The sequence below is a fragment of the Medicago truncatula genome, chromosome 1 (genome assembly GCF_003473485.1).
Source record: "Medicago truncatula cultivar Jemalong A17 chromosome 1, MtrunA17r5.0-ANR, whole genome shotgun sequence".
NCBI classification, from domain to species: Eukaryota; Viridiplantae; Streptophyta; class Magnoliopsida; order Fabales; family Fabaceae; genus Medicago; species Medicago truncatula.
In genome coordinates, this window is record NC_053042.1 from 38484565 (window position 1) to 38556446 (window position 71882).

The following is a 71882-nucleotide window of genomic DNA, read 5'->3' on the forward strand; positions in this document are numbered from 1 at the left end:
ATCTCTTTGTAAGAACTCATTGATGGTGGATTGAAGAGATCAATCTCTCCTCCAGAGTAGGTCAAGTTGGACCGAACTAGGTGTTGTTATCTTTTCTTTACTCTCTTTATCTTGTTTATTCCTTGGTTGGATTGTGGTTTTGCTATGCACTTGATTATAGACTAGGTCTATATATTGCTGTTGGTGCTTGAGGTTATTTACATTTGATTATTGGTTGTCATTGATACTTGCTCCACAAATCTAGATTTCATTGATGTTAATAAACAAATAATTCAAAAGCAGTAGAATGTTAATAGTTTTTTATAATGTTTAGATTACAGAAGATTTAAAACATGCATAAATGTATATATAGAACATGAATGTAAATAGTTTTTTATAATGTTTAGATTACAGAAGATTTAAAACATGCATAAATGTATATATAGAACATGAATGTAAATAGCAGAAAAGTAAAGAACATCAAAGTAAGGACATTGAATGTAAATTTGACAAGAAAAGTACATAATAACATGTGAACAAAGAATTGACAATCGTTATAATAATGTAGATGTGATTTCTGAATATATTAAGCAACCCTTATTGCAGTGTCATCCACGATTGTATCAGTCTAATTTATGTCTTTCAACACTACATTCTTGTTGAAGGATTGCGTATTTGTCTTCGACATGCGTTTTGCTCTATGTCGAGTAGGACTTTAGTTCTTTCATTTATTTTTCTAAATCCATAATCCTCTTTTTGTAGCATTTTAACATTTGCTATAATTTCTGCATTTCCATCTATAAAAAAATACAAATTAAATTTGTCCCTCAACAAATGCCCCCCAAATCTTTACTTTCATTACAATTATAGAATGTCATATTCTCGTTCAAATGTAACAACCATAAATTGGTCGTGATTTTCACATTTACATCAACAAAGTTTAGAACTCTCGCTAGTTGCTACTTCATTCTTTATCCAAATTAAACATTTATACAACAAAACAATAGTAATAGATATCACCATTTATTTTAAAAAATGGAGAGGTTCAGAACTCTCTAGTCTTATTTATAGTAGATTAGTTCATACATACAGCCAATAAAAAACTCATTTACATTGTCATATATTTGATATTTTTCACACATCATCCATTCTCTATTCACATTGAGGTAAAATCTTTCTTCTCTCGTCGTCGATTCTTTCTGCATTCTGGATCACTCCATATTTTTTTTATGGCGGAAATTGAGGATGCAACATAAGAACAACACAATATAGCTAACAAAAATCAAACACATTTATATTACGTATAGCACCGTTTAATAAAGTTTGAGTAAGTATAATATTTTGCTTACGGCGGGTTGTTTAAAAAAAAGGTATAATATTTTGATTTGTAACATAAACATCATTGTTTTTTGAACTAAAAACTGAAAAAGGAAAATCTTGTGCTCTTAAAAGATATGATAAAGGACGACATGATAGATTTTGCCAATTTAAGTATTGGTTAGTGGATATGTATGTATGGATAAGAGTACATAGAACCCAGAGAATACATGTATAGATATAGATATTGAAGTTGCTACGTAAGTAGGATTATTTTTGGATTATTTTTATAAATTGCGTGTATAGGGATGAGTACTATAAGATTCTATCAAAATTATGCCATCCTGACCAACATAAATAACATTTAGTATTTGAAGAGTTTTTAATAAACTTAATTGATATAGAGTGACATTTTCAACGCACGACAATTCTTGAGATTAAAATGAGAGTTTATATATGTCCGTGCAGTGGACATCAATACTATTCAATTACTTCAATATTGAAGATTCTGTATGGAGTAGTGAAAAATAAGTGACTTAGATCTCATTGGACTTTTCCGGAGAAAATATGCTCCCCATATGTGTGTGTATTGTCGTACATTTTTAGGTGTATTTATGGATGTGGATCAACCCAATCGACTTGACCAAAGTTATAACTTCATATGAATCATTTGGTTTATTGATTGGACCTCGTTAAATGAAGAATTCTATGAGTAAGTAGAGTTGCACTTGATTACAATTAATTATTACTCTTTTCGAATTTTATGGTTTAATTTATTTCCTATCCTGAATTAAGTTATTTCTCTTTTCTTAGATTATTATTTAATTTCTTTTTTTTTTTTACAAATTAGATTATGCACGTCTTTTTAAGGAAAACTAGACATGCAAGTTGTTATGCGCTATATATAATATAACTGAAAACCAATTCTGTTACGGTGAATCATAACAAGGTCTCACTTTCGAGTGTCATTTTCTTCGTCTCTTTTCTTCTAGGAGTTGACACTCACTCAAAAAATGTCATTTTCTTTACTATGATAATTAGAGTGTATCATTTATGTTTTTTATTTTTAATTGTTTGGTTGAACTCAAACCAAAAACTCAGAGTAGTTTGGTTCTCATTTATAAAGAAATTCTAATTTTAATCCGTGGTCCTTTGAAGAAAATAATAAACACTTGTTCGTTTTAAAGTAGTCAAGATTTTTAGGTGTCAAATGTATAAGTATCTTAATTTAATTCAAATGCTAAAATTTGGTGTATGTAAAAACGAAAAAATAGAATGTCATTATGATCCAACCCTCTCATTGAGAGATACGAGTTTTAGTTTTATTCAATCTAATAAAATTTATTTGATCAAAATCGACCCGATATAGTTTATATACAACGTGCACGCACCACAACCCAACCATGTACCTTTATAAACCACAAATAACTTATATTCAAAACAGACAATACATCTAAACGTTGTGTGCTGGAACAAAACAAAACTAATAGCAACAATCCTACACATATAATGCTTAACATTTACATTTAACTTTAATGGAGTAAACAGGACTCACTTTATTAAAAAGTACCGAAGAGAACAACCTCTACACACTAAACGAAGATTTGGGTATACAGATACTCCACAACATCATACAAAATTACATAACACAAACATTAATAAAAGTAACTAATAATCTTCAGGAGCCAAAGGTTGATGAATCGGATTAGTATGAGGAGGCTCAACTGGAACCATAATATATTCATATAAAAGTGCTGCTATTGCAGCTCCAAGAAATGGACCCACCCAGAAGATCCAATGATAGTGCCATCTCCAACCCACTAAAGCAGGTCCAAAAGCCCTAGCAGGGTTCATGCATGCTCCATCAAATGGTCCACCAGCTAGGATGTTTGCTCCAACAACAAGTGCAATTGCTAAGGGTGCAATTGTGCCAATGGTTCCTCTTTTGGGATCAATGGCAGTTGCATAGACAACATACATTAAACCAAATGTCATGGCAATCTCAAGTACAAGAGCGTTCCCAGCACCAACACCAAATGCCACGTTGAACGCCTGTGGTCTCTACAAAAGGCAGCCACAGTACAATAAATTTTAAATCTGTTCTTAACTTTTTTTTAAATTTAGAAATTAAGGCATTCAATTAAAACATTCGATGTGCCTAAAATTTACAATTACCCCATCCAATCCAATTTTATTATAATTTTTTCTTGGGTATATATATAGCGAATTAACTAATAGTCACTTGATAAGTCACACACACAAGTGGAAGAAGCTGGAAAGAAATGAGTAATGTTTTTTCCTTTTTTGACAAGAGAAATGAGTATATTATATACCATGTTATTAGTGACAAGCCTCAATAAGAGGGCAGCCACGAAAGAACCAAGAAGTTGAGCAACCCAATAGTAGAGAGCTCTAAGGACAGAGATTCTACCACCAAGAAGAGCACCAAAAGTAACAGCAGGGTTTATATGTCCACCAGATACATGCATGCTAGATGATATAGCTGCAAATAGTGAAAATGCATGAGCTATTGCAAGTACCAATAGCTCACCAGATGATGCACCTGCATCCTTGTATATCTTCCCTACAATTCAACCAACCACACACAAATTAATCATAAAGTGTGTATATATTCATATTGATATATAATATGGTACTATATATACGAACTTAGAGCAAGGGCTGAGCCTTCTCCAGCAAATACAAAGATGCAAGTTGAGAAAAATTCAGCTACGGTTGCTCTTATGGAATCTGGATGATTTGCCTCATCCATCCTTCCAAATGCATATCTTCTAGTTGCCATTGAAAGATTTAATTATAGTCTCTTTTAGATGTTTGAGACCGGGATCCAGAATATTCAACAACAACACAACTAATTTAATGTGACTATGAATGAATGATGAAAAGTTTATTAGACTTGATTAGATTATATTGGCAATTTTGCATGGATGAAAAGTGTAGGGTGTTGCATTATATGAGCCAAATAGAGGTTGAATTGATCGAAGCTATAGGTGGAAGTAGGACACCTGGTTTGTGAAATGTTGCAAGGTAGCCACGTCGTTATATAAGATGATGACTACTCACTTTCATTTTTGGTTCTTTGATTTTCTATGCATATCCGTTTAATACCAGCTAGAATCATCATCACCGTATCAGTCTGCGCTTATGTGTCTTTAGTGTTGAATTTTTTTTTTTTTTTTTTTTTACTAAATTTATTGTTGAAAGTATGTTTGTCAATTTACTCGTTTTTTTTTTTTTTTTTCTAAAGTTTGAATCTCGGTCATTATATATATATTATGCAAATTTTCAATCAACTTAGCTAAATTCATTTTAATTCTATGCCTATTCATTTATATATTAACATATATGCACCTCTCGGTGATGTTATTATATGTAATAGGTGTAAGTTAGAAATGTTATATTGCTGAAAGTAAACAATGATAAGTTGTCGATCTATAAAAGTTTTAGATTAAAGGATGATGTCTAATTTATTTGTACGAGAGTTGTAAACCAAATATGGATGATCTTTGTCCCTCGTAATCCAACACAAACTAGCTACTGTTTAATAATCTTTACTGTGTCTATCTGCGGTTATGTGTGTTATTTTTTATTTCTTACAATTAATTTATTTACACGGCGTTGCTCGGGTTAGACATATACCTAAGGATAAGCAAAATTCGGTTTGCATGTATCCGTAAATAAAATTCACCACAAACCGGTATAGGACGAGTATCTTAACAGATACACCTAAATAGAATAAAAAACATATTTTAAGTACATGTAAATGAATAGATGCATAAGCTGATGCAATTAATTAGATTTAGTAAAATTATTAACACATATAAAATAAAATAAATATTTTTTAAATACCCAGACTTGTAGGAATCCTTACCCGTTATTAAATTAGCAAAATTACACAAATGTCGTATTATTTAAATAAAAATCTTCTCATTTTGAAATTAAATACAATGAATTTCCTAATTAATCATTTTTGTTTGATTAGTAATTTGTTGTCAAAGTGAAAGTGTATTGTATGACTCATTTTTTATAGATTAGAAAAATGATTTTAACATTCTATAATTTAGAGATTATTTTTTAATACTTTATTAAAAAGTGTAATCAATTTTTTAGAGAATTTATTAAAAAAGTATAATCAATTTTGTGTTTATTTATCAGAATAACAATCACTTCTTTGAAGAAAAAAAACAATTTAATTTAATTTGATAAAATTATATAAAATGGATTTTTTTGTTACAAAATCACTTTTATCTTTTGATATTTATTTTCTCCCCCCTCCGATAATAAACATAATCTTAATACCTTTTGAATTGAAATTGTTTTTAGATACTACTCTTTAAAGTGATATTATTTAAAAGTTATAACGACAACCTCATAGACTCCGTTTGTAACAAACTTCAATAAAAATGATTTTGACAATCAATAATTTAGAGATTTTTTTACTATTAATTAACATTCAAAAATAAGTAGAGCATATTTGACATTCAAAAATCATACTCATCATTAACTTTTTTTTTTGGACCAAATACTGGTCATTAACTTTAAAAATAGTTTTTGGCAGTATGCATTTTTTAGTGGATATGATGAAAATTCAAAGAAATATCGAAGTTTCAAAGAAAAAAACCAGTTTTAATGAAAATAAAAAAAATCTTCAAATTTTTATTAACAAATTTGTAAATTCTAAAACAAATAAAAAACTAAATTTATTGAAACAAATAATGCTGAAATTGAAGTAGTCATTAATTCATTAAACCAAAAATTATTTAACAAATGAAGTGAAATATTTAATGGATAAGATTAAAAGTATTATCTTGTCAAAAAAAAAGTATTATATATAGTTCGTTGAGATATTTACGCTACGTAAAATATTAGGAATTCAATAAAAAAAATTAAATCAAATATTTAGTGGATAAAACCAAAAGTTTGTTGAGATATTTATGCGTAATAAAATAATGATTTGAAAAAATAAAAATATTGAGAATAAACGTGGAAGTGACACGTGACATAAAAAACCTTATTTTATATATATACTATTGATGTGGTATTGAAGTTATTTGTCTTATGTTTATTCTTGTGACAAAAAAGAAATAAAATGTAATTAAAATCATGAAGTGTTGCTGCATTTCCATCTAAAAACCGTACGTGCGGGTCTACGCACATGCCATTACAAGAAACTTGACATTTAGTGACAGCCAAAACCATATGTGCGGGTCTCCCCCACTGCAAGAAACTTGACATTTAGTTTCTTATTCTTTTGACCAGATCTCCCTAAAAACCGTACGTGCGGGTCTCCCCGCATGCGGCTCACGCCATTCGAGGTGGCCCAGCCCCCTGGATGTGCTAGCGATCGGCACACAGAGGGTGTTGGGTTTCTCGGCCTGGTATCCAACACCTCGCGTTCATGATATCTACATTCAACTGTGCTCCGAAGACACGGTCAAAGCACGCCCACTCAGTGTGCTTCTTTCACGACATGCTCTGGTCCCAGGTCTCTTCCACTGGTCTTCTAGCATTAGAAGAAGTCGTGTCCGTCCTGGACATTTGCTACGTCCTTCCATCCTAGAGTAATGATTCAAACACATAGACATTAATATTTAGCCAATGCATAATTGACAATAAAATTTTTGTCTTCCAAACTTTTATCTACAAAAAAATGACAAGACAAAAATGAAACACAAAAAATTGACTAAAAATCGTTTAAATTTTTCTTCCTATAAATTAGGCATGGCAATGGGGCGGGGTGGGGATGGGTTTTACCTTCCCCGTCCCCATACCCGATTCTCATATACTTACTCGTTACCCTACCCATACCCAACGGGGATGAGAAATTGAATCTCATCCTCGTCCCCGACGGGTTCGGGTATCCCTGCCCCATCCCCGTCCCCACATTGAATAATTTTTTTAATAAAAAATAGAAGTTTTTTTGCATCCCCAAGAGCAACGTTGTAATATATTATCCAACAATAAGCTCACTTTCACATTTGTTAGACAAAATTATTTAGTTGATCTTTTAAATATCAATGGTAGTTTTTATTAACATGACAATTATCAAACAAAATAATATAACATATCAACATAAAGTAGTATTTTACATTTGGGACGGGTTTGGGTATGGGTTCGGGGTGAGTACCTATATACACGTTACATGTCCCATACCCGTGTTTTGAGATCGGGAAAAACCCATACCCATACCCAAATTCAATCAAAACGGGGAAAACCCGTCAAATTGGATTTGGTTCAGGCGGGTAACCACGGGTATGGATTTTGTTGTCATGCCTGCTATAAATATCAAAAATTTTGTAGAGAATATATTTTCGACCAAAATAAAAAAGACATGAATAAATTTAAACCCTAAAGTATAATTGTAAATATAAATTTTTTTGTAGAGAATATATTTTCGACCAAAATAAAAAAGACATGAATAAATTTAGACCCTAAAGTATAATTGTGTTCAATTTTGCCTCGAAAGAATCTAAATATGTCATTTTAAGTCAAGTTTATGATGCACAATAAATCGTGCACCAAACATAAACTTGTTTTCATCATTAGATCAATAAGTCTCACATTATATTAAATGAAATAAAAAGTGACGTGACTTATTGATCTAATAGAAAAAACAAAATTATATTTGATGCAAAACTAGTTTACATGTTCATATTAGAAAAAGCCATCATTTAAATCTCTAAAGTATATAAAATTTTGCCATGTTAATTTTTAACATCTTAACAACGGGAGCCCCTAATATGGTCCTCAAAAATAAAGGTCCACTGATGGACCTGTTTAAATGACTGGCTGCAATCGGTTACTCTCACTTTAATTACTAGAATTTATTGTGTAAATACTAGTACCAATCTTATCCTGATTCATTCCATGCGGCCCCCACTAGAACAACAACTCACTTGCTTCTAATCTTCCCAACCTGCATAGATCTGCATTGAAGAGTTTACTTGTGAGGGTTGGTAGAATGAAAAGAGAATGAGTTTTTGCAGCCAAATCTGTGGAGTTCGAAAACAACCATGGAAGATTTTCTATACAGATCTACTGAGATTGGACTTCATCATCACTATTTCGTTTTGAGCCTTTCATTTATTTTCTTCTTGTTCAATGTCTAGTTGCTCAAAATTGTTTTACGAAAAGTACATAACATTCAATTCATATATGTTGGCTTAATTTTTTACTTTTGCCTTGTGTAATCTCTTGGCTGGCTGCTTGACAGAAACAAAAAGCAAACAATACTTCAGATATTTTATTTTTATTAATCCCATTTAGATAATAAAAATCGATTCCCATGAAGAATTAAAAATAAAAATAAAATAGTAACCCAAAGTCTCTAAGTTTGGTGGTTAAGTCATTGTATCACTATCAAGGGCTTCTTCTCTTTTTACATCCATAAGCTTCACGCCGGTTGGTGCTTGAAGGAAGGTGAGAGTTCGTGCAGTGAAAGAAAGAATTGAGCTTAGTGATGGAGAGGACACACTCAAGGCTAATTAAATTAAACTATTTAACTAAATTGAGGATGACCGGTTGCAGCAAGTAATATGTAAAGATCTACCAATGGACCTTTATTTTTGAGGTCCATATTAGGGGGCACCCTTAACAACTTACACTAAAGTTGATTATAACTTAAATCATATCCATGATATGGGTTCAATTTTTGTTGTCAATGTGATAACCTCTTTAATAGATGATATGTAAATACTTTTATTTGATCTTTTAAATCATCTTTAGAGTGAAGTCTAACTCATCTAAATATTTTTGATAAAAAAATAAAAATACACCAAAGGGATGACTTTTATATAAGTTAGAGATTATTTATTATCTTTATATACTTTAGTGATTAAATGGAAGAGATAATTATACTTTAAAGACTAAATAAATGAATTTGAAAAATATATAAAAAATAAATAAATAAAAAATAACCGTGGGAAAACAGCGCCCATAAGAATCGGATTGATTTGGTAGTTGCTGCTGCTAGTGTGGTAGTTGCGAGCTGCTATGATGTCTCTTCTCTCTACTTCGTCTTCTGTTTCTCCTCTTCAATTATCCTGCACTCAGGTCCGTTATTATTGTTGTTATTATTCCTCTTTCTTACTATCTACTGTTCTTGTTTTCTCTTCATTCAATTGATTGTACAGCAGGAATGTAGGTTTTTATCACCATCATCAATTTCGTGTAGTCGAATTACCAGAACCAGAAGCATAGGTTTTAATCCCCTTCGAGTGGGTAATCGGAGTCGAATTACAGCGTTTTTCTTCAATCCTGCACAAGACCCTCTCGTCAAAGAAGCTGTCAAGGTATTTTAGATTCTTCTTTATTTATTTTAGCTTATTTATTCGTGTATTAACACTTGTGTTCAGATTATTTCCATTTAATACTCCTCCGGTACCATATACAAGATAAAGTTTGGTCAACAAAACTTAATGCATCTGGTCCAAATTTTAAACTAAATCAGCTTAATAGAGCTTTTATGTCTGTCTGCAAAAATCAGCATGCTGTTGTTCCATATAGTTGTGCCCTGTGGCCTTTGTTGCAAACTTTATAAGTCAGGTTATGTTTATCTGTTTCATGAACAAATGAGTTATCAGCATATAAAATTGTTGGTGGAAAATACATTGACGAAAAAGTTTAAAACAAGTTATTACCTATCAACTTAAACATCACATTATTAAACTAGATATAAGTTAAAATGAATTTCTCCATACTACTGCTAGTCTGCTGCACTTTGGATGAATTTGTTTGGTCTTGTTTCTCCATCTCATACTACTTGGGGTGCAATTTAATCAAAATATCTTTGCATTGGATTAAATTATCATATGGCTGTCTCATTTTCTGATTTCAAACCATGTTACCACTGAAAATTGTGATGCAAAAGTCATGTTCCTTTGGGTGTAAAACTGAATATGACAAGCATACATACACAAGCTGCTGTAGAAAAACACACAGAGTCCTAATAAAAAAGAACCATTACAATTTATGTATTTATTTGTCAGTTCGTTTTGGGATAAAAAGAGGGTAGAAGCCCAGAATTACAGAACTTCAAAGCAATTCAACGCTGAGTAGAAACTCCAACAAAGTCAGGTAAGAGAAACAAACCAACTATAGCATGCCAATGCTCATAATAAATCAAAGTAGAACCATCTTGCAATCTATATTAACTAAGACATCAGCAGCACCTGAGTTGGCTTCACGATATGGATGACACACCTTCACCTCTCAATCCACTTCAAGCAGTCTTCTATTCTATTGCAGCAAACTCCACCAAGCTCAACAGACATTGGAGAAATGGTTGAGGTTCTTAACAAATACATGAGAGTCAATATTGAACTCAATAGCTCGAAACCCATAAGACCAGGCTAACTACAATCCCTCCAAAACACTACAAAGCTCTACAATATAGGCACTACATGAGTATTAACTATTAAGCCACTCTTAGAAGCCCCGTATTAACTATTAAGCTTAATCCAACCCAACGGAGGTGACCACAATCTAATCATGGACTGTAATTTAGGAGTTGGAAGAGACGCACCCTTCCTGAGAAATTTATTCCTCCACTGTCATAAAGCATGACAAGATTTAGTCCGAAAAGCTCTCCAGTTCACCATGAACTTATTTATTTGTCAATTTGATCAATATTATTAGCAATGAACCCTTGTAATAACGCTGGAATGAATATTCTTGTATATAGGTAGACTATAATATATTTTTCTATCTCTTATCAATACATGTAATCTTTAAATGTAATTCTTCTGTCTTTTAATATGTTAACAAGTTGCTATCTGGATGGTAAGTTGAATTACTATCCCTGGTTCTTATGATGCAGCTACATTCAATTTTATCACAATTCTATAGGCTGAAAAGCATTCTGTTCAGCCCTCAGGAATGTTTATTGCTTGGATTTAAAAAATTTATTTTGTTTTTCTCAAACTTTTGTTATTTCTAATCTGCAGGAACCAGTGGCATTCTTAGGTGGGATATTTGCTGGTATTTTAAGGCTTGATTTGAATGAGGAACCTCTGAAGGAATGGGTTATGAGGACTGTTGAAGCTTCTGATATTAGTGAAGAAGAAACCAATGCAGAAGAATCAACTACTGAAGCTGCTCCACAAGAGATTGAAATTGAATAAAACTTGTACCTTTATTTCTTTTAAAACTTGCATAGCATCAGCATGCAACATCACAATAATAATTGGTTCAATTGCTTATAAATTATAATCTTCTTATCGCACATTTTTCATATAGAACATAACAGTTGTGGTCCTTTCTCTTCGTCTTTTTTAAAATGGCAAATTGTCAACATTCATAGCTTGGCTTATTATTGTAAAGTCTGTATCTATTGCTACTGTCAGCTAGATTATATTCACAAGTGTTTTATTTTGGAAATCAAAGACAAAGGTACTTTTTGTTTGCACCATTTGTTTTGGCAGTTTAACCTGTGCTATATAATTATTCTTGTCTTTAAAGACATCAAAGTTGTTTGGTTAATAATATTCATTAAGATTTTCTCAAGACAATAATATTCACCCATAGTAACTGTGTCAGACGATTATTAATCTCAATTGTCTGATCTCATATCGATAGCTGAAATTGATCACAACATGAAACAGCCTGATATTTTTACTGTAGATGATCCGGGCCCATATATTGTAGTGTATGTGTCTTCTTCTACAATGTGTGACACGCATCCTTAATGTGAAAGTAAGGTTTCCTTAACTGTGAAGCAGGTTTTAAGAATGTACAATATGCGTATCTTATCAGTTATGGCAATAATTACCAGCACATGCCATGTATTTGTTACTGTAGATTAAAAACATAATGCTTGGTGTGCACGACACTTTCACATGCATCACCTCGTGCCAAAAAATAAAGTGGCAAAATAAAGAGTGATATGAAGATACGTTACGTGCATATAATGTTACTGTTATGGGTTAGTTAGAGCTAAGGAATCGTTTCTGTCATACATACTCAACAAAAGAAAAATATTTTAAGGAACCCAAGCTTGTCTAAAGTCAACACAGTATACATATTTAGCTGAACTACCACTACCTTTTTCGGTGTTTTACACAGTTTGTAGGTAAGGAAGGTAGCCACACACCACAGTACATATTGCAGAACCAACCAATCCACCCCCAACAGTATTTTCACAATTAGTATTCAAATAAGGAATGTCTGCATAAAGCATCAACAAAAGGGTGTTACCATTTTTTATCACAAAAATCTGAGAGAACACTACTAAGCAAATAACTAGTATTCATGTCAGATCATCAGAGACAGAGAATCCACCCTATGAATGTGGAAACAAAACCACACCCTAGGACACCATTAGTACCTCCAGGTTCCTCTAGATCAGAAAAGGTTATCCATGTGCCTCCTCCAATACTGCATCAACATGCTATGCCAGCAATAAACTCTTCAAAGCCAAAAATAAGCTGTTTTTGCAAGTGTATATGTTGGACAATAAGCTTGTTATTCCTTCTTCTCATTATCATTGCAGCAACTGCAGGAGCCCTTTACCTCATCTTCAAACCAAAGCTTCCCAATTACTCAGTTGATACACTGAGGATAAGTGATCTGAGACTTAACTTTGACTTGAGTCTGTATGCAAAGTTTGATGTGAAGATCACAGCAACCAACCCAAACAAGAAGATTGGTATTTACTATGAGAAAGGAGGGAAGTTGAGTGTATTGTACACAAACACAAAGCTTTGTGAAGGGTCTTTACCTAAATTCTACCAAGGTCATCAGAACAAAACAGTGCTTAATGTGTCGTTAACAGGTCAAGTTCAGTCTGGAAACACGTTAATGGCGGCTTTGCAGCAGCAACAGCAGACAGGAAGAATTCCGTTGGATCTCAATATCCATGCACCAATTGCTATCAAATTTGGGAGGTTGAAGTTGAAGAAGGTGAAAGTTTTGGGTCGATGTCAATTGGTGGTCGATAGCTTATCGTCTAATAATCTTGTAAGCATCAAGGCTAGCAACTGTAACTTCAAGCTGAAACTTTAAATGTATCAGGGGAGAGTTTGCCTTAGTTCATGTGATTTTTCTTATAGTTGGACATCGTAAACTTGATTCTTTTATGAATACTAAACTGCTATTGTAGCAGTTCCTCGCAGTATTTTTGTATTTGTCTTCTGTTTGTATCATTGTTGGTTTGGTTCACAACATTTATTCGACAACATATCGGACTGGCTTGATTATCATTGTGTATGTTAGTCATTCTAGCTTCTTCAACATGTAGTTTGTTTATGTTTGACAAAGCAAAGTAAACTCATTTGATTCATAATTAAAAATAAGGTGATTAATAAAGGATGCCTATAGTTTGTCAATTCACACGTATGTAATCATATGTTACTACATAGATATGCATATCTATTTTTTCTAAAAATATTATGACATATGTTAATTTCAATATTTTGTATGAAATTTTTTAAGAGTTTAATCACTCTATACTACTACTGGTAAAAATATTTTACACGCTACAACAATGGATTGGTTCAAGTGACAGGTGACGACTTAGGCCCCATAAGCATGTGGTTAGAGGTTCGATTTCTGACTTATATGTATGAAAAAAATCCGGCTGAGAGTGGAGAACTTACTTGTGTGTCTCATAGGTGTTCCAACGAAGATTAGTCTTTTTTTTTTTAAGTAAACGAAGATTAGTCATTGTTAAACGGTAGTGTAAACTTCGTATCAATAACATTGTAATCCAAATAAAAAAAATTACACATGCATCTAATTATAACTCAGGATATAGATATTTGTTCAAATATTTTGAAAAAAAGTTTGTCTAACACGTGTAATATTACGCATGTTAACTCATGAGAATTGACAAATCAATTACAACCTTTAAATGTTTATCTTTCCATTAACTAATTGAATTCTCTCTCCCCCATGTTTTGCTTTCCATAGCATGATTTCCACTATTTTGGCTTGTCGCCATTCTTCTCCTTCTATATAGCACTTATGATTAAAAAAATTATATATTTAATATAAATTTCATAAATTTCAATACATAATTTTTATTTTAAAATTCTTAACACTTCTGTTTTTTTTTTTTAAGAGGAATCAGAAGTGTTAAGAATTGGTAGAAACATCCTCTGATTAAAAACATTAAAAAGAAACATGTAACAAGTGAAATAATGATTAGATAAGATTAAATAATTGTGTAATTTATTTTACATTCTCAATAAATCATTAAACATCCTCGTGAACTTAATTCGGTTGGTTGGGACAATGCATGTGTTTGGAGGTGAAATATTGTATAGTTAAATTGGTAGAAAAAAAGTAACATACAATATTAAAGAATTATATTAAGATGAAATATATTAATATTTTATAAACTAGTACTTGTGGGCTTTTAATTAAAAACAATTGAAAATAAATAAAGCTAAAGTGTATATTATAGTGGGATTTGGTGATTGAGTTTGAAGAAAAGTGGGGTGTTAGGGTTTTTGCGTAGAGAATTAGAATCAGAGAGAGAAAGAGTTGAAAGATGGGTACCGAAGACGAATCAATCGAGCAAGCCGTCGCTTCCCGCCGTGAAAGACTCCTAGCTCTTCGCGCCGCTCAGCAATTATCCAATTCCTCCGAACCCGAACCCAATAATCAAGACGAAGAACAACCACAACCACCACCTACTTCTTCCGAAGACGATGATGAACAACAAGAAGAAAAAGAGTATGTATTCAACTTGTTTTCTTCTGAATTTTGAATAATGTCATGTATTTGAATGATTTAATTGAAATTTTTGAATTGGATTGTTTTTTGTGTTGTAGTGGAGAGGGAGAGGAAAAGCTGAGTATGAAGTTTCGTAATTACGTTCCTCATGATAAGAATCTTCAAGAAGGGAAGCTTGCACCTGCTGTGCTTCCGAAGTTTGAAGATCCTGTTTCTGTTCCTGAGCCTGAGGAAAAACCTAAAGAGGTTAGTTCAACTCTCTCTTAGTCCTTGTTTGGATTAACTTAATTAATAAGCGTTTATTATATAAGTGTTTATGTATAACTATCTGCCTGTTTGGATTACCTTATTTGAGCTTATATTACTCGCATAAGCACTTGCTACTGTTTGGGAGATCTTATCAAAACAGCTTGTGACATGTTCTCTCAAAGATAGCTTATGGAAATAGATTATGGCTTTGTTTGGTAAAACATAACGAATAGCTGATAAGCTAGCTTAGAGTAGATAGCAAATTAGCTAGTTGATTGAATTTGTAGGGTTTGGTAAAATTAACAGTTGAACTAACTAACTTGTTAATATGAAATCACATAAAAATAATATATTTAATTAATTTTTTTTTTCAATTAAGAATCCATGGGTAAAATTATTGATAAGCCATAAGCTACTCGAATTAGCTTATCCAAAAACTCTATAAGCAATCAGCTCATGAGAAAGTGATGGTTACCAAACGGGTCTTTTTAGTCAAATGAGCACACAAGCTATAAGCTCAAAAAAAGTACTTGCCAAACAGACCCTATAGCTTATACAAAAACAATTTAACCTTATTTTATCTTTTGTTATAGAAATGGCTTATACATAAGCAATTATGCTATAAGCTGCAAATTAAGCTGTTTATCCAAACAGATCTATGTCAAATTGTTTTTATACAAGCTGGAAGGTGTTTTCATAAGTTATCATGGGGAGTTTATGGAAATAGGCTGAAAACAGCTTATGCCATGTCATAAACTGCTTGTATAACCTCCCCCCAAGCAATTTTATGAGTGTTTATGTCAGTAGATAAGTTTAAATGTTTCAATCCAAACATGACCTTACTCTGGATTGCCTCTTACCTTTTATCTACCTTTTATTAGGATCCGTTTCTCAATATTGCTCCCAAGAAACCCAACTGGGACCTGCGAAGAGATGTGCAGAAGAAGCTTGATAAGCTTGAGAAGCGAACTCAGAAAGCTCTCTATCAACTCATGGGTATGTCTATGAATGTTATAACTTTATTTTTCCTACATTTACAATAACGTTTCTTTTTTTCTTACTATTTGGCTTTCATTGTTTGACACATTTTCGATGAATGGTGAGTTGGGTAATGGGTGTTTTTAACTTTTGATAATACACAAGAGAAAGAGAGTAGGGAGGCTATAAATATGATGATATCTATTTTTCTAGATAGAATAACTTCACCTGGATTTGCTGTAGTTTAGAACTTAAGCTGTAATGAACGGATCAAAACCGTTGGATTAGGATTAGGCTTTGAATCTGTTTACTCAAGTCAAAATGTGATCCACCATTTTCGATTCTATGATTACAGTGAATCCATGAAATGCTGATTGCAAAAACACTGATTTTCTCTGGTGTTCTAGAGTAATTTGAAATCTGTCGGAGAGACTTCTAAAGCACTATATTACTACTCTCCCATAGAGAATATGTACTTTGTCTCACAAGTCATTTTCGCTGTCATTACATTTTTATTGTCATATTTACTATTTATGATGGTCCATGAAACAGAATTGGAACAAAATTGGTGGCATTGTCACCAACTCTTTTAAAATTTTGAGTGATCAAAGTCAAGTGTTGTGACTAATTAAAGTGCATTTTTGCTTAACTAATAATATCTGGTCAGTACTTCTCTTAGATTGACTTTCATGTTCTGACTAATGAATTAGTATTAGTGTCTTGCTAACTTAGGGCACTTGTTAAGGATTCTAAAATAGAAATAATTGGTAAGTTTTATGTAGAAAAAATTACTTTTTCAAGTTTCAATGTGTTGAATGCATCAATCCCAAGACGAACTTTCTTCTTTAGGCTTCTTAACATGGCACGTGTTAGCATTTCCCTTAGTTATTGCCAATTTCAAATCTCACATGTTCTTTTATTTCCGCTGGCTATAGTTTTTCATAGCCATGTCTTTGCAGGTTCTTTTATCCGTAATTTTTTTTAGTACTAGTAGGATAAACAAACTACACATTTGTTAGACTTTAAAATTTGTTTATACTACACATTCGTTTGAATTGATTTTGTTCCATGAATGTAGACTTTGGAGACATTATAATGGATTTTTTATTTTTCAACAGTGGAACAAGAGAAGCAAAATCAGTTAGCTGAGGGAGATGATACAAACGGCACCAAAGATTAGGTTGTAACTTATTGTAGCAGTTAAGATATATTGAAGAAATATTTTGAAAATCCTTATCTCATTCAGGCAGCTTAACACATAAAATTGGAATCGGATATTTATGTTCTGGCAAAACCGCAGCAAATGGTGAATGTTGTATGATTCAATCCTCTTTTATTTGCCAAGCATGGGTGTGTTAGATCCTGTTTTAGAGGGAACATTCTAGCGTTTCAAAAGCAAAAAAGGGGTATTTTAATTTTGTCATATTTAGTTGTTAAAGTTTCAAGTATACCATATGTAAAGATATTACCTGTTTAATTTGAAGTTCTGGCCAAAGTGCTTAGACTAAGAATTAGAAACGCATGTTTAAGCTTCCACCCGATTGAATTCAATGGTCTTGAGTATTTTCTGGAGAATAAATCTCCTAGCATTTTCAATTTAATCTTCTTTTGATAAATTTATGTGAGCAATCAATCATGGTATTTTGCTTTGATAACAAAAAGGATATGTAAAAATCAGCTATGATTGTATATAAAGTAAAACAAAACTGTGATTTCCATTTCAATTCATTGTAGTTTTTAAAAGGTTAAATTGCATTTTTGATCCTTTAATTATTTAATTAGTATCGTTTTGGTCTCTTAATTAAAATTTTATTTATTTTAATATCTTAACTTTTTCTCCTTACACATTTTGGTCCTTTCGATTAGTTTTAATTCAAAAACGTTAGGTTTTCTTCATCTTCTTCTCCTCTTCTTTCTCCTCTTCTTCATCTTCATATTATTTTCATCAACCTTCAACAACAAAAATTTGAGATAAATTCTAGAAAAAAAAATGAAGAAAATTTAACGTTTTTGAATTAAAACTAACTGAAATGACCAAAATGTGTAACGGAAAGAAGTTAAGATACCAAAATAAATCAAATTTTAATTAAGGGATCAAAACGATACTAATTAAATAGTTAAGGGACCAAAAACATAATTTAACCTTTTTAAAAATTGATAAAAGAACAGACGTGTTATCACATCACTGCATAGGTGGCATTTAGGGTACACAAATCGTTAAATTTGTGCACCCATATACAAACACTCTTTGAACCTTTGATTACTTGAAAAATTAATGGTTGGGATCTGATGTATAAGCATACTTAGAAGTTAGACCATGTGGTCTACAAAAGTTGTTTACTTTATAAAATGGATCTTAAAAAAAATATGAATTTTTAGGATGCATTTTTTCATTAATAACGCGCATATATATATATATATATATATATATATATATATATATATATATATATATATATATATCGGTTGCTATTTTCCGTCAATTTTGGTTTTTTATTAACAGAGTTAAATTCAATTATTTATATATTTTTTGTACAAAAAATTCATTTATTGAATTTATATTTTACTTTTTGTGAGGCTTTTTTTTTCTTCTTATTTTTATGAAATTCACATTTTTCTCAATACTTGATATCATGTGCACCCATAAACCTACTTTATATAGAATTTTTTTTGCCACATGTCTTGCATTCAAACCTTAAATGGAGTAACTGGAGCTTAGTCTAAATGGAGCATACCCGAACTCAAAAATATGGGGAACACACCTATGCAATAATATGTACCATTTGTGATTGATATAAATGGATAAACCTTCCAGTTACATTCGCCGTAGTTTGAGTTTAAGTTTAAAATTTTGTAATTGATAGGTTATACATAAATTTTGTTGTAAATTTTCGATGAAGTTTGTGGTTCTATCAACTTTCTACAAGATGTGAAGTTAACAAAGAAATTTTTTGTTTTGTTTAAAGAAACAGAAATATGTTGAACAACTGTTGTTTATAATTGTTTATTCTTTACAAACTTTTGCGAGTAAGGAGTTTTATGTCTTCTTTCTTTTTGTTTTGACGATAACTTTCATGTCAATGCAGAGTAAAGACAGTTGACGCATTTATGGTAGTGGTGGGCAGAGATATGCTTTTGCTCACATAAGAAAGGGGTAATAGAATTTGTAGCAAAGAAATTTGGCAATGATTTTTACCCTTCCATGATGTAATAGAATTTGTTTTGGTCATTGATAGAGGCAGTCCCTCAAGAAAATAGATCTTAAACTCTAGTTGTTGTTTATTTCATCATTTTATTTTTAAAAGTCATTGTTGTAATCACAACAAAAAAATACTATTTATTGCATAAGAGTTTGATTGAGAAAACACTATTGTATGATAAACCTTGTTGAAATAACATAAATTCCCTTGCATATCAATCTCTATAGAATTTTAATATTTAAAAGGAAATCATTCTTTCCATGCAAAGCACAAGTTAATTTTACACACCAACTTATACAACTTGGTTTAAAAAAATGGAGAATTTGGCTTTGTACCCTTTTTTTCTTCTCAAATGTTGTAGAGAATGGGAGGAAGTTGATTTATGAAGAAAGAAGGTAGAGAAAAAGTCCGAAATAATGAATTTGCTTCCCCTGCAGACATTGACAAGCATTGAAAAATTACCCTTTGCTTCATCTTCAAGCTAAGTTGACATTGCTCACTTTTGTCATTTTTCATCCCTTAAGATGGTTAGGGGAGCCATTTTGTCCCCCCTTCACATTTTCTGTTCTCCAAGAAGGACTCACTTGTGGAAGTTGATAATCATCTGGTTTCAAGGCCAAGGCAAAATCAGGCAATGTTGGTGCTGTTTCCATGATTCTGTAATAAATTTTTAAAAAAAAAAAAACACAATTTTATTAGCCCTTGTACTTTACATAAACAATTATCAAATACCACTTGTAAAATTATAGCAACTATGTTAAGCAACATTTTAATCATGCACTTCGAAAAGTTCATTTACCTCTCGTAAGTATATAGATCACGGTTTATTCGCACCTTGCTTGAAGTATCCTTGGGAATTTTCTCAGAGAGATATTTCATGGTCCCCCAAAGCGGTGGATTTCTGCATCATGACTGCATGTTAGGTGGACTGTAAACAAGCAAGATGAAACCAAAAGTACTATATTTGTTGAAGATAGCAATATTTCATTCATAAATAGGGCATAAGAAATCGACACACCAAACATACGAGAAACTGATAGAAACCCCAAAATTCAAATAAAGAAATTGTTTTATTGAATGTGCATGGGTGAGCTTAAGAGCTCTACAATGGTGGTAAAACAGAAAAGGAAATGATTAACCATAGTTCAGAGAACTCCTACCAGAGCTAAGCTCCTAGACCAGAGACAACTTTTCTCCTAAACAACTCTTACAAACTTTCTTAATGCCTCACCCTCTAGGCTTCCCTCTCTTTTATAACTAAAATTCTCTTCTTAATGACTAACCCTCTAGGCTTCCTTCTCTTTGATAACTGCAATTCTGCCAAGATTCCAATAATTATTTTAACTGTTTGTATTCTTACAGCTTCTGCAGGCTTCTAGAAGCAGTGCCTGTGTGGATTGGGCCCAACAATTGGGCCAACACATGTACAGGAGCTTAGGGTTCTATCAGAAACACATGTCGTTCCTCTAATTCTAAAGGAGGCGCAAGACTAAGATCTTAGTCCATCCACAATCACATAGGAATCGGGTAGATTTTAATTATTATAAGCATTCAGTTTAGGCTTTTTTAGCACATATACATGAGCCATGCACATTTATGCAATAAGCAGACATGGTTAATGCAAACTGACATGTATAGAAGACACATGGCATGACTTTCTGTATTAATTATTTTCTCAAGGAGCTTTGAAAATTGAAAGTAAATCCTCCTATCTGAGGGAAGATTTAACAGCATAACAGTGAGTACAGGGGAATGTAATGATGACCTTGACAATGGAGTTGCTGCATTGAATGCCTCACAGAGCTTCTTACTTTCTTTGAAATACTCATCCGCTGCTTGCAGCGCAGCTACAGCCATCCCATGAGATTTCTCTGTATTGCCCTCATCAAGAATCAAACCATGATAATAATATGCCGTAGCCTGATAAATCATTACAACAAACATTTCATTAGTTTTGCATGCTTAAAGGCAACCAGTAGGGGCATATAAACATCAAACTACTCTGCAATAATACATAGTAACCAGCTAGTTCATTTGCTAGGGATATTGGTCTCTCATAACACTTTTCTCATAACACTTTTGATGTATCAATTTCTTATGAAATACTTGACTTGCATTTCATTTTCTGTTCAACTTACTGTGCAGTAAGACATAAAAACCAGGTAGCAAGAGGCAAATAACTGAGGGCACAAAAAACACAAACCTTTGATTCAATATACTTCCATTTGACATAATGACGATGTTTTTCACCCCAACCATTCGCTAACGGAAGATTCATAATGTTATCTTGTGCCTGAAAGAAAAGCAGTCTAAACAATATTAATGTATGTTGAAGAGGCATGGTCACACTCATGCACATACACACAGAGTAGAAAGAATTGAAACATAGATTTGCCTTGGAACAATACTATAAATTCAGAAACAATACATCAATTGAGAAATTCCATTTAGATAGAAACAAACAAATTCATCAACAGAACAGAAGTCATGCAAAAAAAAAAAATCCACAAACAAATTGTGTGGGTGTGTGTGTGTCTGTGTGTCTGTGTGGAGTGCTAAGAGTTCGGCCTTGTAACTTCAAAGGACGTAGTTCAAATCTCCTCTGGGACGGATGTAAAATGGTCATTAGTTTCATTTTTAAACAAATACTCCAGAAAAAGTTTTCTTTTATACTAAAGATATTAAATTTGAAGATTTAGATGGAATTTTTTTTAGCTGTTAGCAGTTTTATAAGCAAACGGAAGAATGCACCAACAATAAAACGACAGTTCCGATGATTAGAATATATATGCCTATCAATATGTGTTTGGCATTATAATAATTAAAAACTTCGCAGTTGTACCTGTTGCCAATATTTCACCATCTCACATGCAAGTCTACGCTTCACCGCGAGAGTGGCCTTGGTGCTATCAATTGCCATTCCAAGTTGGATATCTACACCCTATTGAAACAATTAAATAAGCACCAAATTAGTCATGAGAACATTTCCCTTCTCCAGTCTGATATACTACATCGATACCATTCACCAGGAGATTCACATATGCCATAACACTCAAAACTTCATCGCTAACAAGTAATTAGTTAACCAAGACAAATACGATATGAATTTAGACTTAATTAAAGAAAAATGACTGCAACCATCAGACAATATCCCTCTTGCAATCCCTTCATAAATTTACATTTTGTATAGAACTAAGTTAAGAATTCGACATGAATTTTGGTGTAAATAAGGGATTAAATGCCGCAGTTTCAATCATTCAACAGGCAATTAAAGACTTCTATAACAAGCCTACTTCTGAGAAAAATTCATGTATATCTATTTCCTCATAAAAGTTATTCAAATTTTTATAGAAGAGGAAAGCTACCTAGAATCTGCTTGACCAAAAAAAGCTAAGATGGCCCTACTTTGTGTGGAAGCTTAAACTGAAGAAAGGCAACAAACTTGCATGGGGGAAAAGGATCTACGTGACGCAGAGAATATTTCAATTTGAAACTCTATTTCAACCTAAACTTTTTTTAAAATTCAGGCTGTGCCTGCTTTAAAATTAATTCCTATGTCCGCATTTAGTCATAGACAACTAACCTACCCTAGGAAAATCTTTGACGGAATAGAATAGAGTAGTTTCCAACAGTATTTCATGCTTAGTGGTCTTTCACTTGAGGGAAAATTCATAATCTTAGAATTTGGGTTGGTCCTTACTTAATCTTACAGAATCGGCTTGTAAGGTGAGGGCTGCCCAAGCTTTATAAACACTACACATGCCATATCTCTGGGAAATGTGAGACTAAATCCACTCCTTCACACCCAACAGAATGAAGGTGTTGGAGGCTGCAATGAAGGCAACCAAGATGCTGCAATTAGGTGGCTAGGGGCGGACCACAATGAAGGCAGAATTTCTGACACATAAAAACCCATCTTTGACAGCTTAAGCATGTAGGAATCAATTTTAAAAAATGCCTGGCCTATTGGCTTGTCAAACGTACCGAAGCCTCTATGACAAAGTACCTAGAGTTTCAATCCTAATCACCCTCAATTCTTCTATGAAAATGTTAAATTTCAGCACAAGTAAAGGCATAATTGTACTTCTTTCGCGTTGTTTTTTATAGCCCTTAAATATGATATTCCCATTTCTTAATCATCTTCTAGGTGTGTTCCTATTAAAGCTTAAATAATGAACTACAAGACATAACGACAATACCTGTCCCAATGCTTGTAGACAGAGCGCACGAAGAACTCCTTCTGCAAGGTCTACTGGTAAATTTCTCCTAAAATCAGAAACAACAGTGAGAAGAGTAATTTGAGGAAAAAAAATTAAGATGGTTGATTAGATCACACACACACACACACACATATAAACACTAACCTGAGCTCAGCAGGCAACTGTGGAAGAACATGCCTGACAGCACAGTCAAGATACCCACCAGCCTTTAAGAAGATATCAACAGAGGCTCGACGGTTTTCTGTTCGTAATGAGTAATAATTAGCAAAAGTTAAAACTTCACAGCAGAAGAGATATACACAAAGGAATCAACGAAGAAACTTTGTAAGAGACATATGATGTTATAGCATACTACCATACAAGACAACAAATAATATGTTTTCCAGTTTATCAGCTACTGCAATATATTACAAATACTTGAAAAAAAGTTACAGCAAACTTTGCAAGTTCGTATTATGCTATCAAAGTAACTAGAAAATATTGAAAATCCAAATTATATCTACCTCAACATGAAAAACATATATCTGAAGATAATTATTTACAGCATATGCATTACAAGTGTGTCAGGTCTTATTTACTGGAAGAAATCCAGCAACCATGACAATACATGGGCATATCGCACACAAAAAATGAACTACAATTACCATTGCTCAAACTTAAAAAATACTAAGAAACGATATTAATTGAAAGCCTCTCAAGAATATTCTACTTCTATCATTACTTGATCTTCGAAACAACAAGTTGGGATTTCAATCAACGGCCTAAACTATTCTCTGGTAAACTGTATTTTGGTCGTTTGGTGTAATAAACAATAAGTAATAAAAAATTTCAGTATGACTTACCTTCTGATACTTTTGGCTGATGACCATCGGTGGATGTTCTTGGAAGAAGTAATAAATTAGCCTGTGATAGCAATAGTGTTGCCATCAAGTGCAAGACTGACAACACTTCATACCAAGCATTAGACATGGCTGTTTCCTGCAAGTGTCAATCACACCGGAAGAGGAAAAATAATTAGAAAGTGAGGAAAAAAATTGGTTACCAATCCTGCATTCTCCTGATTCACCAAACAAATCAGGAACTAAACTACCTCTGCTTCATCCTCCTGATTCATCCAAACAAATTGTACTTTGTATTGTAAATGACTTTCTGCACAGAAAAGGTAAGCAATTCATCAAATACATGCTATGGAAAGAACTTGGATAAAGTACTAATAGACGAAAACATGAGTTACCATCTTTGACTAATCCCAAAAGTACCGGTAAGTAGTCTTCAAGAGCCTGTAGAAGATCAGCCAGTGTTGAACCTCCTGAGGATGAAATCGAGTTATGCATCAATAAATATAAGCAACTTATTCATTATGAAAAATTATTTGTCCTTGTTAACACTAACCATGTTGAGTTGCACTTTTTCTTTTTGTTCTTGTAATTGTAGGACCTTCTTGACCAGCCATTACAACGATACGAGTTCTAAGAGCAGATAAGCGTTCCACTATGCTCTTTGACAAAGAATCACCAAGCGACTGCGTAAAATCAACCGGTTTAGGAATTCTTAAACCGGGAACATAGACAGAAACATCTCCAATACTCCCCGGCCTCCTTCTATTTCCACCAGAATCTTTTGGGGTGGACACGATGCAGCCCATGTCCTGCGTACTTTACCTGCCGGTTCAAACAAATTGCAGTGAATCACCTCCGAGAATCTTATGTTTCTGCGACTAAAATGAGATTGAACTGTATCAGACATCAAGCTTCACAAATTTAAGAACAAAATGATATCGAATAACAGCTCCACAAATGTATTCCAGTGACAAAGACAATCAACTAAGCTCAAAGAGGGTTTAGAAAACACTTACAACTTACAAGGGAAATTAGTGGTAAAAAAGCCATCAAAACACAACTAATTAAATGCCAACTAATAAAGAAGTGGTGGTAGGTTACTCACGAGCCGCATAACTATAAACTCTACTAGAACTATCCATGTTATTAAAAAATTACCACAATATTTTATACAGCAGCATAAATTTTTCTTTTTTTCATTTGGTCCTTTTCCAGCAGCATTATTGGTTCCTAATTGTTTATGTCTGATGTCCACATTTCATAGTCTAAAGTCATATAATTAATAACAAGAACCTAAAATTTACCTAACAACCCTTGTCTTTTGCACTGACAGTTTTCTTATGAAGTCAAAAGTTATGCTATTTTCTTTTCCAAAAATTCACAAGCAAGAGGGGCTTTAGGTTGAGAAAGATATAGACACAAAAGAAACCAAATCACATGAATGACATGAAACATGACAATTATGGTCCGTGTCATTTTATTGTAATAACAAAAGTAATAGTTTTCAAAAGATTACAACATGCATGGTTTCACTCGTGCACCCCATTACATCAACAACACCAATTCAACACAAACAACAAACAAATCAACATGAATGAGAACTTTGTTAAGGTAAAGTAGCTTCAAGCAAAAGAAACTTTTGGTCTTGGATCATAAAAGTACAGAGAGAAAAAGCTGAAAATCAGCAAAGAAAGAATTATTGACTTGTGAGTAAAGAATTGCCAAACAAGCTCAAAAAAGCAACAATTGCAGAAACCCAAAAAAATGCATTTTTTAATCTATTCCTTGCACACAAATTGATGTAACAAATTATTGTGGGCTTCATTGGATAACCCAAGTTTAAAGTTCAAAATTTTTTGAAAGTAATGAGAAAAATGCTCAATTGGGCTAATGAAAAATCAATCAGAACAATGAAATTCAGAGCTTGAACTAATCACACAAAGAAAAATTAATTTTGTTTTTCTTCAGAATTCATTTCAATACATAAGATGAACTAGGTTAAGCTAATTTCCAAATAAGGTAAAATCAAAAGCAGTACCTAACCCACAAACCCAGAAAAGCACTTACTGAATTTGATGAAAAAACAATTTCAATTCAATTTCCACTACTGAATTAACCATCATTTCAAAGAATAAAACTTTAATCCAATTGAGAATTCAATTAAGAATTGTATAATAATTAATGAGTCTTACCCTGAATTGATAGAGATAGTGGAAGCAAGAATTGAGAAAAGCAGAGTGAGCAAAGTTTAATCCAATTGAGAATCAAATTGAAAGGAACCCTAAAAAAGGTAAGATTTTGAGATGTGGCAATAAGCAGAGTGGTTTTGAATTCAGAAGGTGAAGATCGTAGAAATGAAAAGAATGTGTTTTCTAACCAATTTACTTCAAAAGAGAAGAACAGAGACAGGGACAGAGAGTCTTATTTAACAACAAAACTTTAATTATTATTCTAATTAGATTTTTTTTATTTTTGCTAATATATTCTAATTAGATTTTTGGTCTAATGCAAGGAAAATCTTTAGACTTAAAAAGAGGAAATGACGAATATAAGGATACTTACATTTATGTATTTCTAAGAGCAAAAACCATCAAAATTTATCTTTTTCCTACTAGATTAAATCATTGGAGTTTTGTTTTTACAGAGGTTAAATATGTTTTAAGTCCGTTTAAATATTCAAACTTTTAATTTTATACTTTTTAAAATTTGTCTTCGATTTTCGGTCTTAAAAAAAAATTAACATCGCCACTTATGATTATTGTTTTTAAGTTAACATATATGTATAATTTAAAATTTTGAAATTTTTGTTCACAATCATGTTTAGTATAATATAGAAATCTTTCTTGTAAAAGTTTAACTTTTCTTAGCAAGAGATAAATTAAATATGAATTTTTATGTTTTTGACGCTTAAAGTCCATATTCAATTCGTCTTTTGACAAAAAAAATTATAATTTTTTGGAAGAGATTATTCTAAACATTCATTCAAAACTTTGAATAATACACATGCTTTGATTTAAAAATAAGAACCAAATGTGGTGATGTAAAACTTTTAATATATCAAAAGTTGAAGAAATTTTTTAAATGGTCTAAAACAAAAAAAAAATGAAATTCTTATAGGAAACAAAAATATATTTAACCTTTATATATAAGTATTATTTTATTTTATCTTTGGTGATGAAAGAGGACCAAAGCCCTTTTATTTATTTATTTATTTATTATTATATTGTGCATATAAAGACATTTATATTTATGTATGAAAATGCCTACAAAATACATAAGTACAGCTAGATGTTAAGAAATGGTATTATCCTCTTTTTATTTTATCTTGGAAGAAATAGTGTTATCATTGGTTTCAGTATTATATTTAGTATATAATATATTAGTATAAGAAGATAATTGTGATTACATGGTGCTCATTGCAAAAACATCATATTCCTAAAAAAAAAATTGAATTTTGCTCTAAATCTTTATTTTGCATCAAGAGAGTTTTTTTGTTCCTTGCATATTTTACCACATTTTAACATAAAAAAAAAAAAAAAAAAATCATATATTTTTTTCTATATTTTCTATTTTGTTAACCTTCCAAATTTCAGAAGAATGGGGTTTTAGTAATATGGAGTTTGATCGAAAGGTAAATAGTAGCCTAGAATCGTTCCACCTAGAAATCGAATTCGGATTCGTCCTTAGGTGGAGCATATTAATCACTTGAGCTCAATCACTTCATTCTCTATATTGCCTATCTAAATATAATAGGTGAATTAATGCATTTCTAGGTGAGAATATACTAAATTAGGGTTTGCAAGACGTGAGTTTGACCTACTTTAAAAATTATATTGAGTTGAATATATTACCTTAAAAAATTGGTGGTGTGGTGCTTTAAACAAAATAAAAATCAATGATAGAAATTATATTAACCTACTTAGTGGTATTGGTCTGAGACCTTAAAGTATGTTCATTATCATGATTTCCGATTTAATTATCCCGATGTCAATTTTAATTGGTTAGTTTAACTTCTTAAAGTCCTCGTGAGCTTAGCTCAGTTGGTATAGACAATGTATAATATATGCAAGATCCGAGGTTCAAATCCCGGCCACCACAAAAAAAAAAATTTAAAGAAAGACAGGGAGAAATTATATTTGAAATATGGTTTTTCTAACATAGCCGTCTTTTAGAGTAGCACTAGCAATAACAACTAACAACTAGTAACGGCAAGAAGACGTGTATGTGATAACCGTGAGTGCCAAGTGACACCACAGTGTTACAAAGTCTACTGTCTACAGAGTACAGACCATACATTGCTTGCCGTCCCAGTCTCATTCTTTTTTCTCCTCCAAATAAATTTAATAATATAAATACAATAGTACTATTTGTTCAACAATAATACAAGTTGGGTACTCAAGATATGATTAGGTCTGCAGAAATTTCAATTGCATATTGATTATTCAGGTTATCAAACCAAGATCTTATCCTCATCTTTTCCCAATATACTAGTAGCCAGTAGTACATGTTTTTCTTTTTATTAATAAAATGAATGTTGAAATGTTATGTTAGAATCAAATTTAAGATGATGAATGCTGAAACTTCAAGTCATGGCCTTCGCATGCTTTGTTTTAATCTTTCATGTCTACGATAATGGGGAAAAATTATGAAAAGAAATTGAATGTTGAATGTTGTATGAGACTGCGTTATAGGAGCATCACCGAATATATAATGAAATTAGTTAGTAAATAATCAAATTTAACTATTGATATGATATTTGTTAAATGGATGCTTTTATATGTAAAATAAAATACATTGCAGATATCAAAAGGGTTGATTCTAATAAAATGGGTTAAATTCTCATAATATAATGTATCAAGGTTCGAAACCTGATCAAAAGAGGTGTCTCAACGATACCTTGAATAATATTACTTCTAGTGATGAAAACTTGTAGAGGAAAAAAATTATTTTCGTAGAACTTAAGTCTTACATTAGAAAGTGATAAGACATGTAAAGATCTTATAAAATGTGAACGCTCTAAATTTAGAAGTCAATTTCTTATCATTGAATTCTAATAGCATGTTTGTTTTCATATTTACTGGTCTCTACTGCACTCCAAGGCATATAGCTTTGGATTTGGTTGGGTTATGAGGTGACCTAGAAGAATATCACAATAGGTTTGAACAACCACACAAATAAAATTGTACAATAAATCTCAACTCAAAATCTTAAAACATTAAGCATATGGATCTTCTCACTTATATGTTGATCAACATCAACTTTTCCATCCAATTTTGGACCCGTGAAATACCAATAATATCTTCCTTAAATATGAATCCATCGATTCTTATGGGTATTTCGCCCTTAAACTGGAATCTTATTTTTATCACATACACTTACACGTCCATCAACATGACACCTCACCTGATCATCGTTCTTAGAAAGACTTTTGATACAAGGATCATTCCATCGAACCATCGGCTCTAATACTAATGTTGGGTATTCATGAGGGAGCCAGAGGATCAACATATTCGAATTTGAGAAAACATACAAGTGAAATTTGACACCACATCTTGACTCAAAACCTAAGACATTGGTTATATGTGGACACTTACTTACACTTGAAATACCAATAATCTCCCCCTCAGGTATGATTTGTCCATTTTTATGGTGTTGCCCCCTTAAAATGTAAGCTTTTTTCATCCACATATACTTACATTGTTGTTGGTGCTACCTATACGACACACGCCTTATGGCAACCATTTTTTGGAATACTTTCAATACAATACAATTAGTTGGTTGAACCATTGGCTCTTCTATAACTCTTGGATCATAAGGAGACGCAAGGATCACCACATTGGGCTTTGAGAAACTCCATAGATAGAATTTACACAACATCTTAACTCAAAATCGTAAGATATTAAGTTTATATATTGTTCAACATCTACTTTCTTATCCAATATAAGACTCTTACTTATATGTCATCTTAACATATTAGGTCTATATGTCATCTTGCATATGTCAGAATCACAACGATCCACCGTAATTTTTTAAAATCTACGCCTTATAGTTTCTACAAAATCACGATAGATCATTATGATTCTAACAAACTCATTGTGATATAAACATACACTTATTTTGCATATATGTACTTGTAAGCTATAATAATGCATATATAAAGTTTAAAATGACAAATATTTTGTTACAAGAATCTTGTTGCTTTTTAACACCACTTCCACGAGCCCCCAATTTGGTGCAAATTCTACATGTATGTTCTGACTTCTGAGTAGTAATGTCACTGAGGTATCTTGAATCATATCATATTTATGCTTCCAAAGAAAGTGCATGAATCTAAATTTAAGTCACATTACTCATGTCGATGCATCTAATGTGTAACCATGAATTTTAGTAGTTATATTATTTGCATCTTTCTTCCTACATCCCCCTTTATGACTGTTTCGTCTTTCGTAATAGTTGGTTGTATTGTAGGCTTGTAACCGTGATCCACGCATCAACCTCGAGTATGTAGTCATAAAATTAAAATTCTTAAAAATATTTTTAAATGATTAAATAATTCGTTGAATTAAAAAATTATAATTAAAACCTTAAATTTATTAATAATTTATAATTAGATCTTTGAATTTTAGTCAAATCTCTACATTTTTAAGTAATTTATAATTATATTTTTAAACTTTAATTAATCTTGTAAATAAGTCTCTAAACTTTTTTGACAGAAGGTTAGATTATAAATCATTAAAAAGCTCATAGTCCAAGTAATAAACTATTCATTTTCCGTTTCTAAATAAATGTCGCAACTTTGCAATGTGAAGTTTTCACATAACTTATTTTGATAATATTTTTTAACTAATATATAAATACAAATGTTAACATGTAAGACGTAAAATTGTTCAATTTCTTGCAATAAGTATTATCAAAATATCAATTTTTTATTATTTTATATTATAGATGCTTAAAGAAATTAATAATTAAAGTTGTGTTATGACATATGTGTGCAGTTGTTGACCGCAACATGTATTTATGAACAAAGTGAGTTTTTTATTTTTGAGGGAAAAAACAAAGTGATTTTTTAAAGTTCATAGATTTGATTTAATTTAAAGATTTAATGAAGCACTATTAAAAGAACCAAAAAGAAAATAGAAAAATTAGTTGAAAAATATATTTAAATAATCATAAATAGAACATTGACCGACTTGTAACTAAACATAAATGTTATGTAACTTTTTTATATGTAATAATTTAAAATTTTATTTAATTTAAATCAGATTTATCTAAAAAGTATGGATATTCAACAAATATTCACAACTATAAAAAAAATAAAAATGAAGGGACTACTATCAAAGAATATCAAAAAACTTAATTACAGCATCATCACCAGTACCATTGAAAAGTACATGAAAGCAATATGACAGCAAGTGGTCCAACATGGTCCTCACTGCCTCAAGGCACCAACCATAAAACTGTTTTTTTTTTTCTTACTATCTATTTTGATTTTTTCTTTCTAACAACTTTTTTTATTTTTTATTTCTCATAAACTATTTCTATCGTGGGTAATATATTCAATGCGTAAGGAACTAAATATAGATATCGTGTAAAAAAATGTTAATATCTTTTAAAGTTAAAATGAAATATATTAATTGAACTTCCTAATTGATTCTCGCAGAAGAAGTGTTAGAAAAAGACCGAAAAGAAAGATAAACTAGCTACATCAACAATACAAAATATTTTAAAAGAAGAAGAGCAAAATACAAGCTCATTGAAAAGGTAACACAACCAAAAAGAGCCAACAAGTAAGTTCACTATTTTATTGAAAAACTCGAGCATTCAACCAAATCAAATGAAGAACAAAATGAATATTTTTGAGTAGCCACCAAGTGATCCAAATTGAAGTAAGTGATATGTGATGTATGTCGGATGAACCTAACAAAACCTAGCCAATTATAAATATCAAACCAAAGTTTTGTGAAGAAGTCACAGGAAAAAAAGAGATGACTGATGTTCTTCTGGAGGTCACAACTGCTCGCACATAATTCTGCTTTTGGCCGAAGCACTCGTCTCCTGATTAAATTATTTGTTGGTGGTATCCGATTGTGCAACAGATGCCAAGCAAAAAGGTTGGCTTTGAGAGGAACCTCTTTATGCCAAAAGATATGTAAATGATCACCATTTTTAGGTTGATCCATCGAAAGAAGGTAATTATAAACACTTGAAACATTGTATTTTTTTATACATGAAGTGGCAAAATGCACATGTCTCTCACTTCAGCCTGCAAAACAATTGGAAGTAATAATTTGCAACACTCCCGGACTTGCTCTTCTTCCCAAGCCAACAACTTCTGCCTCCATTTCCGAGTCTCACCACCCTCCCCCAACCTAAAGAGAACATGTCATACACTAGACGCCATTTTGTAGTCAGCTAGATCAAAAAGACGACTATATCTAAACTTCAAAACCCCTACTTTTAACCAAAGATCCCACCAAAATAAAGTATCTTTACCATCTGCCACCTCTCAGCATAAATTATCTTCAAACAAACTTCCGACCCCCACTCACCCCATCTCTGATGTTAATCAAATTCTTCCACCAAACGACTATATAGGTATCTCTTTCAATCTTGTTGTGTTTCAATTGATGAGAGATTTTTTTTGTTGCCCATGTTTTCTCTAGAATATTAAAAGTATCAGGTTTATTCCACTTACTCTTGACATTTTAAAAATAATTATTTTAAAATTTGAACATTTTTATTTGTGATACGGGCTTATAAATATTATTATGTCAATAAAACATGGGCTAAAAATTATTTACAAATGTTTATATTTGAAATTGAGTGATTATGACCGTTTTATAATGAGTGAAAACTATAAACACACCGTACTTGGCACGGATCACTCACTAATGTATATTACAAAAAATGGCATAAGAATTTTGCCATATAATAAAGAATGATATTGAAAACACTAATATAGATCTCATATCATATTTGAGAGGTCATGTATATGTTACCTGTCCTTAGCATTTGAAAGAGCATGATGCTTCAAAACTAGTGGTTACTGGTTATCTTCCCATCCATGTGGAAAACCTATTCAATACGTATACTGAGCAAATTAGGTATAAGAAATATTTCCAAAAACAATCGTAAATGAGATTTTTTTTTTGTTTCATTTCCTTTTCATATGTCACTTCAATTGCAAATCATCGATCATCTGACGTTGAACACCTCAATCTTGTTAGAGATTGACAAAGATACGTGGAATTGATACATAGTCATAGCTTTTGCAATGCTCTAATCGGTCCCTATTTATAATTTAATTCAAAGATTTTTAACATTTCTTACGTATATTATAAAAAAGTGGCAACGTAATTACCTCGTCCATTTTAAAATGAATATCATTTAAATGTTTTCTTTATTAAGAAATAAAATAAATAGCACAAAGAGAAAAAGTGAAAATATTGTCACTAAAAAATATTGGATTTTGTGTCGATATTATTCTCTTTTAAATAGTAAAGTTTGTTTTCAAGATGATTTTTTAATCATTATTATTGTCAAACGTTTTCATAAACATCTCTTCATCGTCGATCGCATGGTTACATCTTTTATCATAGTTCATCATTAGCGTGTGTTTGATCAGTGGAAAACTGAGACGATGAGGAAAATAATTTAAATTTGGGTTGTTTGGTTCAATTATTTGAAGGAGATGAAAAGGGAGAAGAGTGATATCTCTCAAAAGTTGTAAGGTATATTTCTCGGTTAGAAATTAGACCTCAATTTCTTTAATATTTCAATTCATGGAGCACAATATATTTTTTAATGTTAGGAGGATGAAATTTAAAAGTACTACGTACTACTCCTTTTACGGCATCTCAATCCATGCAATTACACAACTCCACGAGACTAATTCTTAAGTATGTTGTAACAAAAATCATGTAGTAGGTGCCAAATATCTGCTTTTGAAATATTAATAATTTTCATGCATTATGATAACCCATATTGTTTTTATTAGCAACTTCAAAAGTGATTGAAGTTGATATCTTGATGTAGAAAAATACACATAATTCAAATTAATTTGTCAACAATATATAAAAGAACGTTTAGTTCCTGTTTGGCAACCGACTATTTCGTATGTAATCACCGTCCAAAGCTTCTAAGTCTTCCACGTGTATGCAAACGTGACGTCACAAGGACGGATGATGATGTAATGGTCAGCCGTGACATGACTAGGACGGCGGCTACCACCGCCACGCGGACAAGAGAAAATGTTTGAATTTGTGAAGAAGAGAAAATGAAAGGGACAGCACGTGATGTTTCTGTTTCTGGAAATTTGGAACCATTCACTGAAGGACAAGTGGATGGAACAAATGTTAAGGATGATATTTTTGGAAGGTTTTGTTATGTTGAGTGGTGGAAATATACAACACATGGAGCTAATCATTGGTGAACTTTTTTCAAATCGTGATTTCTCTTAGTACTCTTGCCTCATTTATTCAAGAGTATAAGATATTGGGTTAAATATCTTATTGATCCCTATAAATATATCAATTTTTTCTTCAATTTTTAGTCGTTAAAAATTTTTTCTTTAATTTTTAGTCTTTAAAAAAATTTTCATCTTCACTTTTGGTCCCTCTTTTAAAGTAAACTCATATGTAGAATTCATATTTTTGAAACAAATTTTTTCAAAAAAATTCATAATATTATAAGAATCTCTCAAAAAAAAAATTAGAATTTCTTAATAAAATATAAATTTAATATGAATTTTTATATTATTTATGGTTAAAAATTCATATATAATTTATGTTTACTTAAAAAATTCTAATTTTTTTTTTTGGAAATGTTTTTACAATATTCTACACATTTATGTACAATTTCGTTAAAAAAAAAATACTAAAATTTACTTTGAAATAGGGACCAAAAGTAGTGACTCAAAATTTTATAGGGACTAAAAGTTGAAGGAAAATTTTAGAGGGACTAAAACAAAAAATTGGTATATTTATAGGGACCAAAAACATATTTAACCCTAAGATATTATATTTATCAAAAGATTTTGGAACAATTTTCTTTGATAAAGTACATTGTGTTCTTATTCTTCTTTTTTATTCTTTTGATTTTTGTGTCAATGCATATATAATCTTATATGTTTCTTTTATCGGTTTTTTCTTTGACAAGTCGTTTTATCGTTTTTTAAGATGTTTTAAAATGGTTGGTCAAATAATATATCTCACTTAAGATTAAAATTATTTTTATTTTATTTGTAAAAACTAAAATACCCAAGTGTATATAAATTAGAGTTAAAATGTTTTTCTTCTCTATAAAATTATATAATTTTGTTTTTTGTTCCTATAAAAAAATCACACTTGTTAGTTCAGAAAATATATTATCCTACAAACAGTTTTAGTCTATGTTGTTAATAGGTAAATATAATTTTTTCAAAGAGTTTGTGTAGGGATGTTTAGAAGATTATAACAAGCGACTCATAAAAAATAAATGAACTCAAAATTTGACTTCTAAGTTTAGATTTTTGTTATTTTTAATTTAAACTTTCGACGTTTAAAAAATTCATATTTAATTTAATTCAAATTTTAAAAAAAATATCTAATTTTTCTGGAGGAACTTTTTATAAAGTTTTACACATGTCTGTAAAAAATATTGAAAAATTGAAAAATAATTGAACATGCTTTGTTTCAACATGTTCCATATGGATTAACGTACAAGGATTAAAACTGTTAGCAAAATAATTTAGAGTTGAATAAAAAGTGTGATTTTTAATGGATATGAAAAACAAAATTTTAAAAATTATAGGAATTCTAAAACCATATAAATTAAGTTAATGAAATTTGTTACATGTTCCTTTTATAGATAATAAATTCTAAGGTGGATCAAAATAATAACTTACTATTGGGATATTCTTTTTGTTACGAGCTTATTATACACTCTATAGCATAGCATATCTCTCCTCTTGTTTTTATACCATGGCGAAACAAGTTCATCAACTGGAACCATAGAAATGTTGTTTATAGCAAGATGACCTTTGGTAGAGCATAAATTTACTATAGAGGTTGGTCTGCATTTGAAGATGGCCTATCACTGCCTTACTACTACATCGAGACTAAGTGATGGATACTTCAATTGTTGTGAGAATGAGAATGTATTTTTTTTATTGTGGTATATGATTCAACATACATAATATATAGACTTGTCATTGTTTTCTTTCTAGAAAATGTTATTGCAATGATCATATGTTTTGCATTTGTTATTATCTATCTGTTCTATAAATTCAAGGCATTTATATGAGGGATATTAATTCCCCGTAGATGAGAAATGGTGCAGTTGCACAATCAGTGCATTATAGACTCTTTTATTGAAATTGAACGATACAAATTTAACATTAACAAATATATTAAAATTTATTGATCAAATCATAGGTTGAGATTCATCTGCAATCTCTATTTTAACCCCAGAGAAGCAGTATTAACAACATTCATGCTAAAAGTTTATTTCCAACACTCACTGTTTTATTGAGTTAACGCATATGTGGGTTCCAACAATTTATGTGTGGGTAATTGGTGGAGTCCATTTTTAAAATGGTAAGACTCATATGCTTTTCTCACAATAAAAGAGTGGCATCAAAAAGAGTGTTAGAATATGGCTTGATCAAGAATTGTTTCATCTAGAAATCGAATTCGAATTCTTTTGAATAATTCATTTATTTTTTGTGGAGTTCATTAACTAATTGAGCTCAATCACTTGATTTAAAGGGAATCTTGTTGGCATTACTCTAAATTATGCAATATTAATTTTTTTCTCATTGAAAACTAAATACTTCAAATCTTTAATGAATTTGTGTAAGCATGAAACGTAATAGGGAGTTTGAACCTGCAATATTGTTGCATAAAATCAATAGTCGGTCGGTCAAGTATGATACTTCTTAGGGAGTTTCTCTCTAGGCCTCCTCAATATCTTAAAGGCCCCCTTGATACACATCCGATAGTTATATACCGGATGTGCATTTTTTTAAAATATCCGGTATATAACTACTGGAGGTATATTTAAAAGACTTTAAAGATATTGGGGGTCTAAAGAGCAATATTCTACTGCTTAAACTGCGGCCTTTTTAGGCTTCTTTAAGAGTCAAGCCTAATGGATAAATATATCCAATCTGATCCCCAGCTAAAGTGAAAAATAGAGATGTTAGCTCCACCCCTATAACTAATAACCACACCCCATATTTTCTCAAAATAACAAAAATATACTTCTATCCAACTAATACTTTAAATCTCTTCCATCTTCCGCACCCCACACTATTAAAATATGAATCATAAATAAAATGTATCGTAATCTATTTATAGTGCGTGCACACTTAAAAAAAAAAAGTGTATCATTTTTTTACAAAAAATTTAATAAATAATGTAGAGGAATAATTTACGACACACATCGAAAAATAGAAACATATACTTTAGTTTTTTTTTTTTTTTTTTGTGAAATAAGAATGATATGGAATTTATTATAGCTGAATATTGAAGAGGTGTGTATTTCTAACAAATCTCATAATTTAACTCGCGTGATTTAGTAAAATAACACATAAATTTCACTCACTGACGAATAAACTATAATCACAATATATAAATGGATAATCCTTTTTTAACTTGACTTTTTTTCATTTTTACTCTTCATTTATACCATCCATATGTAGTTAAAAATATACAATCCATATGTAGTTAAAAATAATCTTCTTTTTCCTTCCAATGATAGTGGGCATACCCAGATGCTTGCCTGAACCCACCCTTGTTTCTTGAAAAATTATTTGTATTTGTGTCTTCATTTGAGTACTAGTATTTTTATTGAAATAAATCTCTAATTTTTGCATATTGATAGCTTAACCTGACAATTGCTCATATTTGCTCATATTTGTGTCATCAAATAATGTGTGTCATGAGCGATGCTCCATGGCACACTTTGATTCCATGGATCTTTCATCGCATCTCTATGTTTTTGAGTGAAAGTACATCTGCACATATGATAAAGAGATAAGGTGGTGAAGGATCCTCTTGACGAAGTCCTTTGCTCGAATTTCACAAACTAGTTCCTTAACCATTTACTTGCACATTATACTTTACACTTTCGATACAAAGCCTCATCCAATTGACCAGTTTCTCATGAAATCTCATCTGTCTCATCATGTCTTTTACATGCTGCCAACTTACTTTATCATAAGCTTTGTTGATGTGTACCTTTAATTCCACCTCCCCCACTTTTCCCCAAATTGCATTTCATATGGCGGAGAATCTCCGAAGCTAGCAAGATGTTATCACGTATTGACCTATTTTCCACAAACATCGATTGTTCTTGAGAGATGTGTTTCGTTAGTAAATGTTTCATTCTATTTGTTAGCACCTTTCAAATGATTTTGTACAAAACATTACAAAGAGAAATTTGAATTCCAAAATCACATTGATGAATTTTTTTTGTCACTTGTAAAAAGATGATTTATCCGAAAGATTGTGGATTCAACTCTCGTTATCGATGTGAGAACTTGTTTACTAAATGATATATGAATACCTCTCTAAACGCTCTTTGAACTTTAAAATCGGCCCCGACTTTATTTAGCTCAACTATCACTTCGATGGATTGTACCTACGTAGTTTTATTTCTTCCGACAAATGTACCTGCATGGTGATAGTTCATAGTGGATTACTAGACTATTTCACTTCAAGATTGTTTTGAGAGTTTTTTTAACAAAACCTTTTCTTCTTCAAAATTCTCACCGTTCAAATCGAACTCATCAACTATTGATATATATAAACATAGTGTCACATGCATGTGAGCAACGATAGTTTGATACCACTTTTTCCATGGTGTGACAGCTCAATATTTGAAGAAGCTTATTCTCAAATACACATTGTTGGATTCCACCATCCTATGCTCCAAATGGGAGTCACCCGTCTCCCACTTGTCAATGTCATTGGCTGCTTCAATATCACTTTAGGCGAAAGTGCATTTCAAAATCTTGCATTTGGATTTGCTCTCTCATTAATTTATTGCAATGTCTTTTTCATTGCTTTTAATAAACATTTCATTATGTTTGCACTCTCATACATGTTTCACTTGACTAACTTTGAATTTGATGAGGTTGCTCTTGTAATAATATATTTTAATCATTTTTACATCATCTGATCTTATCTAAATACACTAGAGCTATTAAAGTCATTAAACTTTAAAGTCACCCAATTGATTTCCTTCTCAAGCACAAGGGTAGGCTGAATTTCCTAACGTACTATGTAACAAGTCCTTTTTTCGTGAATAGAAGTTCTAAAACTCGATTATTTCGTCGGACCAATCCCCAGTCTACTAGTGAAGTTAAATAGAAGTCAAAGCAAAATCATATACAGAATACATGAATTGTTGGCAACTATAGAATATTCATACTTGAGATCTAGAAATGAGCACACTCTTAGGTCGAAAGGCTACACCACCATGCTGATCCATGAGGGCTAGACAATGAAAATTTTAAAGATTTTTTTTCTTAAACAATGGCTCAAAGTTCAAGTTATTAGATATCATAAAACATTTATTTATAATTGATTAAAGTGTTCTACATGTTTAATTCATACATAGACAAGTGTAATTCAAGCATCTCTTATTGAAGTATAATTTACTCTAAAATTTTACTTCTTAAAAGAAGAAGGGAGTGCATATTTTCGCATAATAGGTACAAGGGTGTAACTCAAACTTCTATTAAGGAATAAATGCCTAATTTACTCTATTTTTTAATATAACACCATTAATTATATACTCCATTTTTTATTGATTTGGTTTATACCTATTTAACGAGTTTCTTTGGATTCTCTCCATTAATAATTTTCTCAAGTGAAATCTCAACTATCAAACATGAAAGAGAAAATAAGAATTAAATTATAAAGAAACATGATTGATATGTGTTTTAAATCTTTAGTTGAAGAAATTGAAAATGGAGAAAAATTGAGAAATTTTAACAATTGCCCTTAGGGCTTTTGTTAAGGAAACCAAAACTACTAAGTTTACATTGAATTCAACAATATTTTAACTTTTAAATAGTCAAATTCATCATTTTTTATTTTTCTAATACAAAATTTTTATTTTTATCTTCTTAATCAATGTCCTAAGGACACTCTTTAACATTTCTCATTTTTTAATGCAAAGAGAATAATACAAATCAGTTTCTTAGTACTTCTTTTATCTATCCCTTCCATGCATTCACATTCAAAATTGACAATATAAAATTAAATATATTTCTTTATTATTATTTACTATCAATATTATATATACATAAATAGGAGGTAAGCGGGCAACAAACTGCGCCGCTAGACTTTTTTGGATGGCAAAATCAATCATCGTAAACACAACATTCATGGACCTAGGAGACATAACATTGATATGCATAACCCTTTGGACTCTATGTAGAAGGTCAACAACCTCTGATGCTAGGAAGCCGAAAGTGTCAAAAACAAATGGTATAAAAGCATGTAGGTTGTCAGAACACGCTTTCTCATGTTTGGCCACTTTGTTTGACGCAACTTTTAGGGTTGCTTGTCCTACCGTAAAAGCCCCGACCCCTAAACCCACAAGTGGTGAAACCCCAGTCAAGTCCACACATGCATGTTTTCCTCCAGCCCATCCATACACCATAACATCCGCATACCTAAGTGTCGATCTTCTATCTAGTGGGTCAGTCAGAAAGTTCACACGCGCTTCCTTCTTCACTGATACTCCCGCCCTCCTGAATATATCAAAAAGTACATCCCTAATAAAGTCATGCCTGTACTTAAAGTCGGGAAGCTCTTTACAATGAACGACATGCTCGCCAAAAGTATCCAGACACGCCTTATGACAAACAGGGCACTCCTCATCACTAGAAAATAGTGGAATCATAAGACGATATCGAAGGATAATACGGTACTTCACTAGTGACATATGCTGATCTTACCCATCAATTAGGATAGCTAGAAAAAATCTTGAACATATGCTACTCGCAAACATCCTTAAATTGTCTTCTGTCTAGTGGAAATAATTTTCACATTCCCTTATGAAGTTCTTGATATTCACAAATACAAAATGAAGCATTATGTGTTTTTGTTGAGAAGATGAAGCATTAATACAGGTAGTAAGTAAGTAATAAAGCCATCATGTTAGCTTCTGGATTGATAAATAAAGTTGGAAAAAGTAATCCAACTGTTCACCTAGTAAGACCGCCCCACTCACAATCCTATAAAAAACATTCCCTTTTTCTACTTCTGCAACACCTTTCAATTTTCAACTAAAAAATAAAAAAGCTGCACCACCTTTTTCTCTCTCCCTCCCTCTCTCTCTCTCTCAACTTATTTTGAGTACAGCTAAAGTGTGTTCCTTTCAACTTCATCCTTTGATCATCATCTTCTTCTTCATCAATCCATGGACACAACTCAGTGGCCTCAGGTAACTAATTAATCCATGAACTTTTCCTTATAAATAAAAGAAATTTTGCATATAAGTTTTCTTTAATATAATACCATGCCTTTCACTTTAATGCTTACTTTTCCATTTGCTTTTTCCATAAAGACCTTCAACAAGTTTCAATTTTTCTTTTTTCAAAAGAAAAATAAATGCATATAATTTCAAATATTACATGATATATATTTATTTGATCCAAAAGACACAAATATACTCACAAACTTCATTAATTATCTTGTAGTATTTATTTAATTATTTTGAATATTGAAGGAGATTATGGTGAAGCCATTAATAGAAGGTAATATTATAGCAACAAATACATGTGAAAAACCTATGTTGGAGAGGAAGCCAAAACAACAGAAACAAGAAGCAATTAACTGTCCAAGGTGTAATTCAATTAACACAAAATTTTGTTACTACAACAACTATAGTTTGACACAACCAAGATATTTCTGCAAAACATGTAGAAGGTATTGGACTCAAGGTGGATCCATTAGAAACATTCCTGTTGGTGGTGGTTCAAGAAAAAACAACAAAAATAGATCTTCTTCCAGTTTTGTTTCAAATCCATCACCTTCAACAAAAAACATACTTGATGAAAACCAAAACCATAAGATCCATCATGAAGAAGGACAAGATCTAAATTTAGGGTTTCCTCACATCTCTGATTTGGTTCAGCAAAATAACAACACTTCTTCTTCCACTTCTTCAGCATTGGAGCTTCTTACTTCAGGGTTTAGTTCAAGTTCAAGGGGTTTGCATTCTTTCATGCCTGCTCAAGTTCAAGGTTGTGGATTTCCTTTGCAAGATTTTAAGCAAGTACCAATGAATTTCTGTTTAGATGGGATTGGTGGAAGTGGTTATGCAAGTCTTGATCATGGTGTTCAAGAGACAATTAGTGAAGGGAGGGTTTTGTTTCCTTTTGAGGATTTGAAACATGTTTCTAGTACAAATAACCCAACAATATTGGATTTGGATCAGAATAATAATAAGGAGGATCAACAAGGATATTCAACAGGGATTTGGACTGGAATGTTGGGAGGAGAAGGAGGAGGATCATGGTAATTAACTTGGGAGAAGTCATGAATATATTTAATACAAGTATTACTACTCATTTGATTTCTTCTCTCTATTTCAACTACTAGCAAAAGTTGAATTATCAACAAGAATTAGTGATGGAAAAAATGGATCTGATCTTCAATTTTAGAGTTTCCAACTTGTAGAGATGAATTTTATATTTTCCCGTTTCTAATTTTCGTTGTTAATTCAACTTGTTTTTTAGTAGTTTATAGTTTATATATTGCCGTCTTCTCGAACACCTAGGCTAGCGTCAAGGTAATTAGCCGATTCTACTTAGTGGAATAAATTAAACTTGATTGTTGTTGTATATATTGTTGTCTTCTCAATTTTATTTTGAACATTTTTTCGGTACTCAGAAACATGATTTACATTACACTTTTAGGATAGAGATGATCAAGTTCTAATTAAACCCATAATTATTCTAGGGTTATGGACCTCCATATCAAGAATAATTACACTTGTCTTAGGATAATCACACTTATCATAAAATAAGGGCGCCGCCAAAGGGGCACGAGGCCGCCCTTATCTCTTAAACTAAAGTCAAACAGCTCAATCCAGGGCCTTTAGGGAAGACATATGGATACAGATAAGCTTGACGCGCCCGCCATTATAGGACCAAACCGGCGAAAGCTCAAGGAAAAAGCTCTCACGTTGTTACGACTAAAGGGGGCCAAAAACACTATAAATAAATTTTTTGGAATCATTCCCAATGCATGACCTAATTAGATACAAAGACGTAAGAGTTATAGCTTATTCACATGCTTAGTTCTCATATTGTGCTTACTGCAGGTACAATTAATAGATTAAGTCTATAGTGCACAAATAAGATAGTAACGTTGCACCAAATACAAATTTGTTTTCCGTCAGTATTTCAATCAGTCACATTCTATTTCACTTTGAATCAAAGATGAAATTTATGAAATTAATGCCGGAAACTATTGTGCATGGTACAAGTTACAACACTTATTTTACTTGTACACCTTAACTGCCAACTAAGTAAGTATAGCTTACTATTTTATGTGTTTTTTTTTTTTTGTCCGGATTTGAACCATGGATCTTGCATATATTATGTATTGTTCTACCAACTGAGTTAAGTTCACAATCACTATTTCATGTGCATTAGAAGTAGGGCAATCCAGCCATGGATTTTGCATTAGCAAATGGTTTTATTATCTAGTTAATTTGAAAATTGCATTATTGTTATTTATGAATTGGGATTTCATTGATCATGTAACGAATTTCACATTGAAATATTTAGGTGTGAATATCAATGCGAATGTGATGGTTTTACTTTTCCCTGCCATTTTCTTTCTTTGCGTGCTGTACGGTTCTGTATAAAAACATTCATTCATTCATTCAGGTTTTGGGGTGTGTCAGTTGCTGAAAAATACATGTCTGCATTAAAGCAAGTATCACCTTGACATGAAGATGGTTACTACTCAATCTAGCTAGAGAGGAATAAAAGCCAGCCAGGTGATGATACTTCTGATATCTTCACGTGACATTGCATTCAATAACTTATAAGTCAAGCTTAATCATAAATAAATGTAAGATTAAATTGTAGACATTATAAAAGCTGCAGCCTTAATCAAAATACTCACCTACATGCTTCCACAAACAAGTGCTCTAAAATCGTTTTTTTCATTTATTTTTTGGGCAAGCTAAAATCGTGATTTAATGAATTCATAAAAAAATATTGTCTTAAAAATATTCGCTTGCCAAATTAATAGATTCATCATTTTATAGTAAAAGTTACTTCTTTTAAATTCTTAAACTATGCCTAAACATATTTATTAATATTTATTTTTCTATAACTATTGCCTTCTATGACTATGATAGTGCGTCCTTATGTGCCATAATATTTGTCACATTTAAACATTTCATACGGATTAAGAAAAAATGATACTCTGATCATATTTATAAAAGACATTTGATTATTTAAATTAATAAAAGTTTATGTGTTTGTTAAAAATTTGGAATACATCAAATTTTATTGATACAAATATCTTTTATAAATAAGACTAGAAAAGATAAACGATAAAAAAAAATGATGATTTTACTCAAGTTATTATTTTTGAAGTTATTATTCTTTAATTTGCATTTATTATTATGAAAATATACTAATAATTAACATTAATAACTTCAAGAATAATAACTTGAATAATTATTATGAGCAGTTGTGTAAAATCACCATTTTCTTTTTATCATGTGCTATTTTGTTTTTATCATTTACTTGAAGTGATAGACATAAAAATATTTTATAGGGGATTTTTTTGGAGTATAATATTATGTCTACATTTTATCACGAGTAAATCTTAATTTCTTAATGAAAATGAAATATTCTATTTAAGTGAGGCGGATTCTTAATGAATCTCTCATACTTTAAGAGAAGTGAATCAATGTGTGAATTTTTCGGTCAAGCTTAAAGTTTTTTCAGATATTAATTTTTTTCATCCACGCTTCACTTCCTGAAAACCTTCGAAGTATTCTATTTAACTTTCTGTAGAGTGTAGTTCGTTTTTTTTTCTCCCAGTGATTTATTAATTCTCTCCCACACTTAAAAATTACATGGATCCTCTTTAATCAAGGAAGTCCATTTCTTTTTCTTGTACAAAAAAATTCTATTTACAGAGGGAAAACATTTCTCCTTCTTCCTCTTTTGAGAGGAAAAGCATAAATTAATGTTTTAAATTTTTAAAAAGCTTAATTTTGATGCATTATTTCATACAATAATTTTACACCAATATTCTGTTGTTGTATACAAGTGTGAGTTATATGTCCCACATCGGATAAAAGAGTAAAGGTTGAACACCTTATAAGTGCAAGAACCCATAAACCTAATGCCTTAAGGTTTTGGGTAAGAGTGAGGCGTCTCTCTTGCTAGTGTGGTTGTTCTAGCCTCGATGTGGACGGTCCCCCGGAGCTTCCCTAGTGACCCAACAGTGGTATCAGAGCCCCGTTCGATGAAGGGTACGACCGAGGCAGCCGGTCCGTTTGCGCAGAAAGCAACAACGACGGTACAAGCAGTTTCGGTCCATTTGCGGAGAAACCAGCAACGACGATACAAGCAAGTAAGAGCTTTCGCTTGAAGGGAGAGCGGACTCACACTTGAGGGGAAGTTGTTGTGTACAAGTGTGAGAGAAGAGATGATATTGGCTGATCCACTAAGAATAACGCGTTTAATTTGTTCTATACTAAAAATAAAAATTGATTTATGGACTGAGCTGATAAAAAAACAATTGGGTCCGAGCTGGTGTGGCTATTGCCACACCCTACCCTGCTGAGATCCGCTCCTGTTCCTAAAGCTCCTCTCATTGACCCAACATTTTCAATGTCATGTAAGCTTTTTTATAATCACAATTTAAAAATAAATAGAAATATGTATGTGATTAGCATGTTCAAATAATTGTGACCATGCACTTCGTCTTTCTTCTCATTCCAAATAGATGTCTTCAATAGTAATACCATACAAGATCCAAACTATGCACCTTGACACCATTATCGCTAACTATCATTGCAAATTATACGTCCCACCACTTTCATTTGTGTATCCTCCTGGTTGGCAGAGAAAAAGGAGAATGACGGTATCTGACACATGACATACTGCATTATTTTCTTTTTTTCCTTACTCATCGTGAGGGCCCCATTAACATTCCCCTTGGCATGTGTGTTAAATACTCTAGGAATAATTTATACACTGAGTTGGTCCCACAAGGTTGATCATCCCTATTACAAAAACAAAACAACATAAAAAAAGTTTGGTCACAAATTTCGGACACAATATTTGGATACACATAGATGTAGATATAATGTAAATATGTATTTAGACCTTGTAAGTTGTTGACGAGTTTTTGGCTTTTTTCCGTCTATTTTTTTTTAAAACAGGTATTTTTAGATGTAAACATTTTGATTTTTGTTCCTTCATTATCTATTACAAAATATTTTAGGAGGCAAACAAAGGATAACGTCCCAGTGGGTGACAAAGCAAATGAGGTTGATTTGATAAAGTGAATCCTGACTCACATCATGATAGGAATTAAAATCAAAAAATGAGAATACAAAAAAATCAAATTTTAAAATCTTGGTTCTTACATCTATTTCATGTCTTTCTTTCTCTATTTTTATTTTAGTTGCACATCTTCACCATTTCTTCTACCCATACCCTTTATTTCTGCTAAAAATTCATAGATTGATCATAATACCGTAAAATTCCTTATAATTAAATTTAACAAGTACATCAAACCATTTTCAAATAATTAAGTAGTAATTAAAATTGTTTCTATATGAATTATTATTTCAACTATACAATGATCTTGAAAATTTAAATTTAATTTGCTACCCTAATTTATAGGAACAAACTATCAAAAAAGATAATGAAACTAACTTAATCTACTAAGATAGGAATAACCAAAACTAACTTCTCAAATTACTTATTTTTGGTTGTCTTTAAGATAAGGTAAGAATTTTAAAAATATAGCCTAATTCTGAATGATTACTGATAATAAAAAGTACTTCTAACAAAAGAGAGCAAATCTAAGAATAAATTTAAAAGAAATATATCAAATCTAAACCGTAAGATTAGATATAGTGGGCTAACTAAACTTATTAAAATAGTGAATAGGATCATAAGTGTCTTCGGGACACTTTTATGAGTTTTTACTAACGAGTATTTTCAGGTATCGTTTGATCCGACTTTTTTTTAGCATTTTTACAATTTTAAGGAGAAGTTAGGCCAAACACAATATTAATAAAGTACCTTCGAAAAAAAGTACTTTTTTTTAGAATGCATAAAATTGAATAGAATGAGCTTTAACCAAAAGTTGTTGAATGCTACTTCAAAAAACCATTTCTCTGTAATTTATTTCACAAGCAATTCTCTTCGACTCACGCCGGCAACCTTATTTTTTATTTTTTAATATTATATTTCAATTTATTTTTTTCTTCCATTTTTTTTTTTGAACCGGTCCATATAATTTTTTTTTAAAGGATGATCAATTTAATTTTATTATCTATTTTTGAAGGAATTTTATTATCTTTTATCACTTATATATTTAATTTTAATATCGTTTAATTATCACAACCTCACAAATATTTTTATTCATATTGTCATTGAATCACACCAAATATTTTTATTCCCTTTCTTCAACCTCACAAATATACACACACATTAGCATTTAGAGTAATATTTTATGTTTGTATGTCTGTTTTTTTGTTACGATAATGCGTATAATTTTTTCAGTGTTGCGTAATGCGTACAATTTTTATTTTTATAAAATTTTGATTTTAATTAAAAGTACTAGTATAGATGCCTAAAAAAATCATACTTATATATATTTTACACATTTATATTGTAACAAACTATGCATATCTTTTTCTTATTAAAAAAACTAAACATATCTTTTTCAATGACATCAACAATGTAACAAATATAATATCATATAATATAAATTCTTATCTTTTTAAATGACAACAAAAAAATATGATATTCTTATAACAAAATTTGTTATACCAAAAAACAAACTATTTTCTAGCTTAGCTCAGTTGATATAGACAATGTGTAAATATATACAAGGGGGGTTCAAACCTCGGGCACTACCAAAAAAATAATAAATTCAAAATTTTGTACAATATTTTGTCAAACAACTTTTAACTTAAAAATAACTGTATAACTAAAAAAAAATAAAGAAAACAAACCGTTTAACTATTTTTTTAAAGAACTTTATTTTAACTTTGTTTTAAAGTAGTTTTTAGACAAAAAAAAGTCTGGTCAAACAGTACCTCAGGCTTTAAAAATTATAAGTAATAGATTTTTATAAAAATATATGTATTCAATATATTAAAAATTAAACTATTTAATTTTTTTAAAAGAATAATAATTCAAACTTTTTAAAGAATACTATGGAGGCATTCATTACAATTTCCTTTTTTTTATTGTATCTTTCATATCTTAGTTTAGTTTTGAGTGAATTAACATGTTCATTGGGATAGCTATGCCACAAAAATATCTTTTGTCTCTTTCGACGTAAGCTTGCCAAATAAGAGGATCAATATATTTGTACAACCATTTGTGATAACTTTCTTTTTATGTCTTCTTATTGACATAAACTATAGAGAGAAAAAGGAAGAGATAATAAAATCATAATGTGATGAGAGAGAGAAAATTAAAAAATGTCTTTTTTTTTTTCAAATGGAAGGATTGAGTAGCCCATCTTATTTGTTTTTTTTTTTTTTTTATTGATTTTGTGGCCAAAAATACTTAAATACACAGAGAGTATGAACATGATGACCGGAAGTTCGAAGTATAAATACATTTATTAAATACTCTTTTTGTCTTTTAAATATTTAATTGGTATCGTTTTGCTCCCTTACTTAAAAAAAAGAATGCTTCAGCACTTTAAATTTTTTTTAGTCTCGTTTTGGTCCTTCTGTTAGGGATGATATTACTCACGATAATTTAAGTTTTTTTTATTTGTTATCAGATTGTATTACTACTATTTTGATTAATGAAATGATTTTTTTTTTTGAAAAAGTTAAAATGGAATTTATTAAAATCGCAATGAATCTTAACGAGTACAAGGAGTGCTACGCTTGAAGTCTTAAAATAGTAACAAACAAAGGATAGATGAGGAGTCCTCAATGAAAAACTCATACACCCGTGAATCAAAGAAAAAAAATCCAAAAAAACTATAGGAAACACCTCCTAACAAAGGGTTATATCCGAAATCAATGAGTGGAAACACCAAAACAAAGCGGCTCAATACATCATTTGGTCCCTTAACTTATTTTCGGTTTTCACTTTGGTCCCTTAACTATAAAGTGTCTCAATTTGATCCCAACTTTATAGGTGGTCCACCATAGACCTCATGAATCTTTCTAATTCTAACCATATGATTTGTTTGTCAAAAATGAAACCGTTTGATCTTGAAGGTCTATTGAAATTAATAATAAATCAGCGACACCTAATTTATTTATCTTTCTTCAACTTCTTCCTATTTTCTACCTTCTCTTCTTCATCACTTTCATCATTATCTTCATCAACTCCATCAAACAAACCGAGATTTTTTTTTCCCAAAAAATGGATAAAAAAAACTCAAAATCATCAAACTAATTACTTAAATAAAACCTCTATTTCTTGATCTTTATCCCTAAATTCTAAGAACCCATAAAAATATTAACACCACACATAATATAGAGGGAACAAATTAGCAAGCAAATAATCCAGAAAAAAAATCAAAAAAACAAAATTAGAGAAATCAGAAAACTATTGATCGTTCCTTTACTCAGTTATAGCTATTGAAAATGTTGCATTGCATTATCATAAATTAACAATACCGCCGATGTAAATTTGTTTCCAAGCTGTTATCCTTTTGTTCTCCTGTAACTCTGCACTATGTTTATGTTCTGAAAGATGAAAGGTTAAAAAATATGCTTTCTTCAGATCTGATTATCTTATTTCATATGGTTGTTTTAAATGTTGAATTGGAGATTTAACCAGCAATAAGGATATGAACTTAATGATTAAAATGATGAAGATTAAGAGGAAGAGGGAGGGAGAAGAAGATAAGGAAAAAAAACTATGTGTTGTTGGTTCATTGTTGTATACAATGGACCTGCAATCGAATGGTTGAAATCATATTAAAAATATTAGTCATTTAAAAATTAACGGAGAGGACCAATAGAGGTAACGGTAGAAGACATAAGAGACCAAATTGAAACGTTTTATAGTTAAGGTACCATTTTGAAAAAAATAATAATTAAATTAAGGGACCAAATGATGTATTAAGCCAAAACAAAGCTAACATCACGATCAACGAAACAACATAAACAAAAGTTGTACCAAAATCCTCAAACATCGTCGCAACTGTCACAAAAACAACTTCCACCACCCACATTCCGCTGCTCGCACACAACCCCTGAACACCAACTTAAAAACCTCCACAACAACTAACAACCTTTGAAAAAGAGCCGGGAATAAAACCCCCAAACACCACCATTAGCTCTCCCAAACACCTTCACCCAAAGCACACCTCACAAAGAACCACAAAAGTCAACCAAAATCCCTTGTACCATCATACAACAAGGAAAAAACATAACCATCACTAACCACCACCACAAACATCACCACAAAAATTAACACCACTACCATCACTGTCACCAAAACTACCATTGACCACCACAAAAATCACCATTAACCCTCACCTAAAAGCAACACAAGCCACCACACGCAGCACCACCAAAAACCGCAATAAGCACCACCACCAAAAACTACCACGAGCTCTGCCACCAAAGATCCAAAATCAGCACCACCATGAAAACCGCCATGAAGCACCACAAACCAACACAATCAAAGATGCATCAAAACCATAACATTTCATAAGCGAACCTAGATATGATCCATCACCACCTATGTTGCGAGCAAACATAACCTCCACCACAACCAAAAGAGAAAACAAATCAAATAGTCTGAGACCCACGAAAACCAAACAAACACCGGAAAGCATCCAACGACACACCACGAAACCAACCAACATCTCAACTAAACGAAACAAAAAAAAACACGAAAAACGCAAACCAACCTTTACGGTAAAAAAATACTATAACATTGCTCTAAAGTTGTCATTTACAACATTTTTCTTAATTTTTTTTGAAGTTAATCTATTTGGTCTTAAGTAAATATTTAAGTATTATTAAGACAATCTATAAATAGAAATATACACTTAACATGTAAATCATTTTCTTTTACAAAAGATCCAAACATTCGAAACTATTATATTTTTTTTAAACGACAAATATTATTAAGCATAACTTGCACAATTATTAAAAAAAAAGAAACATAACCTACACAACATAAGTCTGGCTTGCAAGAAAAAACAGAATAAAAAAAAGGAAGGAGCCGTATATAGACGGCACATCCGAATAAACCCAAAACAAACTTTCTAACCACACCCTCATATGTCCTACTATATGTCCTAAAAACTCCCAGTGGGACTAAAAACTGCCCAGCCCAAAATACATTACAACTGCACCTAAAGGGCTTAATACTCCACCCAAAAAAAATACCACTATCTACACCCTAACCAGCTACAACAACCAATAAGAAGCACAAAAATAATACATTGAGAGAAAGAAGAAAAAAAAAACACAGTGTCTAGGCCGCAACAGCTCCGAAACCCCCATCCACCATGCTCACCCAAATATGTCCAGCTCTACACCATCTCCATAGACAATCTCCAGGATCTCAACACCACACATAAAACAAGCAAGGCGTACACTTCAATCTAGCGAACCCCCACCTCCAAGATAACACCGTAATTTCATCCACCATCTCGCCTACCTCTTTAATTTTGATTGTTGAAAAATTTTCTTGCTTTCCAAATTGCCGCATGCCACACCAACCAAAAGCCTTTTCACATCTTCTTTCTCTCGCCTCCCAACTCCAACATTCAAGATTGGTAAACGAATTATGAGGGGTGATGAAATTAAAACCAAGCCAACACATAATATTTCTCCAAATCTCGTCAATTAATCGACAATGCAAGAAAATATGGATCAATATTCTTCCACGGTATCACAAGAAAAAAAAAAAAAAAAAAACACAATTCAAAGAAGGTTTTGGATCAATATGACTACCCTTGATATATATATATATATATATATATTTTGATCAAGTAATCCAGTGGCTAGAGCTCACACAATTTAATTGTGGAGAAGTGGAGTGTCCGAGGTTCGAACCCCAACCCCTGCATATAAAATGCAATATCTCTATCAACTGAGCTAAACTCACGGGAATCGCCTTGATATATTTCTTCTCGTAGAAATATGGTCCCTAAAAAGCTTCCACAAAACAGACCATTTTTTTTTAGAAGCTTCCCTTATAAGTTCTAATTTTAATTTTTTGAGAGAATGTTCTAAGTTTAGTCTTTAGTTTATTTTAATAATTTTTTAGTCCTTGAAAAATTACCCTACACCGTTTTAATTCCCGTTAAATTAAATTTGTTTAATTAGTCTTAAAGTCTTAAATTTTTTAATGTTTTTTGCAAGCATATTTATAACATTATAAAAAATATATTTTTTAAAATTTATAATTTTTAACATGAGATGAATAAAATACAGATTTTTCAAATGTCAAAAATTTAAAATAAAAGTAACAAAATTCAATTTTGAACTCATTTTTCACATAAGAACTTTTTACAATGTTATAATCATGTTTTAAAAAATCAGTAAAAATGCATGATGTTTAATAGCAAGGACTAAAACCTACGTTCATGATTTTGTAACACTAAAAAGACAATTAAAATTAAATAAAGATTAAACTTAGAAAGTGTGCATTTTGTAGAGATAAAATATACATTTAACTTTTGATTTGTACAGTTAGACTGATAAATTTTAATTTCTTTTCTTTTACTTATTTGTTACTTTTTCAATCTTTTTAAATTTTTTAGCTGATTAATAAGTTATTAAAAAAACTGATGAATAAAAAGTACAATGAATTACAGCAAGAAAAAGGTGACTTGACAAATCATAAAAAGTAGTTGACTTTGTAAAAAGTGATTTCTCAATTTATTCTCGAAATACAAGCATAATGATAACAAAAATCATAATCAATTTATATATGTTTAGAGAGACATTGGATATGTACCAAAAAAAAAAAAAAAAAAAAACAGAGAGACATTGGAGAAGAATATATGATTACCAATGTTATTGTTTTTGACTGCTTTGATTAGATTTAGTTTTGCCAATCCAATTATATACGCAAGATTGTAGTAAGTTACTTGCTCCCTCTTGATATATATTTATAAAGTTATAATTTTTCGGATTCATTGATTATTTAATAAATTTAAAAGAGCAAAAATTGTTTATAAATATAACCGAAGGAGTACGTTACTACCCGTTTTTACCAATAGGCTCTATTATAGGTGCTACGTTTTAGTATATGTGCCAAGTTAACTCAACAAGTTGTCTAATTTTTTTTATCAGAGTTGCTTAATTACTTGATTTTATTTAGTGAAAATAATTGCCTAAAAAACAAAATTTAGTGAAATAATTATTGGTTATATTAAGTAAAAAAAATATTCAAGCAACTTTCACTTAAAAGCATTCCTAGAATTAAAATTTTAATTGCTTGCCTTTATTAAATAAGAGAATGTAATTTCAAGCCATATTTTACTTTCGGCCACTACCAAAAAAGCCATATTTTACTTGATATAAAAGTTTGATTTCTTGATATTATAAAAAGGAAAATGCGGTGCATGACAAATTCCGTCATCAAATTTGCATGAATCAACATATAATTGTAGTTTGATATTTTATCTTAAAAATTTTAATTTAAGTCAAGGTGGCTAAATATACCTCTGAGATGCAAAGACACGTTTCCATATTGTGTATTTTCCAAATCATGCATGTCTTTGTCTCATCTCATCATTGACATGTGGAAAGGTGGATATCCTTATATGTGTATGATATCTCTTGTAACAATTTTTTTTTTTTTTTTTTACTATATGTTATATATAAGAACACAAAAGCACCAATAAACTAGCAATAAGTTTAACAATAAAGTAAATTGCTTGTAGTGTAACAAGTCGTGCAACTTCGTGCGTTGAAGCCCTCGTACCATTTAGCATCACTCTTATAAAAAAATAAATCAAGCAACTTTTGTTTATATTTAATAAATTATAGTTATTGTATTCTTTTTTTGATTAATTACACCATCCGGTCACTAATATAAGCAAAAATTCACTTTTCAGATACATTTAATTAATGATGTATGTGACATATAATAAAGACCACATACATTATTAATTGAATGTATTTAAAAAATAGAATTTTGCTTATATCAATGACCGAAGGGTTTTCCATCTATGATAAAGAAATAAGACCGTACCTCCTTTGGTCCCACGACAACATCAAATATGATAACTAAAAGTGCATTAGACGCTTCAACCATGAAGCTAGCCATTTTTATGTTGGTTGGGATCAAATCCTTGATATTTTTACCTAACTTCTTTAATGTTAGAAGTGGCATAACTTGTAGGAGAGTACCATCATCTACAACGACTCGGCTAAACATCATACTGTTAATGGAGCTTTGACGAATGAAGGCTCAAGATGTTTCTCCATGTCTTAAAGCGGGCTTTTCAAACAACATTCCTTCAATTTCTTTCTCTTCAGCTAAGATGTCCCATTTAGTGTCTTCAATAAAGACATCGCCTTCTCAAGGTTAAGGTCTCAGAAGTTGTAATTTTGATGGACTAATTTGGTTTCTTTTAAAAAAAAAATTGACTTCTTTTGCTCTTGTTGTTGTTGTAGGATGGATTCTTTTGTTTTATTTTGACTTAGCTTCAGTACTTTTTGTACGGACTAAAAATATATTTTACTATACTTTTTTTATCCCAAATTATGAGGACTCAATTTCCATATTTATAGTTTCCTAAAATAAGACCTCCTCAAACTTAAACATGAATGATTTCGTTAAAAAAAAAAACCAATACATTTATAATAGGAAACACAAATTTGTTTTTCCTCTCTTAGTATATCATTAACTTCCCATATGACCTCCTCAAACTTAAACATGGATGATTTCGTTAAGAAAAAAAAAATACATTTATAATAGGAAACATATTTTTTCTTACAAAAATAAATGATATTCATTCATTCAAATTGATAGAGTACATCGATACAATGCAAATTTGCTAAAAACATAAAGGATGAATTTGCGAGCAAACTCACAACATCCATGTTAATAGCATAAAATGGCAAAGTAAAAAAGCCTACACTTATGACTATATTCAAGTCTTTGGAATACCCATATCTCCGGATCTGCAATGTTGACGACGCCAAAGTCATTGATTGGATCTGCATTGGATCTAAGCTGATATGACAATCTGAACCGAACAAAATAAGAAAGACAAAAAAATGCCGCACAAAGACGACGAACAAACAACGTCGTACTAAGACAACAAAATCACGAAAGAAAAAACAAAATAGACGTAAAAATCACCTGTTTCAATAAAAGGGAAAGAGAAAAACAGGTTCGAGGGGTGATTTCGGGTCAAAAATCATAAATCACCCATCTTTGATGGATGATGGAAAAGAAACTAAGGTTTTGGTGACGGCTCACATAAGAGAAGAAGAAGAAGAAAGAGAACACACAGCCAAGATAAGCCAGGAAAAACAAATTTGTTATTTCCTCTCTTAGTATATTATTAAATATGTGAATAATTATGCAAGCGTGACATATAGTTTTTATATTTTTCTTTGTCAAATAGTTTAGTGACTAAAAATTTACTTTTAAAAGATGAATAAATGGAGAGTTTGAAGTTCGAATCCCGACCTCTATATATATAATATAATGTGATATCACTTGAGTTAAACTTACGATGATACAATTTAATAAGTTTATTATTACAACTATTTTTTTTTTAATATCTTGAAATCTTTTAAGAGGTTTTATAATAAAAGACGAAGTGAATATATTTAATAGAAGTATTTTTTCGTAAAAAAAGTAAATCATCTTTTTTGAAAGAATAAATCATTAATATATGTGAAAGGCTAAAGATGGTTTTTTATTATTAAAAAAAGTAGAAATATGAAGAAAAAAAAATACTTCTTTGTGTAAAACATACTAGCACAAGTTTTTCTTGTGTAATTGATTATCATCTAAGTGCAACTTTGAATTGCAAAGATTAATCTTTTAAGTGTATGTTTGGTTGTCTCTATGCCCTAACACACGCCAAAACGCTATGAACATGGTTTACTTCTCTAAAATTGGTGTTTGGTTGAAAAAATACAAAGTACTCTACATTACAGAATTGAGTCTGCCGAAGCTCATATTTGGAGCTTTCCCGGCAACCAGAGTCAATTATAGAATTTTTTTTTTTTTTTCTGACCCTATTGGTCAAAAAAATTTCAGCTCTGACCCCCTTTGAAAAAAAAATTCCAAAATGACCCACTTTTATTTTTTTTTATTTTTTTTGTCCTTTAGCGCGTTCCCGCCATTTGAAACGGCGGGACTGGCCGCCGGTCTGACACATGTCACATCGTGAGTGGTCAGCTTTTCTTTTTTATTTTTTTTTGTCATTCCCGCCATTTCAAACGGCGGGACCGATTTTTTTATTTTTTTTTCGTTTTTTGCTTTTTTTAATTTATTTGAGAAAAAATTTCAATTTTGCACCTAGGGGGAATCAAACCAGGCGCATATGGATCATTGACATTCAGTGTTACCACTAAGCCAATGTACATTTGATGTTAATATTTTGCATCCAATAATATATATACCATTTTTTAAATCAGTTTCACACACCATGAGGCATGAACCATCCAATTTTTCATTTTTGTTCCCTAAAAAAAAAAAAATCATTTTTGTTTTTTTAATATAAGTCTTATAAAAAAAATAAATATAGGGTCCCCATGAGCTTAGATTTTAAGGTAAATTTCTCTAGCTACTAGGCTATTTGACAAAAAAAAAATATAGGAGATTTTATAATTTTAATTGGATTCTATATTTTATTTTGAAAAATTACTCGAATATGAACAAAATCTAGATTTTATTTGGAATATATATATCTTGAAATAATATATATGTCATTTCGTCGGATAATTTATCGGTGAAAAATATATATTTCGTCGGATAATAATAATAATATATATATATATATATAATTTATCGGTGAAAAAAATTATTTCGTCGGATAATTTTTCACCGATAAATTATATATATATTCGTCGGAGATCCTAAATTATCCAATTAAAAAAACAAAAATGAAAAACTGGATGGTTTGTGGTGTGTGAAACTGATTTAAAAAATGGTATATATATTATTGGATGCGAAAAATTAACATCAAATGTACATTGACTTAGTGGTAACACTGAATGGCAATGACTCATATGCGCCTGGTTCGATTCCCCCTGGGTGCAAAATTGAAATTTTTTCTCAAATAAATTAAAAAAAGCAAAAAACGAAAAAAAATAATAAAAAAATCGGTCCCGCCAGCCATTTCAAATGGCGGGAATGACAAAAAAAAATATAAAAAGAAAAAGCTGACCAGTCACGATGTGACATGTGTCAGACCGGCGGCCAGTCCCGCCGTTTCAAATGGCGGGAACGCGCTAAAGGACAAAAAAAAAAAAAATCAAAAGTGGGTCATTTTAAAAAAAAAAATTCAAAGGGGGTCAGACTTGTATTTTTTTTGGACAAAAGGGTCAGAAAAAAAAAAATTCTCAATTATAGTATTTATGGGCTTGACATTGTTATAACTTTTCATCATTAAATTCAACTCATTTTTAATCAAATCAATTCTCTCAAACTCAATTTTATCAAACTTAATTTTCACCACCACATAATAAAACATACACTAAACCGGATATAATCGCAATGGACCGCATAAACTAACACAAGTTTGAGGTTGCGGTGCGCACAGCATGGGGAAAGTGGTGTCTCACTTTCATAGACAACATTATGGATGCATAGGTCACTAAAGCCTGTGTGTTTTGTGTCGTGAAGCAAATGTGTGGTATGGTGGGCCTATAACTGTAACTATCTGCTTTAGCTCTTACCTCAGTAAAAGTGGAAGATTCCCTTCACCTTTTCTTTCTTCCACTCGGATTTTTATTAGTAGAAGTTTTTCAATTCAAAGCTTTGTTCCAAGAAATTAAAAGGAAAACATAAACTACTGAAAAAGAAATATAATTAAAAAGTACAAACAAATTCCATCTCCGAGGGACATACTCCCTCCGTTTCAAAATATAAGCAAAATTCACTTTTTAGGTTCATTCATTTAATGATGTATGTGATTTATATTATGAACCACATACATCATTAAATGAATAAACCTAAAAAGTAAATTTTGTTTATATTTTGACACGGAAGGAGTATGACAAACCTTGGTCTTCGTGCTATTAATAAACGAAGTACCGTAGTCATTAAAAACAAACTAACTAATTTTTTTTTAGGCAAAATAAAGGGTTCCAGCTGCAGCACCTTGGAATATATAGATCGAAAAAAGTACTACCTCCGATTCTATTTATAAAAAAAAGTTAACTTTTTAGATTCATTCAATAATTGATGTACCTAGCCTAGAAATAGACCAAATACATCAACTATTCAATGAATCAAAAAAGTAAATTGTTTCTTATATATAAGACCGGAGGGAGTATAAAATAGAGGGGGGATATAAACTAAAACCCTCGAGAATAAAAGAAAAGAAAGAAAAAAAAGCAGAAACAAATGAAACAACCATAATTTAGAGGAGCAACATTAAACCAATTAATAGCGAGGCGAACGACGGGAAGCCCCAACCTTAAACTCTTTGCTAGCCTCAGAGTGTTCCTTTAATTTGTTTTTCTTTTTCTTTGGAATCACCAACTGAAATTGTTGATTTGGGTCTGAATTAACAAAAGGATAATGTTAACCAGTGCTGGTTAAGGAGTCAAATGTGGTAAGTATTGTATTGGAACTTGTACTGTCAACTTTTCAAAAGTATAAAAAGTGTTACTTTCATTTTAAAACTTACTTTTATTAGTTTCCTTAACGAGTGTCCCGGGGGCACTAATTAACATGATCCTTAACAAAATCTTCCTTCTGACCCATGTTAGCCCAAAAATCGCTCAGAAAATCCATTTTTTGTTGGGCCACAGTAGGAACAAGCTCTAAAACTTGCATTTCATGAATAACATTTTCACTAAAGTGTGATAAGTTAGAGTCTGTCGCCACTATGGCCCAACCAAGATCTTCCTGAGCATTCTCTATCGGTACCACATCCTCGTTTAACTCTTCACGACAGAGAATGTCGACTAAGTTTGCATCAGATGCTTCATCACGAATGTTATCAATATTTCCTTGATGTGATGGGGAATCTGGTAAAACAAACTAATTAATCAATTGTTGATTAATTTAAATCTAATGTATTGAAAAATTTAGTGAACTAAAATGTTTTAAAGTAAAGTTTTAATACATTTTAAATTAATTTTTCGAATCAATTTTAATAAAAACAGTTCACTTTTGGTTTAAAAATGTGTCCAAAAAATAAACTCACCTAATATATCAATATGAACGCACTTGAAAACTAATACAAGATGCAAGCAAACAAATATGTATCAACACTTGCAAATTGCAATGCAATAAAGGCAAATTTGCTTCTAAGTTTAGGGTGTGTTTGGTTTGCAAAACAGTAAGTACTGGACAGAACAGTACAACATAAGGTAGAAGAGCACATGACAAATTTTTTATGGCATTAAGTAATTTTTTGTTTTATATGATTTTTGAGTGACAAAATGTTATTTTGATATTTTAGACAATTTATAAGTGGGTCAAAAAGTTGTGTTGTGGTTTGGTGAGGATAAATATGTATCAACACTTGCAAATTGCAATGCAATACAGGCAAATTTGCTTCTACGTTTAGACTGTGGATTGGATTTTGGACTGAGATTACATTCTGAAATCATGCAAACGTCAAGAATATGCGGAAGGACTATTATAGATAAAATTTAAAATCATATATTCTTTTAATTTAAAAAAACTCTTAATTCTAAGCCTAAACACGTATCTAAATTAGGGCAAAGAAAGACACAATGAGATGTGCCACCTAATTTGGTACGTAAAAAGAAAACATAACACGATTATAACTCATTATAGTTTCTGTCTTATTTCAAAAAAGGATCCACTGCCCTTGTACTTTTAAGGCAAAACATTACCCAAAAGATATAAAAGCTACTAAAGATAATAATATACTAGCTAAGTTGCATTAGAATTTTACATGTTATCAATCAATTGAATGGATTGACCAGATCTACACAGTTCCTTCAATTCATCGTTAGTACGAACTATGAAAGGCCTTACGTACGTTGACTTGGATGCAATATGCCATGTCATCTATACTACTGATGCAATAAGCACATACTCCCTACCAAGGTTTTAAAAAAAGTTAATTCCCGAGAAAAAGGCCGCAACAAAAAGTTAAGGTAGCCGACGTTAGTACGTTACTGTTTTCACAATTTTTATAGAGTGAACAAAAATCTTGGGAAACACCGTTACAGCCGCGACGATACATTGTTACAGTCGCAAAAGATGTCGTTCATGACAATAGACATAGAAATTGGATATTGTTTCAATTGAGATAGATGAAAATCATATTTTAGTACGTATTTGATCATAAATTACATAACGTTATCTTCTTATCTAGTTTAGAACTCCATATCTGTCTATAGTTTAAGTTATTTACGTTACTATCATTATTTAAAAGTTGTGCAATGTTGTAATTAATTCATACCGTGACAACCACAATCCATAATGCAACATCCGTAACAACCGAAATTGCGCAAAATCCTATACGCGACGGTGACCTTGACTACGACTGTTATTTAAAACCTTCCTCCCTACTTATTTACACACATATAGCATATTTTACTCTTGTATGTAATTTAGTTAATTTTTTTAAGGTAGGTAATGTTTTACTCTTGTAGGTAATTTAGTTAACATTTCCTAAACTAAAAATGCTCTAATCATTTCCGAGTCTTTTAGAACTATTGTGTTGCTTTTTGCTCATTAGCTAGTTGTCACTGATTGAGAATCATTGGGCCGTTGAATTCTGCAACCTTTCATACCAATGCCCGAGGATTCTCCTTAATTCGAATTTACCGCAACTCTATTAAAGGATTTCTATGCAGAAAATAGTCCTAAAAAAAAGAACAATCCGGTGCACTAAAACTCCTGCGTACGCAGGATTCGGGAAAATTGTTGAGAGAATCATAGATTGATAGAAAACTAGGGAAAACAAGAGAGAGTGAGAGAAAACATAGTGTTAATCACAAAGACTTACAGAATGAACCAATAACATAGCTTACAACTAGTTACGTATAAGTAAAAAAACAAAGCTTACAACTACTTATACTAGTTTAGTGATGGATTACATTAACCTATCATGCACACAGGCTTCAATGATCATAACTAACTTTTCTAACATTAAGAGAATTAGTTATTTCTGTTTTCCATCTTAAAATAGCTCATAGTGTGTGATAATTTGTGTCATAAGTCCGTGAAGTGTATGATGTTCTTCTTCTATATCTTCAAACAAACTGGACTCAATCTTATATTCATTTGTCTTCAATAAAAATTTAATTAAAAACTCAGCCAGGACCCCTAAGAGGCTTAGACGCCACATCTCTACCTAAAATCTTATATATAACATATTTGTCTTCAAACATCTCTACGCAACAAGTTTATGAGTTTCCTATTTTATATATCTAACATTTCCTCAATTTCTAGTCGATGTGGGATATAATCACTCACACATGATTTCCAACAATCTCTCCCTCAAGTGTGATTTACTCACATCACTAGTGTGATCCACACTAGGATCCCGCTCCCACCACCCCAGCGAGCCTAACCAGGACTCTGATACCAGTTTGTTGGGGAGTCTCAGAAGTGCTGTGAGGGGCAATGGAGTAAACGTCCAAGACCCGTTAAGAGAAAGACACCACACTTTTACCCAAAACCTTACCCAAATTGTTAAGGATCAAATATGCAATTTAATATCAAATAAATTGGTTCATATTTACAGTGTACAATCATGAACTATTTTGTTCCAACTTTAATAATGAACTATTTTGCACGATTTTTATTTATTTTTTGGTGTTAAAGATGCACAATTTTTTATGATATGAAGACAAAGATGCTCAAACTCAATGACCATAAATTAAAATTATTCCCATAAATTGTTATGAATTATGAAGAAATATGATTATTATGATATAATCACGAGCACATTAAATAACAAAATATTTGTTATCTAATCTTTCAATTGTACCATGCATGCGTATTGCTTGATAACAAAAAAAATATGACCACAATTTTCTCTACATTTAATTATACCTTTTCATTGTACCAAAAATTTATATTAAATTCTTTGATTGTTCTTTAAGCAGTTAGTAGTTATGTTCAGTAAAAAAAAAAAAAAAATTTGTTACTAATAATATTAGTAATTTCTTGGTTAATACTAGTATATTTGTAGGCATATACCTAATGTTGTAATTTGATAAAAATATTCGGTAAGAACAAAACCTCCCTTATCTTTGCAAGTACATTGATATAATTTCATATAATTCAATCAATATTGGTATATTTGAAAAGATTAAACAAATCTTTTTTTGTTGTTTGCAATGAATGGGAATATTTTGAAATTATGAACAATTATAGGCAGATGACATAATAAAGAGCAAAAGCGATGTTCCCAAATGTTTATAGGTGGTGAGTGGGACCAATGGTAGGGAAGTTAATGCTGTAAATTGTGTTGGAAATAGGAAGCTATAGGGAATGAAATAGTACTCTAGAAGTGAATGTTTGTTTTTCTGTCCCTAATCAAAGACCTATACACAGTGTACTTATAAGTATTAAATAAATGAATCACTAATGTGCATTTAGATTTGATTGGAAGTGAAAACTAGACAAGACAAACCTGACAACATTTTTGTCCAGTGTTTTTCTTTCCCTTTTTATTCCTTTGACACCTACTTTGTTTGTTTTTTGTTTTTCACCTTTTTTTTTTCTTCTGATAATCATCTTCATGTATAGTTAGATACATAAATAAGGAAATAACCATATAGTTAGTTTCAAATGGAAATGGCAATGTCTTTTAGTTTAAGGAATAAGCTTAAGACTCTTTGTGCTTACGGGGATGGTTGGTCTTATGCCATTTTCTGGCGCTTTCATCAAAGGAATCCTATGTAAGTTTTTCTTTTATTATATACATTTTTTCACATTTCACTATGATTTGATTTTTCTTACCTTACTTTACTTGAATGTTTGAAATTTTACAGGTTGTTGAATGTGGAAGAAACATACTATGAAGAGCAATTGGGAGAAGAGATTACAAAAATAGTTCCACAAGTGCATTTGCTGGGTGAAGGGTAATAATTTTAATTTTTTTTAATTTTTGTAACTATATAATTGGTGTGAAGTAGCTTTGTACTAATTTCCGTCCGAAAATCTCACCGGTAACCATTAGCAGAGTCTCTTCTACCAACCACATTTTTTCCCGTCTACAAGACTCGTATCTGAGACCTTGCTTAAGAGATCCAAGTCTATTTCCACTCTGACCATTGTTCACTAATTTATTGTTTAGTTTCATGTTTCTAAAAACCTCTAATTTTCACAAAAATTAATTTGATAAAGTTAGGTATTTTTCCAAATGCATTTCCTCCTCTTAATGTACTTACTCATTAATGAAAAAACAAAGGCTAATGCAGTTTTGATATTATTTGATATAGTATTGTTGGTGAAGCTGCTTTCACAGGGAAGCATAGTTGGTTGCATTCAGTTAGTTCTGAGGTATAGTTTTCAATTTCAACTGATATAATTTCAGATTCCATTTTTCTCTTGTTTTTAGTTTACTTATTTCTTGAGAATTTCCTTTCTTTCTTCAGGATGATTCTGGATTGTATCAACAATTATCTTCTGGGATAATTAAGGTGATAAAATTCATCAACAAGGAAAATGTATTCCATAATTTTGCTTATATGTAATTATTTTTGTTTAAAGTCACCAAATCAATTGTAATATAACTTAATAAGTGTCCTGATACCACATTAAGTATGATTATTTGATTATCTTTCTTGTTCAAAACTGTTAGCAATTAATATTGATGTACAATTTTGATTTGTAGACAATTGTAGCCATACCTGTCAATGCATGTGGAGTGGTACTGTTTGGATCCAGAAATAAGGTTAGTATGGCGAAATACTATGACTTTATGACATGATGAAAATCAATTTGTGTAGATAAGTTTTATTATGATAAAATTAAAAGGAGATCATGCACATGACATCCCGGTTTTTGGAACTGATTAGTGTTTCAGAATACGGTAAGAGAGAATGTTATATCTTACTTTGTATAATTTATTTAAGCTTTTGAACCTTGCTAGCTTCATAATTCTATAATTCAGATTAAGCCATGTTCGGATAAACAACTTAAGAGCTTATAGTATAAGCGCTTATCATGTAAGTGTTCTATGTGTAGACTATTTCTATAACGAAAGATAAAGTAAGTTGAACTACTTTCATATAAGCTATAATAAGCTCTTCCAAACAGCTCACAAGTGCTCATGTCAGTACATAAACTCAAATAAGCCAATCCAAATAGGCCCTATAATTCTTTACAATATTGAAGCTTGACCTAAGTAACCTGACTGACAAGAAGGGTTGAATCTTGTGTGAAATCGCAGTCCTATATCTGAAAAGCTTGAAAGTAGAAAGTATAAATCTATATCATGTTTAATCTGGAAAAGTATTTTAGCATAATATAGAGAATCAGGATATATAAAATAATAAAACACTATGATTATTCTGTCATGATTTGCATGCAGAAATATTATTAGGGAATAGCATTTTCATTAGCTATTTTATTATCTTTTTTTATGCTAGTTAACATGCATGCTTCACCTAGTACTAGATGGATGATAATACTTTCACTGCTGCAGATTTTGGAGACAACAGATTTTTTGGATCAAACACAAAGTTTACTCAAGGAGATAAACGGTATTGACATGATAGACGGGTCAGGAAATGAAGTTTTATCGATGGATTTTACAAATGATGATCTCAACGGGTTGCTAGCTTCCATTTCCTCTAAAAATTCATGTGATTGGAATCTAAAATATGCTCATGAAGAAAACCATAAAGATCTGAGAGAAGTTTTTTCTTCGTTTGAAGAAGGAATAACTTCAGTAGAATTTGATTCTTCATCTTTTAATGACCAATTCAAAGATACCATAGAAGCTTTTTTGCAGCCTAACTCTTCTATGAACAACTTGATTTCCAAAAGTACCTCTCTTTTTGGTGAAAAATCTTGTTTTGAGTCATTGGAGCAACAATTTGTATCTGAAATAATGGCACAGGAAGTTGCAGATGTTTCAACTTCATTTGCTAGCAGCATAGTTCAAGATACAGAATTGACTTCATTGCAAAATATGGACAGAGTTTCATTTCAAGACAAACATTCTTCTCAATCTGATGTTGTGATTGAAGTTGATTTACCATCAAGTTCAAAAACACTACTACAAGGAATCTCTAATACCTTAGAGCTGGTCGATATGTCCGAAGAATTTTTGAAGTTCAGTTCCATGGATGATCTTTGCCAATGGTTTGCTCCTTCATCAGAGGATACTAGTATCTGCAGAAAAATGATTCAATTGGATAATACCCTTTCTGAATCAATAGAGTTTAATCCTGATTGCACTGATCTAGGACTAGCTGAGAAAGAAACATCTGTAGTAATACATAATTCTGAGAATGGTTTCTTGGATAGCACGGAATTTGATCTGGGATGCGATCAAGGTAGTGAATGGTGGGGGAATTTACTTACACCAGTGGTGAGTGCTGATACTGATAATACTGGCTTTTCTGAATGCATATCAGAGTTGAATACCGGTACACCGACTGATAATACTCGGAAGAGGTTATTCTCAGAGTTAGGAATTGAAGAGCTTTTGAGAGGTGAAGCAATTTACAACAATCCTTTTAATAGTTCTAATTTTGAAAATGAGCTGTTATCATCTAATAAAAAGCAGATGGTAGAACTTTCTCCCTTGAATCAAACTCAAGTACATTTTGCAAACCTTGATGGAACTGAAACTAGACCAAACTTGATGCATTCTGTTTCTGACTTGGACAAGTCCAATAGTGTTATAACAAGGAAAGATACACTCCCAAAATTACAAGTAGGTATGTTGGTTAATGATAGAAATAGCATCAACCTTAAGAGGGCTGTTCCGGTACACCCTAGAAAACTGGACGAGCCCGCAAAGCCCAACAAGAAGAAGGCTAAGCCGGGGGAGAGCACTCGGCCACGACCAAAAGATCGGCAGCAGATTCAAGACTGTCTTAAAGAGTTGCGTGGCATCATCCCTCATGGTGGAAAGGTAAATGAAACCTCAACTGACTTATAATATTTCATCTACATGTGATTCTAAGTTTCCAATTCCAAAAAAATTCTTCATTAAACCTTTGTGATATATGACAAAATATCATTCATGATATGAGCTACAATTTTCTTTGATATAACATGCTGACAAATGTTTTCCTGGTTTCACAGTGTAGCATCGATTCTTTGTTAGACCGCACCATCAGATACATGCTTTTCTTACGCGGTGTCATCAAATATGCAGACATACTACAAGAGCCTAATGAGACAAAGGTAAACTAATTTTGTATTTTATTTTTAACTAAATTCATATGCTTAATCTTCATTAGTCACTACCAGAAATAATTTTGGATTTTTTCTGTTTGTTTAGCTTATTGAGCAAGCAAATGAAGTGGTTCCAAAAGACAGCAATGTGGCACATAACAAAAACCATGGTGCTACATGGGCATATGAAGTAAAAAACCAAACAATGGTATGTCCAATTATAGTCGAGGACATGAAATCACCTGGCCAAATGCTTATAGAGGTAAGAAACCGAATAAGAATGTATATGATTTGAAAATTTTATAGTCTATGCTATGTGAACTCATTTGCATTGTTCTGCTGCAGATTCTTTGTGAAGATCAAGGTTTCTTCCTTGAGATAGTCGACATAATTCGAGGTTTCGGGCTGAATATCTTAAAAGCAAAGATGGAAACAAGGAAGAAAAAACTATGGGCACACTTTATTGTTGAGGTAAAATATTTAATATTTGATTGAAATATTTAAAATAAAACAAGTAAATGGTGGCATATAAGTGATTTCAATTTTTACTTTGTCATTTTTCTACTTAAGCTAAAAATGTCGGTTTACATATCAATTATCGTATTGTACAACAGGCAAATAGACATGTGACGAGGATAGATGTGTTTTGGTCACTTATCAATCTTCTTCAACAACCAAACACCGCCGCAATCGATTCTTCTAATAAGCATTGCAACACTATTAATTAATCCCAACATTGTTTAACCGCGGCGATTAAGAGGCGCTTAAGTGATTTCAGAGCTTCATTAAGCACATTTGGAAGTTTAATATATCTGGAAAAGAAGAGTATTATCATCACATTTCTACAGGTCCTAGAAAGAAACACGATATGTTTGTACAAAGAAGGTAGATTAGAATACACTTAGCAGTGAAGAAGCCTTTACATATTCAAGAATTTATGGTTAAATTTCTGTGTCCATGAGGATGTTACAAATAAATTAATCGTTTTGTTATCTAAATTCTCAAGTGCTAAATATAATTATTTTCATCAGCATGCACCCAATTTGATTTTCCAACAATTATTAGGTTATAGTTAGGTAAATTTTCAAACTTTGCCTACATAAGAAGTAGCATTTTGTGACATAAGATTGTATAATTAGAGATATGGTAGTGTTTCAAATATTTTATTACTAGAGAATATTCAATGATGACGAATCCTAACAAATTGTGACACACTCATTGTGTAAATAAAAATATTGAAATAAAATAGGCTGCTACATAATTTTTTTTTGTTGTTGCTACTAAAATTTAAAAAATAAAGTTGGTGACCAAAGAAAGAAGTGAAAAGTACTTATGATAGTTTTTTTTTTTTTTGATGGAAAGTACTTATGATAGTTGGTTTCTCTTTTCAATAAAGTTGTAATTGAATTGGTAGAAGTAGTAGCTAAATAAGTGCTCTACAATAAGCAGGGGCGTGGCCAAGTTATTAAAGCTATCAATCTTTAACTTGGCCCTCCTTTTTCTTCCCCACTAAAATTTCTCAACTTTTTACTTTATAAAATTAAAAATATCTTTAACTTGGCTATAATTTGGCTTCCTTTTACAAAAACTCCATATAGCTCTAAGCTCTTCTCTACAGTTGACAACACAGAATCTCTTTTAAATTATGATCCTTCATTTATATTCAAAGGTCCAAAGCTGTTGTAAAATAATAACAAAAGGTCCTATTCATGACCTAATTCAGTGGGTTAATACTATACATGTTTTTCCTTTTCAATTGACTTGGGAACTTAAACTATATTAGACTATTTTTCTAGCAGCTTGATTTGTTTCTTTCTATAAAAAAAAAACAGTTTGATTTGACTCCAATATATCGCTATTCTTCATGGTAGTTTTAAATTGTGGTCCGCAACTATAATTGAGACAATAATACAACGATCTTAAAAATCTTTATAACGGCATCATAATTAGAGTTGAGGTCACATTTAAAGTAGTCTATTGGCCAGAATTTTACCCTAAACGTTTGTTTTGTTGTTAATTAGGAGAAAATAACTTTTAAAATGAACAATTGTCTTGCGGATTTTGAAACAATAAAAATGTACGAAAGAATTATTTTGATTACTTTCTAAAATGCATAGTCCCTAGGGGCCCGAATTTTCTACGGTTTGTAGGAATACACAATCACCCAATCAGGTATGGGGATCATTGATCATCTTGATCGCACAATCAAGATATTTTAAATTATTAAGTAAAAATAATTAAATCTATTTTTTTTAATTGTCAGTTTAAGATCGGATATCCATGTTGTCTTGACTGCATGAATGCAAGTTCGTGCTGACTGCACAAAATTCTAGTTACATCTAGGCATGACAACAAAACTCATACCAGTGATTACCCGCCCGAACCAAACCCAATTTAACGGATTTTCCCCATTTTAACTGGGTTTGGGTATGGGTTTGGGTTTTTCCCAATTTCAAAACACGGGTATGAGACTGGTAACGGGTATATAGGTACCCACCCCGAACCCATACCCAAACCTGTTCCGAACGAAGAAAACTACTTTATGTTGATATGCCATGTTATTTTGTTTGATAATTGCCGTGTTATAAAAACTACCATTGATATTTAAAGGAGCAACTAAATCAACCGGTCTAACAAATGTTAAAATGAGCGTATTTCTTGATAATGCATTACAACATTTCTTTAGGGTTTGCAAAAAAAAACTTCTATTTTTTATTAAAAAATATTATTCAATGCGGGGACGGAGATGTGGCGGGGATGAGGTTCAATTTCTCATCCCCGTTGGATATGGGTAGGGTAACGGGTAAGTATATGAGAATCGGATATGGGGATGAGGAATGTAAAACCCGTCCCCACCCCGCCCCATTGCCATGCCTTACATCTCGAAAATTGTTATTTAGGCATACATGGTTTGCTCTCAAGCACCCGAAATAACAAAAGTACCCCAACGACACTAACAATTGTTTGAGAACTTTTTAAATTGGTTAAACCGATTTAAAAAGTGATTGAACCAATCTAAAAAATATCAAATGGTACTTAACTATTGTTGAATAGACGAACAACACTTAACTACCGCTCAACTAACAATAGTTGCGAATTAGAGCAATTAGAGGGTGGCTAAAGAGCAATCTTCCTACATCTTTGCTAGCTAGCATACCTTCCCTATTTCCTCATTTTTAAAAGTATTTGACATGAGTCATCCACACGTACGTTAATTGGGTCCGGACGCGTGATATGTACGAATGGTTTGGCAAAGTAGGATAATTAAGTTACATTGTTGCAACAAGCAAATTTTAAATGCTAGATTAAGAACTAATTGAGTTAGGACATATATAAAGAAAAGCAACTTTCTACTAACATATGTATAGTGCGCAAGATAAGGGCTCTTTTTCTAAATGTTATCAGAAGAGACCAATACTGAGTACGTCCTTATATTAAATTTCACGGCACTCATTTGTTATCAAAATGTTGAAAAAAAATTAAAATATTATAAGGTCCTATTCATGACCTAATTCATTCCTCTAATGTCTCTGATTCCTTTTGGATCCTATTTTATATGTTTGTATAGTAGAGAGATAGCAGATCAGGAGAGTATCTGACCACTAAGAATCAGGTGAAGACTGTGTGTGCGTTACAACAGGCAAGCAATGCTAGCCATGGTGCTCCATCCAACTCACCACCATGCATGCTCCTATATCAGATTCTATAATTAAGTTAATATTAATTAACTCCTCTTTTTTACGATATCAAATCTGTGGGTTTAATTAGGTCGTAAACTAAAGGAAAAATTTAATTAAATATAATAAATATGTATATCTTTTTTGGTATTCCCTCAAAATAAAAATATCTTTTTTTGGTATGATACTAGGTGTGCCAAAACGCATATTAGTTTTCGATACAAACTAATAAAAGATTCATACATTCGCATGTGTCCGTTCATTTGTAATTTTTTTAAAAAAGCTAAGCAAAATTATATTAAAAACCAAAATAGTCCTTCAAACACAACAATTTGCTACAAAACTAGCCAAAAAAACAACAGAAGAAATAAATTACACAACAGCCTCTATGCAGCCCACGAGATTGAACCTCCAAGAAAGATAGTCGAAATCGAACATAATAAAATACGCTTTCAACCATCAATAAATTTGGAGCTTAACCTTTTTTGATAGTGACATAAGCTGATCCATCTTATTGTGGAAAATCTTTCTGTTACGATCTTTCCATATAACCAAGAGAATCGAAATTCAAAATAATGGTAAATGTCGTCCTAGAATTCTTGGAAAATCCACCGAGGCTTCCAAAATGAGTTCATGAGAAAGGATATTCCCATGGGATACTATAGAAATGTCTAACCAACCCGATATCAAAAGGAAAAGACGACCGTAATAATCACACTTGAAGAACTAATGGTCACTGTCCTCTAACCCATCACACAAAGCCGAGCAAGAAACTTGGAAAACGTCAAGAACACGAACTCGCATTAATGAGCACAAACAACCTAATTAGCAGCTAGCTCCCAATTGGGTTGCTCATGTATTAGCACCGACAACCTCATTAGAAGCTAGCTCCCAATTTTTTTATTGATGTACCACCTTGTATTAACAATTTTTACTAAATTGTTATGATAAATGAATTTGAAAACAAAATAATAATCTAATAGTTTCGTGAAATGTTATAAAGACTAAATCTAAAAAAATAT

General features: G+C 31.5%; 7 protein-coding genes across 12 annotated transcripts; 5 read left to right on the plus strand and 2 right to left on the minus strand.

Annotated features, from left to right (window-relative positions):
- Positions 1 to 2702: 2702 nt before the first annotated feature.
- Positions 2703 to 4259, minus strand: LOC25484542 (probable aquaporin TIP-type alpha). Its single transcript, XM_013613388.3, has 3 exons — positions 3967 to 4259; positions 3630 to 3880; positions 2703 to 3357 (listed from the first exon to the last, which is right to left on the minus strand). The coding sequence occupies exons 1-3, from the start codon at positions 4097 to 4099 to the stop codon at positions 2965 to 2967; spliced, it is 777 nt and encodes a 258-aa protein (XP_013468842.1). The 5' UTR covers positions 4100 to 4259; the 3' UTR covers positions 2703 to 2964.
- Positions 4260 to 9205: 4946 nt separating this feature from the next.
- On the plus strand, positions 9206 to 11725 carry LOC25484543 (UPF0426 protein At1g28150, chloroplastic). 2 transcript variants are annotated; one of them, XM_013613389.3, is made up of 3 exons: positions 9206 to 9369; positions 9453 to 9608; positions 11262 to 11725. In XM_013613389.3, the coding sequence occupies exons 1-3, from the start codon at positions 9310 to 9312 to the stop codon at positions 11436 to 11438; spliced, it is 393 nt and encodes a 130-aa protein (XP_013468843.1). In that variant the 5' UTR covers positions 9206 to 9309; the 3' UTR covers positions 11439 to 11725. The 2 variants fall into 2 exon arrangements, with proteins under 2 accessions (XP_013468843.1, XP_024637122.1); XM_024781354.2 differs by having other exon boundaries at positions 9212 to 9369; positions 9450 to 9608.
- Positions 11726 to 12132: 407 nt separating this feature from the next.
- LOC25484544 (NDR1/HIN1-like protein 6) lies at positions 12133 to 13521 on the plus strand. Its single transcript, XM_013613390.3, has one exon. It carries the CDS (start codon positions 12565 to 12567, stop codon positions 13315 to 13317), a length of 753 nt encoding a protein of 250 aa, XP_013468844.1. The 5' UTR covers positions 12133 to 12564; the 3' UTR covers positions 13318 to 13521.
- A 1192-nt stretch (positions 13522 to 14713) lies between these two features.
- LOC25484545 (coiled-coil domain-containing protein 12) lies at positions 14714 to 17797 on the plus strand. The gene is made up of 4 exons (XM_013613391.3): positions 14714 to 14991; positions 15090 to 15237; positions 16122 to 16236; positions 17337 to 17797. The coding sequence occupies exons 1-4, from the start codon at positions 14807 to 14809 to the stop codon at positions 17396 to 17398; spliced, it is 510 nt and encodes a 169-aa protein (XP_013468845.1). The 5' UTR covers positions 14714 to 14806; the 3' UTR covers positions 17399 to 17797.
- A 1791-nt stretch (positions 17798 to 19588) lies between these two features.
- LOC25484546 (uncharacterized) lies at positions 19589 to 26879 on the minus strand. Of its 4 annotated transcripts, none has more exons than XM_024781377.2 (12): positions 26670 to 26879; positions 25031 to 25299; positions 24873 to 24947; positions 24729 to 24787; positions 24481 to 24616; positions 23783 to 23879; positions 23618 to 23684; positions 22261 to 22359; positions 21622 to 21711; positions 21184 to 21338; positions 20218 to 20319; positions 19589 to 20075 (listed from the first exon to the last, which is right to left on the minus strand). In XM_024781377.2, exons 2-12 carry the CDS (start codon positions 25281 to 25283, stop codon positions 19931 to 19933), a joined length of 1278 nt encoding a protein of 425 aa, XP_024637145.1. In that variant the 5' UTR covers positions 25284 to 25299; positions 26670 to 26879; the 3' UTR covers positions 19589 to 19930. The 4 variants fall into 4 exon arrangements, with proteins under 4 accessions (XP_024637145.1, XP_024637135.1, XP_013468846.1 ...); XM_024781367.2 differs by having other exon boundaries at positions 25031 to 25349; XM_013613392.3 differs by having other exon boundaries at positions 25031 to 25355.
- A 14810-nt stretch (positions 26880 to 41689) lies between these two features.
- Positions 41690 to 44559, plus strand: LOC25484548 (dof zinc finger protein DOF4.6). 2 transcript variants are annotated; one of them, XM_039828823.1, is made up of 3 exons: positions 41690 to 41916; positions 42173 to 42992; positions 44372 to 44559. In XM_039828823.1, the coding sequence occupies exons 2-3, from the start codon at positions 42208 to 42210 to the stop codon at positions 44430 to 44432; spliced, it is 846 nt and encodes a 281-aa protein (XP_039684757.1). In that variant the 5' UTR covers positions 41690 to 41916; positions 42173 to 42207; the 3' UTR covers positions 44433 to 44559. The 2 variants fall into 2 exon arrangements, with proteins under 2 accessions (XP_039684757.1, XP_013468849.2); XM_013613395.3 differs by having other exon boundaries at positions 41694 to 41916; positions 42202 to 42992; positions 44372 to 44550.
- An 18790-nt stretch (positions 44560 to 63349) lies between these two features.
- Positions 63350 to 68220, plus strand: LOC25484550 (transcription factor EMB1444). Its single transcript, XM_013613397.3, has 10 exons — positions 63350 to 63726; positions 63820 to 63909; positions 64270 to 64330; positions 64426 to 64470; positions 64665 to 64724; positions 65478 to 66917; positions 67091 to 67192; positions 67290 to 67445; positions 67529 to 67654; positions 67798 to 68220. The coding sequence occupies exons 1-10, from the start codon at positions 63617 to 63619 to the stop codon at positions 67909 to 67911; spliced, it is 2304 nt and encodes a 767-aa protein (XP_013468851.1). The 5' UTR covers positions 63350 to 63616; the 3' UTR covers positions 67912 to 68220.
- Positions 68221 to 71882: the final 3662 nt, after the last annotated feature.

Excerpts from the sequence above, each read along its gene's own strand:
- LOC25484544 (XM_013613390.3), top strand. The coding sequence starts at position 12,565 with ATGTCAGATCATCAGAGACAGAGAATCCACCCTATGAATGTGGAAACA.
- LOC25484546 (XM_024781377.2), bottom strand. The coding sequence starts at position 25,283 with ATGGGCTGCATCGTGTCCACCCCAAAAGATTCTGGTGGAAATAGAAGG. Across the intron at positions 24,788-24,872 it reads TTTGGGATTAGTCAAAGATG|AAAGTCATTTACAATACAAA; the intron begins GTAACTCATGTT and ends TTTTCTGTGCAG. Across the intron at positions 23,685-23,782 it reads CAGTTGCCTGCTGAGCTCAG|GAGAAATTTACCAGTAGACC; the intron begins GTTAGTGTTTAT and ends TTCTGATTTTAG.
- LOC25484550 (XM_013613397.3), top strand. The coding sequence starts at position 63,617 with ATGGAAATGGCAATGTCTTTTAGTTTAAGGAATAAGCTTAAGACTCTT. Across the intron at positions 64,725-65,477 it reads TGTTTGGATCCAGAAATAAG|ATTTTGGAGACAACAGATTT; the intron begins GTTAGTATGGCG and ends TCACTGCTGCAG. Across the intron at positions 66,918-67,090 it reads TCATCCCTCATGGTGGAAAG|TGTAGCATCGATTCTTTGTT; the intron begins GTAAATGAAACC and ends CTGGTTTCACAG.
- LOC25484542 (XM_013613388.3), bottom strand. The coding sequence starts at position 4,099 with ATGGCAACTAGAAGATATGCATTTGGAAGGATGGATGAGGCAAATCAT. Across the intron at positions 3,881-3,966 it reads AGGCTCAGCCCTTGCTCTAA|GGAAGATATACAAGGATGCA; the intron begins GTTCGTATATAT and ends GTTGAATTGTAG. Across the intron at positions 3,358-3,629 it reads GGCTTGTCACTAATAACATG|AGACCACAGGCGTTCAACGT; the intron begins GTATATAATATA and ends TGCCTTTTGTAG.
- LOC25484543 (XM_024781354.2), top strand. The coding sequence starts at position 9,310 with ATGATGTCTCTTCTCTCTACTTCGTCTTCTGTTTCTCCTCTTCAATTA. Across the intron at positions 9,370-9,449 it reads TTCAATTATCCTGCACTCAG|CAGGAATGTAGGTTTTTATC; the intron begins GTCCGTTATTAT and ends TTGATTGTACAG. Across the intron at positions 9,609-11,261 it reads TCGTCAAAGAAGCTGTCAAG|GAACCAGTGGCATTCTTAGG; the intron begins GTATTTTAGATT and ends TCTAATCTGCAG.
- LOC25484548 (XM_013613395.3), top strand. The coding sequence starts at position 41,893 with ATGGACACAACTCAGTGGCCTCAG. Across the intron at positions 41,917-42,201 it reads ACACAACTCAGTGGCCTCAG|GAGATTATGGTGAAGCCATT; the intron begins GTAACTAATTAA and ends TGAATATTGAAG. Across the intron at positions 42,993-44,371 it reads GGAGAAGGAGGAGGATCATG|GTTTTGGGGTGTGTCAGTTG; the intron begins GTAATTAACTTG and ends TCATTCATTCAG.
- LOC25484545 (XM_013613391.3), top strand. The coding sequence starts at position 14,807 with ATGGGTACCGAAGACGAATCAATCGAGCAAGCCGTCGCTTCCCGCCGT. Across the intron at positions 15,238-16,121 it reads CTGAGGAAAAACCTAAAGAG|GATCCGTTTCTCAATATTGC; the intron begins GTTAGTTCAACT and ends ACCTTTTATTAG. Across the intron at positions 16,237-17,336 it reads AGCTCTCTATCAACTCATGG|TGGAACAAGAGAAGCAAAAT; the intron begins GTATGTCTATGA and ends ATTTTTCAACAG.